Source organism: Anastrepha obliqua, chromosome 1, assembly GCF_027943255.1.
Source record: "Anastrepha obliqua isolate idAnaObli1 chromosome 1, idAnaObli1_1.0, whole genome shotgun sequence".
Taxonomy (NCBI): Eukaryota; Metazoa; Arthropoda; class Insecta; order Diptera; family Tephritidae; genus Anastrepha; species Anastrepha obliqua.
In genome coordinates this window covers 90,155,026-90,227,114 of record NC_072892.1, presented here as the reverse complement: position 1 = coordinate 90,227,114, position 72,089 = coordinate 90,155,026, and the positions used below count along the sequence as shown (strand labels likewise).

Here is a 72,089-nt window from a genome sequence, read left to right as displayed (position 1 = left end):
CCCTTGATTTGCTTCCTACCCTCCTGATAAATATTATTAAGCTCGGTTAAAACCACGTCCACTTTTTTATATATTAAGACTCAAATTCATGGAATTTCCTTTCTGAGTTGCTTCAATTGATATTAATCACGTTGATTAATGGTGCATTAAAAACTGTCTTAACTTATATTAATAAGTGCATTCCTATCGCTTACTTCAAGTGTCGTTCTCGTTTTTCGAGAACCTCCTATTATATTGGTAGCTTTCATTTAAGAATCCTAGAGAAAGTTTCTGAACTGGGTTTAGTTTTTGAGCCAAATATATTTTTCAAACCCTCATGAACTACACTTGATTCTAGGGCGCATAAGGGGTCTTCCAAAGGTGACGCCTGGATGTCAGTAGTGAATTATTCCTCAACGGCATCGTTTTTTATGGCATCCTTGATATATGTCAAGGGGACAAATGTACAATTTTACATGGTGAATTGTATGAAAATGGTCATTTTTTTCATATCGTCATTTTTTTGTTGGAAATATTCAAAGGAATGAGTCGACAATTCAAAGGTTGGTGAAAACATTTCAAGAAACTGCTTCTTTCCTGGATACATAACAGACTGGCATACCAAAAACTGGACGTTTTGTTGAGAATATTGCTGTTGTAGTGCAAAGTGTTGTTGAACAACCTTCAACATCGATATCTCGATGTTCTCAACAATAAGGCATTCATGAATCGACTGTTGAAAATTAACCATCAGGGAACGGGCAGAGGTCTTTAACTTTGCTTATGGATCCATTAAGGTCATTGTAATTAATGATTTAGGTTTGCACCGTGTTGCTGCAAAGTTGGTCCCAAAGGGACTGAATTTCATATAAAAAATAAGCCGCGTTGATATCGCCAAAGACATGCTATCCAAAGGTGAACGTTACCAAAGACGATACGTGGATTTATGAGTACGACACGTAATCTAGACATCAGGTTTATGAGAAAAAAGTTCGGAATTTAGCACCATGATAACGCATCGACGCACAGTGCCATCATTATCATTTGACCTAGTTCGAAACGAATACCCTCTAACAGCCATTGATTTTATTTGATATGGTTCTCTGCTATTTTTTTTCTGTTTGCCCTAATCAAAAAACCACTTCCCCGTAGTGCCGAAAAGTAAAGTAAAACTCGAGGATGGGTATCCCGAAAATAGAGTTCTAAAAATGTTTCGAGTGCTGGATCAATCGCGGTGCATTGCAGTTGATGCAGAGTATTTTGAAGGTGATAATTTGACTTTTAAGGAATAAACTCGTATTTTGAATTTTCTGAATATATTCCGAGAACTTCTTTATTAAGGTGGTATACTTGTTGGGAGCCATATTTTGAATAAAAATAGTGAAATCTTAGAGAATCTTAATGTTTAGATGTTTTATTTCAAAATAATATCTAGGTCAGCATTTTGAAAGACTCTTTAGTTTCTTATATTCACCATTCTTATATTCACCATTCACCATTCACCATTTTACCTCAGATCCGTAACCCTTAAATTACTTTATAATTCTCTTATACGTTCGAAACTAGAATACGCTGTTTGCATGTAGACCAAAGTATAATTCTAATATCAAAAGACTTGAGAGTAAAAAGTACCTTGGTACTTTTCACTAGGAAACGCAATACGGAAGGTTTGTTACTACCCACCTTGAAAAGAGTAACACTACAACTGTCTTCTGAGGTCAAATACTTAGGAGTATTCCTAGATAGTAAGTTGACCTGGAAGATGCACGTCAAGTAGGAGGTCTCTCGAACACTAAAAGTCTTCTGGCAGTGTAGGAGAACCTTTGGCAAGACATGGGTCTAAGACCGGCGATAGTACACTGGTTGAAGGCTACTATGGTTAACTCCAGAGTAAAACTTCTAACCAGAAGTGTGTGTTCAGGTATCACAAGTGCTATGAGTACGACATCTGGTGATGCCCTTGATGCCAACTTGCAACCTCTAGTTTTTCAAATCCGGAAGGAAGCAATGAAGGCGGCGTATAAAGTCAAGTCAAACGGAGTCTGAGGAAACGAAGAAAACACTGGCCACTGGCAGGTTTGCCATCAGTTGTCGGAGCGGTGCACACTGTTCTCGATGCCAGCGGAAAATCGGGTGCCTTATGTTGGTTTCGGTAGTAAGTATGACGTTTTTATCCCAGATAAAGATCAATGGTTAAGTCCAGAAAGCCTATTCGCGGAATTTTAGCACACTTTCTACACCGAAGGATACAAATCAGCAATGGTAGCGGATTTGGATGGTATTTAGACGAAGACACTAATTACGCCTACGCTACAGGACAGATGGCTACGGTATTCTTAACGAAAGTCTAAGCCATCTTAAATGTAGCATACTGGCTAATTGAGAAAAAGTGGCGCGTAGTAGTATTGGAATTTTTAGTGACAGTTAGTCGATGAATGTAAGACAAAACTGAACAGTATCGTAAAACACAAAAAACTTTGTCTGATATGGGTCCCTGGACACTGTGGTATTACAGGGAATGAGTTTGCTATTAAACTAGCTAATGAAAGCTCTGCAAGCACACCACTGGGCCCTCAACCCTTTCTAGGAGTCAATTCTGCATCGGTTCAATAATGGTTTGACGACTTCATGAGGTCAACCCATAGAAGACGTTGGTCTGAATTGGACTTCTGCAGAGTAGCTAAGAGCTTTGTGAAAGAACCAAACAGGAAATTAGTGACCTTTCTCCTAAAACTTAGCAGAAAGGACCTGAGAGTACTGGCAGGTGTAATCACAAGGCACAACGCCTGTGGTCAGCATATGGCTACCATGGGAATGAAGACACTAGAGAGCACTTTCTATGTAGCTAGCTGTCCGGCGTTCTCTAAAATCAGACTTAGGCTGTTGTGGTGCTATGCTCTGAGCATGGACAAAGTTCATACTCTTTCCCTTCCGGATCTCGTTAAGCTTCATCAATGAATTCAAAAGATGCGCGGAAGAGTGGCCTCCGACCAATTTGCCCGCCTTATCATCCATATAATATCTATCCTGTCTCTCTATTCCTTCCACTGTAATTTATCTGGGTGTAATACAATGGTCTTTCTGACTGAGTGCTTTGACTTGTCCAGCCCACCACAAATCTAATCTAATTCTAAGCGCTATGAACGCATACATCTTTCCCAAAAATTCTTATGCGATAGACTTTTCTTTAATAAAGTATAATTTTATGTTATTATTAAATGGAATGTTTCTCTTCTTCTTAATTGCCGCGATAACCGCTTACGCGATTTTGACCGATTTTAACAAAGCGCGCCAGTCGTTTCTTTCTCGTGCTAACCGGAGCCAGTTGGACAGACCAAGTGAAGCCAAGTCCTTCTCCACCTGATCTAACCAGCGCAAAGGAGGACTTCCTATTCCTATGCTACCACCAGCTGATACCGCATCAAATATTATACTTTCAGAGCCGGAGCGTTTGTGGAATGTTTATATCTATCTAATTCTAATTGATCTAATAGTCTGTTCGAATCGTGTTTGTGTGTGTTTCTAGTTTATAAATAAATAAATTAATCAATTTCCAAATTAAATTTATCTAAAATGTGCGCGGGTATACCCGTATAAAATCCGGACAGAATTTGGTTTTCCTTACTTGCTTTTATTTTTGATTCTGTGTTGTGGAGTTCCAACTTCGAAGGCACACACGTGCATATGTATACATGTGATCGAATTCTTATGTACATATCATAACTTGCATGCTAGTCAAAAGCACGCAAAAACATTTGTGTGTGAATGTGTGTACATATTATACTTCATGATAAAATATATCGAGTTGACATTAACTACGCGCATCTCATTACGCCGTCAAGTAGCAATGACGGCAGTCAGCCAGATAAATAACGTCGGTTTATTGGTTCCAGTAGCAGCATTAACAGCCGCCATGGATAAACGTTAGCTGGAACAGATGCAGTGGCTGCTGGAGGAAATGTGTCTGAAGGATATTTGCTGCATGTGGAAAGCAAATGCTATATTTAATAATAATGTACATACCTACATATGAATGTGCGAACAGTATTGTGCAAAACTAAAGCAACCTTTTTTTGATCATAATAATACGAGAATATTACAAGATTTTGTGGTTTAGGATATTTTGGATGATGTAGTACCGACCAGAAAAACGAAAACAATCAGCTGCGCATACATTAATTCATATATATAATACATACGAGTACTTCCACAAAAATAATATGTATTCTCGAAAGTACATAGCAGACCCGGAGAAAGTTCTTCCTTTTCCTAAAATGTATTTTAACGTTGGACTATGACTAGGCAGAGTTGTCAGATTATTTCTTAACTTCTAAGAATTAATAAAAGGCAAATACAACTAAGCAAGTTTTGCACACGATATAAGCCAAATTCATACCAATTTTTGTAAAATTTAAAAAGCCTTTATCAACATTTTTTGTTTTTTTTTTCTTGTTCTCTCCTTTCTGGAGCATAGGGCCTAGACAAGACTAAGTCTTGCGTTGGTTTCGTTATTCTGTTTTGATTTCTGACAGGGTAGGTGATTAGCCTGGCGCTACCAGTCCTAAGTAGTGGGAATGCCCACCTGTCATTGCTTAGGAACAACGCCTTCTTACTGTTTAGAGCGCTATCTGTGTTACACATTTTTCTGGCAGAAGGATCGCACAACAGATAGTTCAGGACTTCGCTAAATTTCGTGTGTCTGCACTATTACCGCGATCGCCCGCTTCCTCCTGCTCATGCAATGTGTAACTGTGTGTTTTTCTTTGTTTTTTATTTATTGTGGCAGCCACAATGCAAATAATGCGCAGACTATAGTGCGATAGTAAGGATGGAAATGATACGTTTTTGGGGTTGAGGAACGGAGTTTCTTTTTTTTAGAAACAGGAAAAGTAGGTAAATTTGGCAAAGTGCGAGGACCGTGCTTTACGTGGGATTCGAACCGGCAACCCCTGGGATGGCAGGCTAGTACACTTACGCTAGACTACCGAGGCTTTATCAATCTAAAAACATTTTTTATTATACATTATGTTTTTACTGTAAAGTTTATCCGGAAAAAATTTCATTTTTAGAAATGTTGCATACTCAGTATTTACTCATCAATTTAATCAGAGGACTTAGCTAAAAAATGGATTTAATTATTATATTTATACTTCACTTATGATATTAGCTAATAAAATTAATTTTGTTTACTTTCGAAATTTGCTTTTCCTGTTGTTTTATACAAACGTAAAGAAGTAGTTGAAATTTTCTCCTATGAAATAAAATGTACCAAGTGGATACTATTAAAAAATTTATATTTATTCTGGCGAATGAAACCCATTTTTTATAGTTAAACATATTCCTTTTCATTTGATACCCATATTATTATCATATTTGATACCCATACATATCAACTGGTGTAAATATTAAAAGCTGAATGAAATGGTACTATAAAAAATCTATGGTTTCACATTAAACATTAAAATAATAAATACGTTTCATATTATTAGATCTACAATAGTTAACTATGTGTTGCACTTTAATTGATGAATAAATAAATAAATAAAACTAACAAGCAATATATTATATATAACACATATATTTTGTTTTATAATTCATGAATTGTTCGACATTGTTTACCACTAGGCCAAGTGGTTTAATCGTAAAGAGATAAGGCCTCAGCGTTGATGTGTTGCTCAATCCTTTAGCAGAGCAAAGATTTATCGTTTATTTGACTGTGTGCAAATGCAAATCCCTGGGTCGTCATTCTGTACATACTAAAGGGCTTTAACGATATCCCGTATTACTTTATTTTGAAAACGTTGGATGATTTCAGGATTATACATATTTCACAGTACTTCCCCACAGCTGAGCTCCATGGATTCACACTGTCTTAAAGATTTGATTGTAGATTAAATGTTTATTTAGGATACGCAGCTTTGATGTTCTGCTGATAAGCCAGTACAATTTTTTGTATTTTAACTCAAGTTCAGCAACTTTGGTTTTGACATGCTTCTTCCACTTAAGCCTAGCATCTACCAAACTGCATTCTAAGGGTTGACAAATTAGTAAATAGTGGCCCTTAATTTATACAATATTAGTGGTTGGTATCTAACTAAATATTAGAAGAATACCGATGATAAGATTTTTAGGAGGGGACACATTTCTGCCATTTAGATTTTTTATGCTCTCAGTAGGCTTTGAAACGTTGAACTTCGGCCTAAAGCTTGGAAAGTTACCTCTATTACACCTATATTTAAAGCTGGGAATAAAAATGACATCGCAAACTACAGACCTATTTCCAAACTTTCAACGATTTCAAAGCTCTTTGAGTATATTGTAAAACGAAAATTATACTCCGCTGTAAAAGGTCAAGTAATCAGCATGGTTTTATGGCTGGTAGTTCAACTGTCACTAATCTTTCTGTTTCCTCAGACTTTTGTACGTCGGCTTTCAATAATAGCCTTCAAGTTGATGCAATTTATACGGATTTTTCCAAGGCCTTCGATAAAGTCTGCCATTCATCCTTAATCTCTAAAATAATAAGTTTTGGGTTTCACTCTATTTTCCTTAAATGGATAAAGTCCTACCTTTTTAATCGTGAATGTGTAGTTGTTATCGATATGTATAATCTTATCATTTTATTGCCTCTTCTGGTGTCCCTCATGGCAGCATTTTTGGTCCTTTGAATGAATAACATTTCTGAATGTTTTCATTTCTTTAAGTTTCTTTTATAATCAGACGACTTAAAAATTTTTAAAACTGTACGAAACCAGTCTAATTCATATGATCTTCAATCAGACCTCAACAACGTCGTGGCATGGTGCGATAGGAATCTACTTGAATTAAATATTGAGAAATGCTATCATGTGTCATTTTCTAGGTCAATAATTTCCAGCTCATATTTTATAAGGAACTCGCGTCTAAATACTCTTAATGAAATTACTGATTTAAGAGTAGTCTTCGACTCCACCTTTCAGCTTCCTAGTGATTTAAATTTTGTCATCGCCAAATCGTATTCTACACTTGCCTTCATTCGGCGGTTTGCTTCCGATTCTACGGATCCTTATACTTTGAGGTCACTATTTCCTGCACTCGTACGATCCAAGTAGGAGTATGCCGTCTTTATTTGGAAGCCTTATCATCAGTACCACATGAATAGACTTGAACGTATCCAACAGAAATTTCCCTGTTTTGCACTCAGATCTTTGAACTTCACTGATCCGATTCCTTCTTATAATGCAAGGTGTGCAGAAGAAGTATACTGTCACTCTGCTTTGTTTTCGATATTATAAATGGGACAGTTGACTCGCCTATACTTTTAGTACTCGAAAAAATCTTCGGAGTAATGGTTTATTCTTCCTAGAGCGGGGTAGAACTGGTTATGCCTCGAAGGCACCTATGATTAGAACATTAAATTACTTCAATCATATTTCAAGTTCTTTGGCTATTGATTTATCGGTATCTAAATTTAAGTTTTAATTTTCAATTTATAATTTCGATACATGCATGTATATATAATTCTTAAAAATACTCTTAGTTCTATGTAGTCTGCAAGAAACTTTGTATTGTATAAATAAATAAATATATAAATCAGTAATTGAAAGATACCAGTGACGCTAGGTTGTGGGAAGTTTCCCTACTTGAGGAATAGTTTGCAACGAAAATTATGAAAAGGGAAAAAGCCAAATTTTTACATTCAAACGGATTTTCTTGCAACACAATTATAAAATCATGAATTATCAGAATTCATCGTTCCTCTTACGTTATTAATCAATGTGCTCACTGGTGTCGAGTACTTTGATGGCAATTAAAAAATAAGAGAATTAGTATAAAAACAAATACATTCAAGGAATATCTTAGAGTCCGATTTGGTTTGAATTCTGTGAGCCCATATGAACAATATTTATTTTACCTTATGATATTAATCCTTTACTGCATGAATTTTTAAACCGTTGAAAAAAAATATTTCACGGTAGAAATAGCTTTATTTAATTGTCAATAAGACATATTAAAAGAAAAATATTGAAAAAGTTGTATATAATACTAGCTGTACCCGACGCGCGTTGCTACACCAACAACTAAAATAAAATTAAGAACATGTCATATTCGTTTCCTCTGTGTAAAAATACATGGTCATACTAATTTTTATGAAAATCGGTTGAACGGGGCAGAAGTGGCTACTCTGCAGCGCCACTTGGTGGCGAGTGGGATCAATGAGCATATTCTACAAACCTTCTTCGTGGAAAAATACATATACAGGGTGGGCCATATAGCGTTTGCTTTTTGAACCACTTATTTTTTTGAGAATGGTAACACAAATGACATGCCAAATGCGTTCATAATTTACTTAAAGGTTTGACACTTACGAAATGGGACGCTATACGCTTGAACGAAATTGGGAAATATTGAAAACCTATTTCCAAAGTGGTGAGTCTTCGTCTTCTTCCGCGGTTACAGTAAATGGCGAGCGTTACCGTGACATGCTCAACGAGTTGTTTCCAAAAATTCAAGAGGATGACATGGACGACATTTGGTTTCAACAGGACGATATCAATTGGCCGCCTCGATATCAATTGTGAGTTAAGCCCGTTGGACTATTTTTTGTGGGGAGCCGTTGAGGACAAATGCTATGCGAACCATCCAGAGACGATTGATGCTTTAAAACACGAAATCGAAGGTACATTCATGAAATTGGAGCCCAAACAATCGAAAATGTGCTTAAAAATTGGGTTGATCGAATGGCCTACTGTTAAGCCAGTCGTGACAGTCATTTGAACGATATTATTTTTCATTAATAAATGACAATGTTCAATCTTCAAAATAAAAAAAAAAAATTGGAAAAATATTGATTAGTTTTTTTTTATTGTCGATTCAAAAAGCAAATTTTACATGGCCCACCCTATATACACAAATTTTTATAATAATCGGTCCAGTAGTTTTTGAATTCATCGATGACATACAGGCAAACATTCATTTTTATATATAAAGATTTGGGTTTCTTTTATGGAAAACTATATATTTGTAAAAACTAGTGGTAAAATATAGAAAACAGTTGAAAAGCGGAACTATTCTTATTCAACGAAAAAGATAAGTATATCGACCACAAGAAAACATTTTTTCTTGTCATAAAGTACTTACGTTTTATTATGTTGTCGTTTTTTGAAAATGAATCACACCCACTTCAATTCTGCTTATTCACCCACTTGCACAAAAGTGAGGTTATTTCGTAATGTCGTAAAATCATACACAATTTTTTTGCTTTTTATTACTGCTAAAAAAAATTTTATGGATTAAAATAGTTTGAATTACTTTATAATACATAATTTTGAAATAAAATTTAATCAAAACTAGAATAATTTAGATGGACTCATATCCGTTAAAGGGTTTATGTTGATTATGAATAAAATGAAATATTATCAAATTATGTTTAGAAGAAAGAGTAGTATTCAAAGAAAGGTGTTTATAAAGTTTGTATTTTTCATACCATTTCACATTTGCCCATTGATGACATTTTCGAAGACTTACAACTTTTAGATTCAAATGTTGCTTTTGATTGCTCTAAAAGCAATAGAGTAAAGCTTTTACCTTAGTGTAAGTGAGCTAGCCAATTTTTTAATTTTTATTTTTTAATTAATTTTAATTTTTTATTTGAGATTGAGATTTAGATGCTGAATCGTTGAAATTTTTTCAATGCATACAGTATATAAAATAAAAACACTTATATATGTATATGTCTAAAATTCCGTTTTGAAGATAGTTTCATTTTGTATATATTGATCCAAGTGTATTCTAAAAAGTTTTTAATAAGCGGGTTAAGTATTTTTTGAAGCATAAGCAGAATGAAAAATAGTACTGTATAACTGACAAATCTACGTACTAAAAACGAATGTCATTGCTACCTGGCATACTTTAAAAAAAATCCTGCTTTCTACAATAAAAAAACATATGCACGCACGGACTAAATTATTCACATAACAACTAATTTTTCATTCAATAAGCTGTATCTTGAGAATAAATGAATATAGTTAAAAATGTTATTCTAAAAAAATCCACATATTTATTGCATAAGTAGGTTTAAAACTAATGCTGTTGCATATGCATAATGAGGGCAAATCAGTTGCAGAAATCAATGCAATTGCGGTCAAACAATGAATTGAAGTCGTTTTACTATTTATAGCATAAGCAAAAGCATTTTAAAGGGGAAACAAATCTTAAGAGCCAACCTCATGCAGGACGACCTCGCAAAATCAACCTCAGTGATGAACGCCATATAATAAGAAAAAAAAAAAGAATCCAAAATTACATCAACGCAAGTGGATCTTGAAGAGATTAAGAAAGAAGTCCATCGGAAAACAGTTCGCAGGGACTTCACACGTGTCGGGTACATAGCTTTCGAATGGCTCGAAGGAAACCACTCATCAGGAAGTCAATAAAAATAAGAGGAAACCATGAACATGAAATCATCCAAAGCCATTGTCTCTGACGGACTAAACATGCTGATGTTGAAAAAGCTGGGCCCAATGGGAGTAGAATATCTCATCAAGGTCTTCAACTTGTCTATGGCCACTCTCATCATTCCTGATAAGGGAGAGTAGTCCCACTACTGAAGCCTGGGAAACCCGAAAACCAATAACTCTCCTTTCCCCAGTAGTGAAGACTCTTGAGACCCTTCTACTCCCGTAAGCCGCGGCCTCAACCAAAACCGCCCTGCGAGAGAACTGTTCTAGTAACGTTGGATCTAAAAAAAGCTTTCGACACAGTCAGCCACGCCACGCTACTAGATGACATTTTACAGTCCACTCCCGCCAGGGCTGAATAGGTGGACCAGGAACTACCTGAGTGGTCGTCATTCGTTGGTGATATTTCGAGGCCAAACATCTAAACAGAGGAAAATTAAGCAAGGTGTACCGCAGATTGGTGTCCTTTCACCCTTGCTTTTCAACTTCTATATCTTGAAACTCCCCAAGCCTCCAGAGGGAGTCTCCCTGGTCTCATACGCCGACGACTGCACGATAATGGCGTCGGGCAATGATATTGATGGCCTATACTCCAAGGTAAACGACTATCTCGCCAGCCTTTCTCGCTTCTTCACTGCGAGGAATTTACAACTCACCCCCACTAAATCCACGGCGACCCTTTTCACCACCTGGACAAATGAGGTCAAGCTACAACTCAAGGTGAAAGTCGATGATACACAAAGTCCGACGGTTAACAACCCCAAAATATTGGGAATCACCTTTGACAGCTTGCTCTCCTTCTCAGCGCATACAACCGCTATTGCAACTAAAGTACAGAATCGCAACAAGATTCTCAAGTCGCTCGCCGGCAGCACTTGGGGCAAAGACAAGGAAATGTTGCTGTCGACTTTTAAAGCAATAGGCCGACTGGTTCTGAACTATGCTGCGACTGTCTGGTCACATGGAACCAGTGATTCGCAGTGGACGAAGCTTCAGACCGGCCAAAACACTGCATTAAGGACCGCGGCAGGATGTCTTCTGATGTCACCTATACAACACCAGCATGATGAGGCCCTAATGCTGCCTATTAAGGAGCATAACAAATTGCTCAGTAAGCAGTTTCTGCTAGTGCGTTACCGTAGGCCTCACCCATGCAAACACCTGCTCGAGCCTGAGCCACCTCCCAGGCACATCAGGAGGCATTTCCTCAACTACGCGGACGAGATCTCAGACAAAACCAACAGATAGCTACTGGATCGGACAGTGTACAAACAGGCCATAAACGACATTCATTGGGAAACTCTCACCACCTTCTTAAGCTCCCGACCCCCGAATGCCGTTATCGGCACCACCACCACCAATCTCAGATGAAGAGCTTCAACTTCCCCGAGAGTCCCGCGTAACCTTGGCACAATTACGTGCTGGATATTGTAGCAGGTTAAACTCCTACTTATACAGAATCGACCCCGACATACTAAACATATCTCCAGCATGTGAAGGCACCCCTCACGACACTGACCACCTTTTCACATGCCCCATTAAACCCACTCATCTAACACCCCTCTCCCTCTGGACCCAACCCGTCGAAACAGCTAGTTTCCTGGACCTACCGTTAGATGAGACCGGTGATTACGCTCCACTGACAGGACAAAGGTACTGCTACAACAACAACAACAACAACAAGCGGATAGAGTTCGCCAAGGATATAAAAATAAGTCACTTTATTTCTAGAACAGCGTTATTTTTATCGTCGAGAGTAAATTCAACATTTTTCAATCAGATGGAAGGATTCGAGTCTGGAGAAAACCCAATACCGAATTCGAAAAAAGCAATACAGTAAGTACAGTGAATCTTGGTAGTAGGGGTGCAATGGTATGGTGACTTATGCCCACAGCAAACGTGGGTAATCTTATATTTACTGATGGTATTATGGATTAATCAATTTACCTTAATAATTTAAAAGAAAACTTGCATAAAAGTGCGTAGAAAGTGTGAAAACATCTGGCATCACTGCATTTAATACTAAACCAGTCAGGGCATTCCTTCATCAGAAAAGCTTCTTATCATATCTATTCCTTTTAGTTTAGGTTGAAGTTGCTTAACTAGATATCAATTACTCTTTTGTATACATGTTTGAGAATAAATTTTTTAAATTTTAATATTTTTTTAAATATTTTCACTTAAGTAAACTTGTTTTAGTAAAATTTTGCACGAAACTGTTTAGGTATATGTACATTTGTAAATCGTGGCATGTATGAGACCTGCCGAATTGAAGTTCCTTATAAGCATGACTCCGCACATACATATGCATGCGTACATACTTATATATTACATACATATGCAAGTACACAATCAAGTTGATATGTATTAAATAATCATATTCAGATAAAATTTATGCATGGATGCAAGTATATTTATATGAGTAAGTTGATGTACAGCACTGCAGTAATTTCATGCAAAACATAAAATATGTCAACATTTAACGCGCAGGAGCCATTATTTGAAATTTATCTTAATTTTCATCATGAATGTAGCTAAGAGAGTACACCCTCCCTTATATATTTTCGTACATACATATACTTATATATTTGTATGTACATATGTATATTTGGCAGCCACAAAGATGAAATGTCACAGATAGTCAAAATTCATTGATATGAAGCATTCGGAGTACTATTAGCAGGGTAAGATTTAAATACTCGTATGTACGAGCTATACACGCATACATGTACATATGTATGTAAATGACTTCAACAGTCTGATAAAACAATATATACAGTGTCTCAATAAAGAACTCAGACATACTTAGCATTCAGCTTCAAATTCAAAATTTTTGTAAGAAACATACCTAAGTTAAATATTTTTTTATTTTTATATTTTTCTATTGGGTATTCAAAAAGGATTTTAAAAATATTGATAATAATTTACAAATCCATTACCTCAAAAAAAAGTCGGACATCTAGCATTATCGCGATTGTTTGGCACTTTAAAATGAGGAGTCCCACAATTGATTTGCTCTCGGTATAACAATGCAAAGAGAAACCCAAACGCAATAAATTAAAATAAAATTTCAGTCGTGTTTTGTTGAATAAAAGTCCAAATTATAAACATGGGTAGACAGCGGGGATAAAGCTCAATTGAAGGCATAAATTTAATTATTATTCATCATATTAGTCAAAAGAGTAAAACCGTACGGGAAAACGCAGGAATAGTGGATAGATTCCGTTCGACTCTATACGACTCTAATGAAGAGTTACTGAAAAAAATACTTACGTCCGACAGTTAAACATGGGGTGGGTCGGTAATGGTATGAGGTTGTATGTCCGCTGCTAGTACTGGAAATGTGTACTTTATTAACGGCACCCACATGGACCCCACACAATGCCTAACTATTAATAAAGAAAATTGGGTTCAAAGTGCTTGGGAATTAAGGACAATTTCCAGTACTATCAAAACAACGATCCCAAGCACACTTTATGTCCATCTATGACTTATGTACAACTGCCTTAAAGTACTTTTAAAGTACTTGAAACACATCCACAATCTCCAGACATCAATGTAAATTAACTTCTGTGGACTCATTTGAAAAACCAACTGAAAAAACATGTTATTAGAAACAAGAAAGACCTAGAAGATGCCATTAAAGAAGAGTGTGGAAAATAGATCCTTTAACATGCAAGAAGCTGAATGCTATAAGAAAAAAATGTGAGCCGTCATGGGACGCCTGGCAGATGTGAAACATCGTGTGTGTAAAAGTAATATGCATAAAAATAATATTATTACAGGAATTAAATATAGCCTAATGAAAAAATGAAGTATTACGAATTTCTTACAGAAAATGGTAACTTTATTTAATAAACATTTATTTACATGTGATATCAAAATTCAATATTAATATCAAGCCACAATTTAAATATTTTCATCTGTGACTTCAGTAATAGTTATATTCGATGTTTCCTCTGCCGGTATTACTGTGACGATTGGTCGATGATAATTAAAGTACGTTACAAAAGTATTGGATGTAATATTATCAAGATATCTCACAAATACCCCATCTATTGTTGTTCCATATTTGGTAGTAGATTCTCTTGGATTGTTGTTGATTTGCAATTGAAATTCTTTTTGAAGTGTGCTTTGAGTGCTGAAATTTTTTGAATTTCCAGGTGGCGCAAAATTAATCATCCAGTTTTGTATTTGAAAATTATTAAATAAAATTAAAAAAAAAACATTAAATTAAAAAAAATGACTTTGAGTGATGAAATTTTTTGAATTTTCAGGTGGCGCAAAATTAATCATCCCGTTTTGTATTTGAAAATTATTAAATAAAATTAAAAAAAAATTAAATAAAAAAATGACTTTGAGTGATGAAATTTAGTATAGCGTGGCGACGCCTGCCGTGGCGAAGGGTTGCCACGCCAACGATTCGGTTTACAAGTGAGCCTTTAGATGTTTCACATCAAAATAAAGGCTTGCCGACTAAATATTAATTATATTGTTTTTCTTAAATATTATTTGCCTAACTCTTCTTTATATAAATGTCCGAGTTATGTTGTGTCAAGTATTTTGCTAAGTTTTTATGTTTGTTTTTCTATGTACGAATGAGTTGAAGTTTGTTTATGTTTTTTGTAGTTTTGAAAAAAACGCTTGAAGAATGAAAATAAATGTGACACGTGAACGCATTAGACTTGCATTTTAATATATATATTTTGATTTAAAACCATATCACTTGGGTGTCCGAGTTCTTTAATGAGCCACTGTAGTTAAATTTATACCAAGCGCGCTGCTTTTGCTTTCTACTGAAAACTGTCATTGACCTTGCGTCACACCGTCAAACAAAATATGTTTGTAACTCCGTCCACATCTGCTATAATATTAGTTGAATCTCGAAAATATACAACCAAAATTCGCTCTCGTTACTTAATATTTTACAAAAAATATATTTCCCTTTAAATAGTATGTGTGTATGTATGCTTATGTCCTTATTACTGCTCATTTTAGCATACTTTACAGATACTTTATAAAATACATTCTTATTTCTTTTGAATTTTTCCCCCCCCAACAAATTTCTACTGCTTTGCAACTTTTATCTCTTTTTCAGCAGCTTTTCTGCTTTATTAAGCGCAAAGAACAAAAGTTTCATTTTAACGCATTGCAATTAACACAGCGAAAAATGCCGAGCATGAAAGAAACTTACAAAAAAAAGTATTAAAAAAATTAAAATAAATGAGCAAAAAAGCAATCGCTCGTAGGTGGCATGGCGATCAGAGGTGTTGATTTTGTGGCAAATGATGGCGGACAGACCACATTTGGGTAATGAGATACTTAAGTGCGCCGCACAATCAGAGTAAGGGGGTAGTTGGGAAATAAAAGCGCTTTCAATTTCCTGTTTCCCGCACAGCCAGTAAAGTACACGAAAGTTTATAAGTTTATTATCATTTTGGACTTCAAAGAAAGCGACGAGGAGAAGGAGAAAAAGGGCAAGGGCTTAGATTCATTCACTCTCTTTTTTTCTTGCAATATTTAAGGGCATCAGAAAATTTGTGCAATCAGCAAGATTTGCGAGTGTTAAAAAATTACAGTTTTTTGTTAAAGTCTGTATTTAAACTATAATTTGGCTAATTTTTAGTAAATTCACGATTTTATGCAGACATTTATGTATGTGAATATACCATATGGGTATGTATGCATACGAGGGGGCATGAGATGCTAATTGTTTACTTCTTTACCTAATTATTTTACTTCTTTCATTGACTTTTTAAGCAGATTGAAATTGAATTGAATTGTTGAATTTTGTTATCAAAATCAGTGCTCCGTTTGCCATACTTCGGAAGTCATCTGCAGTAATGAGGCTGATATCTGGTTATGTGGCTTCATAAACAAGCAAATTGCCGAATTTGAAGCGGCGAAAATCTACGGCGTACTCATGAGGTTGCTCTATATTTCAAGAAAGTAACTTTTTAGTGTGGTGCCGTCGTAGCCGAATGGATACGTGCGTGACTACCATTCGGAATTCACAGACAGAACGTTGGTTCGAGTCTCGGTGAAACACCAAAATTAAGAAAAACATTTTTCTAATAGCGGTTGCCCCTTGGCAGGCAATGGCAAACCTGAGTGTATTTCTGCCATGAAAAAGCTCCTCATAAAAGTATCTGTCCTTCGGAGTCGGCTTGAAACTGTAGGTCCCTCCATTTGTGGAACAACATCAAGAAGAACACCACAAATAGGAGGAGGAGCTCGGCCAAACACCCAAAAAGGGTGTACGCGCCAAAAACCAAAAAAAAACTTTTTGGTGTGGATTTTTGCCAAACGATATCATCGAAAATTATTACTTGAAAGATGTGTGAGGAGATGCGCCACTACATAAATACACGCCACTGTTTGTACTTATAGATGGCATCTGTTTGTATACTGCAGCTAAGTTCACAAGTGACAAATATGGACTTGGCAAATTATAATTCTTTCAATAGGGTGATTAATTTGGAGCCACCTTGTATTTAAGATAAAACGTATATTTCCAATGTGCGTTAGTTAAATCGACATTTTGAATTATTAATCCATTAAGATTATTTGTAAATCACCAAAACTACAACTGCTCCGTTCCAAATGGATTCTGTAAAAATCACGAATAACAGAGTTACTTAGACTACAGGCACATACGAAAATTCAACAAAATGCGTAGAACTTGCAGCAAGAGAGCTAACTAAAATTGTACATGCTTTGGAAATAAAAGTACCGAATGACGTTATTGGATCCATTGAAGATTTCGTAGTGGAAATCAAAATGTGACAAATTTTAGTTTCTACATTTCAGATTTAAATGCTTCGGTAGCACTTATCCATTTCAGTGCTGATATTTAATTTAAAGGCATTCAATTAAAAGCATTTTATCGATGTACCTACGCACACAGACTCAAATAAACGCTCTTAATGTTTGCAATAAATCACTAAAATGAGCAAAAAAGTAGATAATTTCAGATTTGGTTTTTGGCAAAATATCTCTGAATTTCATATAAAATGAGAACCGTAAACTTTGAGGTGGCATCAAATTGAAGAAATTACTGATACAAATATTTGATAAAATACGTGTTTTCTTATTTTTCATAACCTATCAGAAAAATACTATGACCTCTCAGGGATTATAAATTATTTTAATTTTTTTGCATCGTGTAATTAGAGACCGACTAAACTTCGAACAGAGCACCCAATGCAGGGATGGCGGTGTTACGTAGCACACAAGTCGCAAACACTCGGAAGATTTGGTGGAATTTAACAACATAGTACACTTTTCTTGGCAATGCACTTAAAGATCGTTGTTGTGCTGACAAACCAGCAACCATTCACGTGTCAATGCACTTACTTGCCTACACTATTGCTAAAATGAGAGTCGAAACTGTCGTCATGTAAAATGATGCTTTAAAAATAAACTACTACACGATCAATCAAGCAACATATTCCAACAAGTATCGCTAAGTTTTTTTAGTATATATACGAAATAAGGAAAATTTTGAAAATATTACTTTTATGATATTTAAATAGTTTTCTTTAATAAATCAAGCAATTTTTTTTGTTTAATCATAGTCTAGGTTTTCGGTTAAGGTAGACTTTTCTGTGGAAGTTCCCATATACAAATTCAAAGCGCACAGGCAAAGGTGTTTTAAAATATTTAAGCACAAAATATAAATATATAAATATGTAGCATAGATATTCTTTATAACATTTTTTTATTATTATTATTTATATCGTATTGCATACTACTAGTACATCAGCCAAATTTGCATTCATATAAAGAGTACTTCTAAAGACGCGCCTACATGTTGTTTTAAAATAAAAAAATTAAAAATGTTGATTCTTTCATATTTCAATATTTTTATTCAAAATACGTCTCTTGACGATTATATATGGAAAATAAATTCAATATCCACCATGAACATGTCTACAGGTAAAATCAGCCAAACAGTCAATTCATGAATGGCTAATTGTTGAGAAAGCCAAGATAACGTTGTTGAAGGTTGTTCAGCAACACTCTGCGCTACAGCAGCGAAATTGTACTCAGAACATCCAATGTTCAGTCTGCCAGTCCTTTTTCTATCCTCGACAGAACCAGTTTGTTCACCAACTTTTCAATTGTTGACTCAATTATGATTATTTCCAACAAAAAAATTAAGAATTTTGCAATATGTTGTTCAGAAAGTTCACCCATTTTCATAATAAATTTCAATAATAAAAAAAGATACCGTCAAGAAATTATTCACTATTGACATCTTTGCGCCACTTTCGAAAGTTCCTTTATGATTGACAATGATCTTATCTCATTGACATTTTCTGCTGAATATCATTCTTCCATTCATAACACCCTCAATATATTTGAGTTGATATTTTTCAATTCTTTTTGAAATTTAGTTTTACATTTACAATCAACCCATCAGCTTTCTAGAAAATAATGATGGGTGAATTAAATTTACAAAGGGGCACCGCATAGTCGACTTGGTTGTGCGTGACTACCCGCTATGGGCATAAAACGTGTAGGAAAATGTGGAGAACATTTTTTCTATAGAAGTTCAAAATAAACAAGACTGAGGTCATAAAAATGTTTTTTATGGCGTCATCTTTTTAATGACGTAGTGCGTTGGAAGTTACATCCCTAGCTGAGTTCCAATGAAAGCTTGGTGACATTCGATTCAGTGAAAGAGAAGTTATTGCGTCTAAAGTGTCAGTATGTGTGTGTCATCGGTACAAAAATTAGTTTCGGACAAAGAGCTAATATCAAATTTTGTTTTAAAATCGGTAAAACGTTTACCGAAACATATGAATTGATTAAAAGAGTTTATGGCAATGATTGTCTATCTCGTGCCAGAGTTCATGAGTCGCTTACACGTTTCAGAGATGGGTGTGAGGACATAAATGACAATAAATATACGGGCTTACGAAAGGTCTGTGTACGTTTCATGCCGCACAAGTTGACTGAGGACCAAAAATTGCTCAGAATTCAACATTCGAAAAACCTCATTAAAGAGACGAGAAAAGACAAGAACTTCCTTTACAACATTGTAACTGGTGATGAAACGTGGTGCTTTTAACATGAACCTGAAACTAAGCGTCAAAGAGCCGAATGGAAATTCCCAGACGAGACACCACGCAAAAAATCGCGTTTGAAAAAGTCAAAAATCAAGTCGATGCTCATTTGTTTTTACGATTCCAAGGGAATTGTCCACAAGGAGTTCGTGCCAACGGGCTAAACCGTCAATGTAATTTTCTATCTTTAGGTTTTGAAACGTACCGCGAAGGAGGAAGTTGGCGCTTGTTGTATGATAATGCACCATCTCATCGATTCACTCTGGAGACTGATTTTTTGACTAGAAATCGCATTTTGATCATCAATCACTCACCGTATTCGCCTAATATGGCTCCCAGTGACTTCTACCTATTCGAAAAATTGCATTTAGCCATGAAAGGAAAACGTTTTGCGTCCGTAGAGGCCATCCAAAAGGCTTGCATCGACATGCTGAAGGATATTCCGGTCAATGATCTGAAGCTCTGAATGAAAAACTTTTAGATCGTGCAAAACAGTGTATCGAGTGAATAAATAAAATCGAAGTTATCAGAACAAAGCTCCTGTCGTTTATATTTTAGCTCAGTCTTGTTTATTTTGGACTTCACAAAGATGAACCGTGAAAATCATTTTCATGAAAAGCATCCAATTTTCAAGGGTGGCGAAAACCTATAAAACACACTTTGCAAATTGAAGGAAAAGCTTTGTTTAACCCTTTTGCTACATCTTTTTATTGCGCCATCCAAAAACTCCAAATTTTTGTCTGAGTATTTATTTTAGGACCAATAACAATACAAATTAATTTTTTTTTTATGTTTTTTGTTAACAAATGTTTTATAAAGAAAAACAGTTTATTTTTGGTTTTTGCATAAAGGTTCGTACATTTATTAAAATTTGGTTTGACATCAAAATTTCAATTTATTTATAAAGCAAGATTTCTAAACTAAAGTTCCAACAATAACAAAATATTTAAAATTAAAAAATCCATTCAATACTATAAATATACACGTACATACATATTAAAAAGTGAACAAGGATATAAACTAAAAACATAAAATATTAGCATAAAAAGTATTATAGAAAACTATAGCTATAAAAATTACTTAAAATAATGCAAAGGAAAGAAGTATCTTACCAAGAATTTAGTCGCTGCAGTGATAAAACTTAACGCAATCGCGATCTCCGTTGGGTAGACACAAGTAAACCGAACACTTTGAACATTTGTATCTGGAAAATCCTGAACATCATTTTAATTTGCATCTGTTTTTTTTCTTAGTGTACTCCACCCAATGTTGATTTCCATCATATCGGACAGAAACTGATGGTGCTCTTTCATATCTCTTTCGAGAAGTTGATGGGCTGTCGATGTTTTCATTCAAAGAAACTTTTGGCCGTCCACGTTTGCGAGAAAATGCGTCCTTATTTGCTTGCGCTAGCAGACCATCAGCAATGTCGTTGCGGAACTCAAGCAGATCCATGTGTTTCTGATTTTGGCCTTTACTATTACCCTCATGATCCTTCCTGTATTCCAGCCATGAGTTGTATATGGCCAGGTCAATAAAGTGGTCAAATATTTTAAAAGTCCATTTTCTTGACCGTATCGATATTCTATACAATGAAAGAAGGAAGTCTATTTTATTTTTCAACTAAAAATCTGTGCAAATTTTTAAGCGGCTCTTCGCCATAGATTGATGAAATCAATTGGACAACACCTCCATCAAGCCATCTTATGACATAAAGATTGTCCTCCCTTTCGATGCGGTAATCAAAACTACCTCTACCTTCCTTTTTTAGTTCCTTTTCAGATTGCAAAGGCACTTTACTACACCTATTTCCTCTAATTGTACCCGTAGCCCAAATACCTTTTTTCTGTAAGTACAGTATCAAATTAAGTGTAGAAAAATAGTTGTCAAAAAGTAGCTTCAAGTTTTTGTTTTCGGGAATAGTTCTTGTGAGATGAACTGCAATATCGGAGCAAAACCCTAGTTTTGGTCCAGAAATAACGGTATTTTTTCCTTGATATATTTCAAAGTCATACAACATACCATTTGAACTACATAGATAAAATAATTTAATTCCCCATTTTATTGGCTTTTTAGGCATGTATTGTCTAAGGACAGTCTTTCCTTTGAAAGGTACCATCATTTCATCCACACAAAGATTCTCTTCTTTGGGGATAGTATACAACTTTTTAGTAAAAATATTTATTAATGGACGAATCCTGAAAAGTTTGTCATTGCCTGGATCACTTGTTTTGAACTTCAAGTTGTTTCGCAAGGAATATCTGTGGGCGCTGTCCAGTACATAGACAATCTGGGATAACCAATTGTCCCAATCATAACCTCCAAAGCAAGAAACTTAAAAAAATCCTCTTTCGTTAAGTTAAATGATCGACCGTCTTTTAAAAGAGAGGCTTGGTTTGTCGCCTGCACTACTTCTTCAAAAAATTCTACAGTAAAATACTCCAAAAAGTACTATACTGGAAGTTTTACAACGTTACTTGAATAACACTCAGAAAACTCAGCTTGAGGAGGAGCCCACGAAGTATTTTTCCATCGAAATTCATTAACTTGTTTTGGTTGATAGTTCGAAGTACCAGCTTCTGAGCTAGAGCCATTTTCATCCAAAACTAGTTCGTCAATACATTCCCCGTTGATATTTGTAATGCTTATATCATACGGACCTTGACGACTAAGCTCCTCCATAATAAAAGTTTCATTATTGTCAAATGCCTCAAATAAATCCTCTAATATTTTTTCCGATTCTGAATTCTCAAAGTCTGAGAGATCTGAGTCCTCGAAATTCTCCAAAATCTTTTCTATAACACTGCCGCTAATTTTTCTTGCCATAATAATATTTCGCAAACAACAACACGTCTCTCTGCTACCAGTTTCAATCGCAAATAAACTTCTTCTGCAATCTAATGCAAGTTAACACCTTACGAGAAATTTGTTGCCATATGGTAACAAGATTAGTTTTAAAAATTAGCACAGCTTTTAAAGCTGCGAGCGAAAAAATATTTATATGCCAAATGACAGATTGAACATTTTTCTATATACTTTATTCAAAAATTGTTGAAAACATTTGCCCAAAACGCCTCAAAAATCTAAAAATGCAAAATACGAATTTCAGAGTGAAGTGCTACATGCCAGAAGGCTTTCTTTAAAAATGTTGTATTACCGATATATAATGGGCGGTTATTATTTATTTTATTTCTGTTTAACCATTAAACTTCAATTTTTGAAAATATGTAACAAAAAAGTTGATATTTTTTACAAGAGAGTGTTGACGGCCTTTGAAAGTTTACTGTTGCCATATGGCAACAATATCGCGAAAGGGTTAAACACCTAATAAAGCATGTGGAAGGTATTTTTTTCTTAATTCCAATGGTACCACTGAAATAGTGGGAGACCAATGAAAGTGCGTACCAATGCGGAATTTAATGATTTCTGCGCTAGTCCCGTCAAAGTAAAATACTTATAGGTATTAGGGTGGTCCAAAAATGCATGGGAAAAAATTTATATTAAAATTTTTATGCTGCCGCCCCCCATAATGGTAAAGAGTGAAAAATAAAAAGACCCGTATTTTTTTTTTTTTTAATCAGACCATATTTAATGGTGCCGCCGGGGCTTTGAAATATCCCATGTATTTTGCATGGGAAAAAATACTTTTTCGTAGATTTCATGTAAAAACCTGGAAAATGAATATATTTTAACCGGATACCTCAGTTTCTCTTCATAATTGGTCAGGGAATAACAACCAATTATGAAATAATTAATTTTTTTGTATTAACTATTTTTTATAGAACCCCAAAAAGCCCCCATAAAACGAAAATCTAAGAAAAAATCGAAAAACAATATTTTATATTACTTTTATGAAAATAGTTAATACAAAAAAAATTAATTATTTCATAATTGGTTGTTATTCCCTGACCAATTATGAAGAGAAACTGAGTTATCCGGTTAAAATATATTCATTTTCCAGGTTTTTACATGAAATCTACGAAAAAGTATTTTTTCCCCATGCAAAATACATGGGATATTTCAAAGCCCCGGCGGCACCATTAAATATGGTCTGATTAAAAAAAAAAAAAATACGGGTCTTTTTATTTTTCATTCTTTACTATTTTGGGGGGCGGCAGCATACAAATTTTTTTTTGGACCACCCTAATAGGTATATAATATATATGTTTGCGTACCTAAAAACGTTTACATGCATTTTGTTACATACCATCCAGTATTATCCAATTTTAAATTCCAAACCTGTTTAGTTGTCACCTTGACCCTCTTCGATACGCAAGCCCTTCCCACACTTATCGCTTCGTTACGATTACCATTGCTTATGCCGCAGCAACCATACTTACCTTACACATATTTATTTTGGATTCAAACCCCTTATAAATACGATTTGTACGTGCCAATGCTGTTCTTGTAACAAACAGTTATACAGTCAATGACATCGTAAGGTCTTTATGAGTACGTACAACTAATTTGTATATTTTTAGAGCATATGTCTTTAATTTGCAATTTAAAAATATCAAATCAGTTGTTTTCAATTTGTTTTCCTTGCTCACTCCGCTTGGAAGCATAGGGCCTGGACATGACTCTTCCATCGTACACGGTTTTGGGCTGTTGTTTTTGCGCCGTCCCAGGAAATGACGATATTTGCTAGCTCGCGCAATATTGACCTTCTTCAAGTATTTTACTAAGCCGACCTCGACCTCTGCTCCCATGCGGGTTTGGTTTCAGTCCAGTGTCATATTCATAGATGATGCCATGTTTCACTCCATACAACAATACTGACTTCACACATGAGCTGAATATTCGCAATTTAGAGCTCCAGGAGATTCGCGAACACGCCCTTGCAGTCTGCATTCGCCCGATCGATTGACATCTTCATCTGCTCTGACGTCTGTCGTGATAGTGCAGATAGATTTTTATATGTTTTATTTCAAATAACCATCTAGGCGCGTCTTTTGAAAGGCCTTTTATATTTAAAGTTTTAAGATTCTAGCCCATCGGTAATTTGAACAACTACAAATAAACTAATTTTCAGAAAAATGTACGACAAGGTTCAAAATACTTGTATCAGTTGACTTGAAATCGCTCATAGTGAAACCGCGGAAAATTTTCGAAAACATGCGCCAGTATATACAGGTGTCATCCAAACTAAGACGCTTACATACTTATTTTGTTAATTTATGATTCAGCAGTCATCACACTCGTGTGCACCCATTGGAAATAGGAAACCGATGTAAGATGAAAATTGAAACTTGATTTTATGCTATCAGGTTGAATTAATTTGAATTTTTTCGCCTTCGCGTATCTAATGAACATTTAAAAATAAAACATGGAGTTGCTTATCTTCCAACTTCCGTTTGTTAACAGTTGTAAATGTTCCCCTTTCATTTTCATCTTCCACTGGTCAAACTAGTTCGCCTATAAAAATAGGTAACGTAATTAATCAAATGCAGATTTATTTCTGTCTACGTGTACCGTAATCGTGCAGCGAGGTAGTATATCAAATTAAATTGTGAACTGAGTGATTTCCATGCCGGTTGATTTCAGATTGCAGCCAACTGCCACAACAATATCTTTGGATTGCTCACTTTAATTTATGGTGCTAATATGGAAATATATACACAGACAGGGCTTCATACATATGCATGTTGGCTCAGATTTGCGTATGTGCCTGCGAATTTTGTGTATGGTATGTTGGAATGTATATGGAGCCGCGTATATAACAGTACCAATAAAGATAATCAAATCAATTTAGGTTGAATGCATAAATTAGCGCAAAGTTATGGTTATGTTGAGGTGCAAATAAATAGCATATATACAAGGTGAAGTCCAAAATAAACAATACTGAGCTAAAATAGAAACGACAAGAGTTTTTTTCTGATAACTTCGAGTTTATTTATTCAAAATAGTTCCCCCTGGCCTCGAACCATTGTTTTGAGAGATCTAAAAGCTTTCGAAAGAGTGTTTCAGGTCATTGGCCAGAATGTCCTTCAGGAGGTCGGTACGAGCCTTTTGGATGGCCTCTATTCATGCAAAACATTTTCCTTTCATGGCCAAATGCAATTATTCGAATAGGTAGAAGTCACTGGGAGCCATATCAGGCGAATACGGTGAGTAATTGATGGTTAAAATGCAATTTCTAGTCAAAAAATCAGTCAAATGAGTGGATCTATGAGATGGTGAATTATCATACAATAAGCCCCAGCTTTCTCTTTCGCGGCATTCAGGGCGAATTAGATGAATGCGATACAAAAAACGCTTGAAAACGCCGTGATAGAAAATTGTATTGATAGTTTGGCCCGTTGGCACGAACTCCTTATGGACAATACCCTTGGAATCGTAAAAGCAAATGAGCATCGACTTGATTTTTGACTTCTCCAAAAGCGATTTTTTGGGTGGAAGCTCGTCCGGGGGCTTCCATTCGGCACTTTGACGCGTAGTTTCAGATTCATTTTGGAAATGCTTCATCACCAGTTACAATGTTGTAAGAGAAGTTCTCGTCTTTTCTCGCCTCTTTAATGAGGTCTTTCAAATGTTAAATTTTGATCAATTTTTGGTTCTCAGTTCACTTGCGCGGAATGAAACGTACACTGACATTTCGTAAGCGCAAATGATGGGAAAAAATGCGATAAATCGATGCTTTCGAGATATTCAACTGCGATGCCATGAATTTCAATGATAAGTTCGGTTAATTTTTGATAAATTTACGAACAATTTCGATAGAGTTTTCGGTGATTACTGATTTTGGGCGGTCCGTATGTTCATTGTCATGTATGTCCTCACAGCCATCTCTGAAAGATGTAAACAACTCATGAACTCTGGCACGAGTCTTCCACTCAGCCGAATGTCACCAAGCTTTCACAGGAAGTCAGCTGCGGATGTAACTTCCAACGCACTAACTTATTAAAAAGATAGCGCCATCAAAAACATTTTTATGACACCAATTTTGTTTATTTTGGACTTCACCTTGTATATGCGTATGCGACGCCCGGTCTTTACCCAATTTTATGTTAAGAAAGTTGAAGGGTTGGGTTCATTTTTCTAAACTTATAAAAGTCGGGATTTAGGTTTCGTTCCAAGTAAACAATTTTCTGTCGGTCGTAGATGGAGAAAAGTAATCCAAAGAAATAACTTTTGTAAGTAGTATACGCGTCGGATGCGTCACCTCTATTTTCTTCTATGTTTAAACCTATTATCAACTTTCAGTCAAAAGCATATCGAATCTGTTTGCCAGATGTATTGCTCTAATTTGTGCCCACTTAAGAGTCACTTGCAGGTTTAAAAGAATAAAGTATTAATATAGCTAAAAATAAGTGTAGAGAATGGTACTCCACTGATACCCCAGAATGGTACCCCACTTAGTCATAATAATCTCAGTACTGAGACCGCGCTCATAGATGTTTGTATCCTTACTGTATGTATAAGATATTATTATTATTATTTATTGAAATTATAGATTAATCTAATATAATAACTCTAGCTGCCAGGGCCAGCGGCTTATGTAGAAGATAACCGGCTTATGTTTCACGTCTCTTGCAATGAGTATGCCTGAGTATATCAAGTCGAAGTAAGCCCAATCATTAGTGGTTGTAAGAGATAGGTGAAGAGGCCAAATTACTACAAAATCATTGGCCATTCATTCAAACTACAAGCAGTTCTCAGCGCCAGACCAACTGCGGGTACATGAACTTAAAACTCGTGATAATTTGAGCTAGTTTTATTTTGTCTACAAAAAGTTACAGCATTCTGTCAGCGGGCTACCAAAGCTACAGTCATACATGTAATTCATGTAATTATTTGATTCAGTTATCGAAAGTTAGTCCATGACTTTTGGTGAGATAATATCATGTAATATGCAATCTCAGAAAGCTTATCTGGATATATTCCCTAATTTAACTAATACTAACAAATAATATTTTTTTTTTGCTGCAAAGACTTGAATTTTATCGGCGCGCCATTTGGTCTTGATCATGATCACTATGGTCTTTTCCGGAAAATGGTTGAACCCTTTAAACCTTCTGAGCCCAAAAACTATTAGAAATAACTTTTTTTACAAATATCCTGCAGTCTCCTGGTATTGTAATCTTTCTTTAGTTCTATTGATTGTTCCATTAGTTTTGCATAAGTTCCAAAAGTAATCATACAATCCCGTATTATAATACCTCTCCAACTCTAAGACCTATTTTTCACAAAGAATCTTGTGCATCCTAATGTCCTCAAAAAATTCTACTCTACTCTGAACGACGAAAAGCAACAAAAATTAGATCCCTGCTCACACATCGTTGCTTGTGCGCGACTTTTTGGCTGAAAACAACACACTAATGATGCCACAGTCGCCGTATTCCCCAGATCTGGCCCCCTGTGACTTTTTCTTGTTCCCGAAACTGAAGAGTCCCATGAAAGGATGACGCTACGCTATGATTGACGAGATAAAGACGAGGGCTGAACAAGATAAAAAAATACCAGTCTAACGGCTAGACGCGATAGAAGTGAAATCTTCCGTGAAACAAACTGAGAGAGAATGAGACGAAAGCAGCATTAGGAGCGGGATAATTATAGGTTCGTTATAATATTGCTATAAAGTTCATATTTTATTTTCTTCATTTTATTATTATTCATCCTCAATGTTTTCAATTTCAACAAATGATACGAGTGGCTTATGATAGCTAAAATATGATACAAATGCTTTGGTTTCGATGTTGTCAACATACCTTTGAAATACCGCGTCAGTTGTTGTTTTTAATCGTGTTGTCGATTCAGTGCGATTGTTACACATTTTTAAATTGTATGTTGTATTGAGAAAATCAATTAAAGGAACCGCTGTGCTCAATGCAAAATTTACGTTAAAATCGCCACTTAAAATCATTGGAACTTTAACGTAATCTTTTCTAAGTATCCGCGATACTTCTGGTGTATACTTTATTAAATTTTCGTGAATGAATTCCGTGATGCTATTTATTGATTGATTCGGTGAAATATAAATTGCCACAATTAAAACTGTTTTTCCATTGCTCAATCTGGTTTCGCATGCACATATTTCTCCCACTTTAGAGAGCTGAACAGACAGTGATTCTAGTTGCTGTACATTCAGATCTATCTGTGGAGTTACAATACGAGCACCGTCATTTTGATTGTGGTATATTGCAACACCGCAATTGCGGTAAATATTTAAAAATGAAAATATTTACGAATATAAAAATACGGACGCAATACAGCACACGCGGTTGCTGTTATGAGCGTCGTAATGCGTATATTACACAGACGTACTAACATACATACAAACATTCGTAGGACGCTTGGTCTAAGCAAGTATTAGGTAGTGTAGTATAGGTATACATAATGCCTTCTCGCTCACCGTGGCTCCGTAATACGCAGGCGCGCACACATACGTACTAGCATACATGCAAACATACATACGTATGACGCTTGAACTAAACACCAAAGCAAGTAATAGGCAGTGTAGTATACATACTACAATACTCACTATACTAGCGTGGCTCAGCAGTACGCAGCCACACACATATACGTATATCAACATATAACGCTTCGTAGTGTCGCTTTTTCGTTTCATCGAGTCTCAAATCACTCCCAACTATGCTAAAGAAGTTTTCACTTCAAAAATGATTTGTTGAAGTGCTTGGGAAGATTGGAAAAAACGTTGGCACAAGTGCATAATATCTCATGGGAATTACTTTGATATAATATAAATAAATAGTTTTTGAAAAAACACAAAATTCGCGATACTTTTTGAACACATCTCGTATATGTATTGCTTCGAATGGAGCCATTTTGAAGGTGACAAAATAAATTTTGATCATTAAACAATTATTTTGCGGTTTATTGAACAATTCCCGGTACTTTTTTTATTGAAATTTAGTGCATTTAAGCGTTATACCTTCCTTCATGGTGGAAAATACACCCAAAATGATATAAACGCAAATCAAGATGCGTTCGCTAAGCCAATAGGTTTTTACTATAACTTTTACTGTTTCAAAAAGTTAGTACTAAACCAGCAATTGGAGTAGTTGACTGTGAAACCAATAAGCATTCCCATACCACCATTTCTTTTCTTAATTTCTTCTGCAATTAATGCCGTTATGGTCAATAAGAATAAGGCGCATTTGATTCGATCAAGCAATCATTTCAGAACACGGATTGAAGAGGTTATTGGAGCTAATAGTGATTTTATAGATAAATACATAATAAATTCATGTTGTGTAAAAAATTCGTGAAGCTTGATTAAATTTTATTCAAAATAAAAGCTAAGTAGCTCTACTCTCAAGTTATCCTCAAGCACCGTACGATCGCTATAATGAACGAAATACTACCCGACTAATTCATAACGGATTAAATCGAAAAAGAGTCAGAGAGAAACTTACAAGAGAGCTGATAATATTAAACAAATTAAGCCAATTTGCGAAATGAATTTCATTTCAAATGGGTTTAAGCACCAAAAAGTAACAGAAGCAATAACACATACCGAGTATGTCAACTTAGGCGTTGAACGCTCGAAACAATTTGAGTAGTGGTCAAGCCAGCGTCGCCGGTGTATCGCCCGTCAGCTGTTGCCATTGGCAAAGCGACTGCTTTACCAAAATGCGTAAACATACATAGGTATGTTTGTATGTACCTGCGGGTAAATTCAAAAATATTTATAATAGAGTGCGGTTGGCTGTAGTGTGTTTCTTTTTTTGTTGACTTTGATGTTGGCGTACATTCAGACTGCCGCAGAGGCGCGCGGCGATTACACCAGTAAGTAATCAGTACACCATATATGGCTCACACAGTCATTGGCATTACGATTTGTTTACGTTTTCGATAAAAATTTTTTATTTCTTCATGCACATTTACCTTTTAAGTTTTCCTTTTCGGTAAGGGAGCAAGGGGTTTTAAGGTTTGGCACATGATTGTAGGCTTAAGCAAAAACTACATTCACTCAAGAGAGTCAAAGCTAAAGCAATCCCATAAAGCTATTTTTACTCGTAAACTAATTTTAGGCCAAGCAAATACAAATGTACACTTATATTATGTATCTAAGTATAAATCCATGTGGTTATGTAGAAGTGTGTACGTGTAGTGCATGTAATATACGAGGTGTGATTGTTAAATAACTATACTAAATGATGCGGTAAACGTCAGCGCCAGCTGTTTAGCGGGAAGCCTTGTAAAGGGTTTTCCAATAACGAGTGTTACAGGTGAATGGATTGCGCTATCGAAAGATAATTAACGATGTTTTATGGCCGGAATTGGATGGTATTGATCTGGACAACGTTTATTTCACGGCGCTACGTGCCACACAAGCAACGAAACCATTGATCTTTTACGGGAAAAGTTTCTGGGCCGGGTAATCTCTCGAAGAGGTGATCACAATTGTCCACCGAAATCTTGTGATTTAACACCTTGTGAAATTTTTCTTTGGAGCCACGTGAAAGATAAGGTCTACGCCAACAGCTCAGGGTCGATTCAAGACCTCGAAGATGGCATTCGTGAGGCTATCGAGGACATAGGGCAGCCACTTTGCAATTCGGTTATGGAAAATTTCATGAAAAGGATATTGTCCTGTAATCGTGGTCGTGGTGGTCATTTGCCTGATTCCTCTTTATAATGAAATAAACATCCGATCATTTATATTAAAAAATAGCATTTTTCTTTGAACATCAAAATAACACCTCTTATTAGATAACCCTATATTTCCAATACAGTACCTATCGCTCGTTTACAGAATATTCAATCGCATTAAGGTGGGTTTCAGAGGTTGAAAAAAGAAGATTTTGACTATTTTTTTTTAGTATAGAAAATCATATATTTTATTTAAACAATTCACTATATCTAAGATACATATATAAACAGTATCTTGTAAAATTTTTGTTTAAAAATTTCAAAAACTCAGCCGTTGGTACCTCATTTTCCTTGACGTCTCAAAAAAAAAATGCTCTTGCCGTGGACAGCATAACTCATTATTGGTTCATCTAAAATCAAAAAACCAAAAGAATTTCGAGGGTACATGGATAAATCTCGTTGCTGTACGAAGGAAAAAAAAATCCAAATTTGAATTTTTTACATGCTTTGAACCAAAAAACACATTTTTTAGTGAAATTTTCGACATACATTGGCTCAAAAAAAATAGTTGTAATAAATAAAAAACAAAATCCTTCGTTCAATAACTAGATAATGTTATTTCAAAGATTTGTACAAAATTTGAAGTAAATCGTTTCATAACTTTTCGAGATATCGTGTCCACCGACTTAAAAAATGGAGTTTTGAGAAAGCCTGCGAAGCGCTCAACTGACGTGGCCTAATTGGCGGAACTTCTGAAGGGTCTATCTCTTAGAATTTTACTCGGATCGACTTAAAATTTTAGGAGAGTATTTAAAACATACTGTACTATTTAATGAGACAAAAAAACAAAAATCGATTCTTTGAAATTTTCAAACCCACCTAACCCCTTAAAGTTTCTAATTTTTAAGTGTAAGTGCAAATCAAAATTAAAAGCAATGGATTTTTTTTATTTATTCATAGTATTTTCCTCTTTCTGGTTTTCTGAAGGTCCGACTATTAGTAAATATTACTAATATCACGTTCTTGTTGAAGTCTACATTTTATCTACATATTTTTCAGATCCAAATCTGCTTTGAAAGAAAAAATGTGGGACCTTTGAAATTATGAATGAGAGGAGGGGGTTTTTATATTGTAGTTTATAATGCATGAAATCAAAATACAATGTTTTACTGCGTCAGCTCTGTTAGTTAATAGTCACACCTCGTATGTAAAATGGATATTTGGAACTTTAATAAAGTCGCGCTCGCTGATTTATTTGGCCGAATGTTTTGCATTTTATGCGATAGTGATTTTAGCTTAATCGCTCACTAGTAACAGTCGCAGTTGTAAATCGTTGGTGATCCAGTACGGTGTAACGTCGCGACGTTCATGTTTTCTCATATTTTGCCTTATATTTTTACGCAATTTTATTTGTTGCTTTCCCATTTGTTTGTTGGATTCGACGTTAATTTGCAACTGTAGTCATCTCACATTTATTTATGTTGATAGCACGCTTGCGCTAAATCGCCGCATTTCGTCGCTGAACATCAACGTCATTGGCTAGCATTACTGAAATCGCATATCGTTTATTAAAAAAAAATGTAAATAAATAAATGGCATAACGTACGAGTATGTAAGCTGAAGTCCTCTTTGCATGCCGATTTTATGAAAACCACTACTGCAGAGTATAAGTCTACATTGATGCGTATAAAGTGCAAATTGAATGCCAAAAATAATATTTTCAGTATTTCCAAACGAATATATTCAATATAGAAAATTCAAGTTGTGTGATATAACGCCAATAATGTTAACTGAAAGTGAGAATTTTTATAAATTTTGGCGGTTATGCTGTTTGTTAGTCGCCTACAGTGTCATGTGTCAAGGCTTAAGTGCACAAATCAAGTCCAGATACAAGCCTATGGGAGTGGATTTGTTCAACCATGAATTCATGAGTGCTCCAGGTAAATTTTTTAATTTCAATTATACGAATGTTAACCTCAGACTCCAAAAATAACTTTTATTATGTTTATGAAGTGCGACAATTAGTATAAATGCCGAAAATTAGACGGTAAAATACAAGCAAATTATTTTAAGAGCCAAATTTGTTTATCGTACTTCAAAATAATCTCACTTTAACCCGGAATGAAACTTCCAAAGCTGTCCTCATGATTGGTAATCTTCCGAAGTTAACCCGTTCAACACCGCGTACACAAATTTCTTAACCCTCTAACGCATGAAATTTTCACGTTTCTGAACTCGAATCTGCTGGTATTTTTGAAGTGAAAACTTATTTAGAATCGTTGGGAGTGATTTGAGAAAAAGTGAAACGAAAAAAGCGACACTCTTGGCTACGAAGCGTTATATTATATGTTGATATAAACGTAGCGACGAACTAAATAACTTTTAGGCCAGCGCCGACAGCATGGCGCGGTAGCCGAGCGAATAGCAATGTGAGCTTTCGATCCAAAATCCTTGGTTCGAATCACAAGAAAAAAATTTTTTTTATACAGTTATTTTATTTTATTTTATGATATGTTTATGAGGAGCTTTTTTTCATGGCAGAAATACACTCGGTGTTTTGCCATTGCCTGCTGAGGGGTGAGCGCTATTAGAAAAATAGTTTTCCTTAATTTTGGTGTTTTCACCGAGATTCGAACTGACGTTCTCTCCGTGAATTCTGAAAAGTAGTCACGCACCAACCCATTCGGCTACGGCGTTTGTTTAATTTTACTGATGCAAAAATGAGGGAAAATATTTGAATAAAGTTTGCTTACTGTTTACACATTTTCCAAAGGTGACGGAGAACCAAAAAAAAGTCGATTTTCAAACAAATACGAGTGCATATGTGTAATTGTGTTAGAGTTTCGGTCACGCCCCAGCAAAACCTGCGTGCATATGTGTTTGTAACATTCAAAAAAATGTAATTGTGTTAGAGTTTCGGTCACGCAGGTTTTGCTGGGGACGCTCATAATAGCAACCGCGTGTGTATTTTTATATTCGTAAATATTTTCATTTTTAAATTATGCCGAAAAATAATGCAGATAAGTGTCGTGAATATCGACAGAAAAAAAAAATCAATAAATAGCATCACGGAATTCATTCACGAAAATTTAATAAAGTATACACCAGAAGTATCGCGGATACTTAGAAAAGATTACAATAAAGTTCCAATGATTTTAAGTGGCGATTTTAACGTAAATTTTGCATTGGACACAGCGGTTCCTTTAATTGATTTTCTCAATACAACATTAAATTTAAAAATGTGTAACAATCGCACTGAATCGACAACACGATCAAAAACAACAATTGACGCGGTATTTCAAAGATATGTTGACAACATCGAAACCAAAGCATTTGTATCATATTTTAGCTATCATAAGCCACTCGTATCATTTGTTGAAATTGAAAACATTGAGGATGAATAATAATAAAATGAAGAAAATAAAATATGAACTTTATAGCAATATTATAATGAACCTATAATTATCCCGCCCCTAATGCTGCTTTCGTCTCATTCTCTTTCAGTTTGTTTTACGGAAGGTTTCACTTCTATCGCGTCTAACCGTTAGACTGGTATTTTTTTTAATATTCTATTCATTTGCCTGATGCAAGGTAATAAATTTAAAGTCTGCCTAAAGGCGGATCCTTGCACTTATGCTTCAACAACACTAGACTATTATTTATTTATTATTATTGCAATAAATTACTATTTAGAATTTATTTTAAAAGTTTATTTCTTCTTTGAAAAAGTTTATTTCTTACTCATGAAAATACATAAATTAACTCAAGATTTTACACAAAAAGTGTGGGTTTCTTATTTACAACCAAAATACTTACACATTTTTGCCTTTAATTTTTCGATTTTCAATTCGCGGGAATGGCTCATTTTTACAGCTTTTATAACTGAATCGAAACATAGTATAATAAAATAATAAGAAGATTAAATATTAAATCATTGTAGCATTGAAATATGAAATTATTCCAATAAAGGTTCTAAAATACACATACTTACCTGCATGGGTCTGCTTTAATACCGGTCTCACTTATTAACGGTCGATTATTACTTTAAGTAACGCAATTGGAAATGGCTTGACATGTTTTTTCAAGTAACTTTTTTAATAAGAAATTGGGTTGATTTTTGAGCGACTTCAAACTTACTGGCTGGAATTTAGAACAATGTATATTTTGGAATTTCTGGCAAACTATAATGTTTTTTTTAATGAAACTTGGTGGAGATGTTAGTGAGGTGTTAAGTAACACTCTTTATAACTTTAAATTATTCGGGAAATAATAATTTTTTAATTATTTACATTCAAAATGCCCTCGGGAACTTCACTATAATTTGCCACATTACACTATATATTTTTTAACATTTCACTAAAATTCACCAAATATACACTCACACGCGTGTTTTTACCGATTTTTATGCTAATATTCTAATTATCTATACTAATATTATAAAGAGGAAAACTTTGTTTGTTTGTTTGGTTGTAATGAATAGGCTCAAAAACTACTGGACCGATTTTAAAAATTCTTTCACCATTCGAAAGCTACATCATCCACGAGTAATATGGATTATATTTTATTTTGGAAATAGGGCTCGAGATATAGGTCAAAACGTGGACCAGGGTAACCTTCGGATGTGTATGTACAATATGGGTATCAAATGAAAGCTCTTGGTGAATGCTTTATTACAGAGTATTTTTCATGCCGCTCCGTGACTGGGGTCTCGAGATATAGGTCAAAACGTGGACCCGAGTAACCTTTGGTTGTGTATGTATAATATGGGTATCAAATGAAAGCTGTTGATAAGTGCTTTAATACGGGGTAATTTTCATACCTATTGATGACTAGGGTCTCGAAATATATGCCAAAACGTGGACCCGCCGTGTCTTTGCACCGAATTAAACCAAACTTACGCACATTGTTAAGTAAGTATTGAAAATGGGTTTCGTAAAGTTTGGTTGTAATTCGGAGCACTGGCAACGGTACAGCGTTCTTTTGAACCAGCTATAATGTCGCTTACTTTTTTAACGCTTGGGGCGGAACTGAACTGTCAAATTGACAGTGTGAGTTACAATATGTCAATATTTCTTTCTGATTTGGATGCCATAAGGAAAAAACGTAAGTGCAACATGTAAAAATTGTTTGTGAATTTTTTTGGAGTGGATTTTGGAACAGTGAATAATTTCTTACGAAATTTGAGAATTTAATGTGAAATCCGAATGAAATTATGTGTTCGTGAAAAAAAAATTTTTTTCGTTTTTTTTTTTGAAAAATATAAATGGATAATGGTTAAAAAAGCTCCAATGCTTAATAAAACATATAAATTGAAACGAAAAATTCATGGATGATCAGGAAAAAAGACGATTGTTTATTCATATGCGTTGATTTGACATTTAAAAACAATCTTCTTTTTTCCTGATTTTCAATTTATATTTTATATTTACTCAAAAACAAATAGAAAAACAAAAAATATTGTTTATGCCAAAGCGCTTGAATAAAGAATAAAGAAATAAATAATATGAAATTCATATATTTTCTGTTCTAAACCATATCTATTCTATTTTAGTGTGCCCAGCGAAGGGGGCCGGGTTTGCTAGTATCTATTAAAATTAAATGCAAATTCATTTGCCTATGCAATCGCATTCCAATTTTAAGCGCGAATAAGAAGAAGATTGGAATGCCAACAGTATGGTGTTGCCGGATGCCTGCAAATGAAAACAAAATATAAGTTCTTGAGTTTAGTGTTAATCATGGCAGTGGGGGTTATTGTGCCTCCTTACTACATACACGCATATGACGTTTTAATTTTGGGTTCAATGGTTTTAACACGCAAAGGAGTTTTACGCAAAAATACTGTGCATTGCGTAGCCGGAGTTGGACTGATGAGGGTTATTTTTTTGAAGCGCGGCCAAAGGCCGCCCACGCGGAAGGAGTTCTACGCAAAAATTCTACAAATTTACAAAAACCCTCCTAGTCGACGCTCCTGTAAAATGCAAAGGAACCTGCGTATGTATACCGTTTGTTTAACTGTTATTTTCCAATGTTATTTTTTCCATTGTTTTTGATACGTATATTGTTATTGGTAAGTACATCGTAGTATATTGTTACTGATACATATATTCAAGCGTGCAAGTTTTAAATCAAGTGAAAAGTTAAAATACGGTCTTTAAAAGATATTATTGAAAATTTTAAGAATGAATCCACCTGAAAGCGGTAAGTTTATAATTTTATTTATAAATATATTTCATAGTAATAAATTTATTTACAGATTGTGAACTTCCCACAACGAGCAAAGCGTTTCCAACGCCAGGCAATACTTCTTTGCCACGTAGTCTGACGGCGTTGGAAATAAAATCTATGTGGAACTTTTCGAAAGTAATTCAAAACCTGAACACAACGGAAAAGTGTGTGGCATTTGCAGAGGAAAACGGCCTTGTGTTGCGTTCCAGGCTCTGTCGCACCCACACGACCCAAATGAAACTACAAGCTAGAGGAAACGATTCTTTGGGTACCTTTAGGTGCAGTAAGGGACAGTGTAAGAGGATGTCAGGAGTGTCCAGAGCTACTGGAACGTGGTTCGAGCAATGCAAAATATCGCTGCCACACATCTTTCACCTTATGTATGCATATGCGCACCGGTGGTCGCACGAAAATGTACGCTTCGAAAACTATTTGGAGGGATCCTGTCTTTCAACAGCCACCATTTGCGACTGGTATAACTACTACCGTGAGGCGGTAAGTTTATACCAGATTGACAGGCAGGAGTCGGTGGGTAGGATTAGGGGTCCTGGAAAAGTCGTACAAATTGACGAAAGTAAATTTGACAAGCGGAAGTATAATAAAGGTAATAAGTTATATTTGTAATAAAGTATGCACTTTTTAACCAGTATGTTTAAATTTAGGAAGAAGAGTGGAAGGCCACTGGGTTCTTGGCATAATTGAGGACGGTAGTGAGGATCTCCGCCTAGAAGTGTGTCCAGACAACATACGTTCCGCGGATGTGCTCATTTCTTCAATTAGAAAGCACGTCAAAGAAGGCTCTATTATACATACGGACTTTTGGAGAGCCTATGACTGCTTGGGTAATTATGGGTATGAGCACAAAAAAGTAAACCACAGCGACCCCGACAACCCCTTTGTGGCGGAGGATGGTACTCACACGCAAAGGATTGAGTCCCAATGGCGCGTTGTCAAAAGATATTTTAATAAAGAAAATTATAACCATCCAGTTTGCTTTACAGATGTTATAGTGGAATATTTGTGGAGAAAATCTGTAAATAAAAACACGAAGACCCGTTTATTAAACTTATCGAAGCAATAAAATACAGTTATAAGCCGTAATTTTGGCTTTTAATTACTTTATTAATATCATTGTTTTTAAGTTTAAATGAGTTGTATGTTTTTATTTTCAAAAATATCATCCCTGCGTGCGAACTTCGCTTTCATTTCAGGTGTATGGCAACACCAACTTTTCGCTAAATTAGAGAACTTTAACATTAAATTACTTAAAAACTATAAGCCTCCGGCAGGTTCTGTTTTCAGTTTTAAGATGGGGATACACCCCTCTATCACCCTCTTTTTACCGTTTTTTCCAAAGCGATATATTATACATTATACTAAAGTTTTCCCCTAAAATTGATTGGCATACTCAGGGTCTCTGCATAAAATTAAAATTTTGATGATCTTTTTTTGAAAGGTTCTCAATTTTTCTGAATTTTGTACAAAGTTTGGAACGATTTTGTTATGCAATTAACTATATTTTTATTAAAAATTACCAAAAAAGGATTTGATGAGAAATATTGTGAATATTGCAAAACGATGAAGTGATTTAATTTTGTGAGTACAAGAATATTTAAATTTACTGTCTTTCGTTCATGTCTTCTTTTTCAAAAATGTTAAGCGTTTTAAAGATGTTTACAAAGCTTACAAACACTTTTTTCAAGTTCAAATTTTTGGTTTTATATAGTAAGAAATATAATATAAATAATATATAAACATAAGAAAATGATTTTTCCCCAAAACATCGACAAAAGTTTTAAGAATGGATGAAAAAGATTCTAAAATAGACATAAAAGTTCGAATTGAGAATAAAAATATTCTTTTTCACATTGACCATATTTAAGCAAAGTAAAAAAAAGGGGCAAATAAACTCCAATTTTTTGTATATCATTAGATACATTGTGGATTTTCGAACTCAGCAACTTATTTTACTTAAGAATTGGATGATCTGACTCTTGAATAAAAATCTTTAATTCATTTTAACCGGTGTAATTGACAGCATTACTGAGGCATTTCTATGGAATTCGACTGCTTCTACGGAATGATTTAAATGAAGTACACAAAAGCTTTAAATAACAAGCAATTTTGACAATACCAAGGTTGGCTTTGAAAGTAACCGATTTTTGGGGTAAAAGTGATACCGTTGGAAAGCTGCAGTCCCCCGTTTACTTTCACAGCCACAAACACTTTATGTTATTCAAAACTCTTAGCGTCAAATAAGAAAATACGATTATAAAATAACTTTAATTTGTATTCCGCTAACTAGCAAAAATTGATTACAACAGTACCACATTTACCCCCAAAATCGGTCACCTACATTTCAAAATTTCCCTAAATTTTATTTGGGATGGACGGACGGATTCTTGAATTACCGTTACATGGGAAGTGGACGTGGTTGTTCACAGATTCCGCCCATTTTCAATGCCAACCTATTCCCCTTGGACAAAGAATAAGGCAGTTAGTAGTTTTGTACAAACCTGTTTGCCGATCCAATGTGACTTAAGCACATCTCGCAATCATACACACTGTACACTAATATAACACTTTGCACCATAATTGCACATTTTCACTTATTTTCACTAATAACTGCTAACTATTATTCACTAAGAGTTAATTGCATACAGCTTTTTAACAAATAGTCAATTGATTCTGCAGAGTAAAGCCTAAAGCTAACTGTCAAAGCGTTTAAATGAGCGCGAAACTGTGAATTGGTCGTTTTCCTGTGCCATTCACACCGTACCAACGAACTATCGCGTATTAGCAAGGTACTTCCGTTCGTGCTAGCAATTGAGAGTAGCCAAGAATTTATTCGCGAACATTTTTTCCGTTTTTCGCTGGTTTAGGAGTGAAACACGTCGACTTGTGTCAAATACTGAGAATTTGATCGAAATAAATTAAAAATATTCTTTATGTATATTATTTTTACTGAAATGATTTTTTCATAAATGATTACAAATAAATGGTTATAAGGTCTTTATTTATAAATGTTTGTACATACATATATAAATATGTTTTTAACGTGAATCGGATAGAGCATTATTTTGTTTATGTGGGTAATTTATCTAAATATAATATAATTTATCTAAATATAATATATTCAAATAAATTGTATATGCATTTCCCTTTAGGTTTTTAATCGCTTACTCGCTTATTTTTTGCTATTTTCTACGCAGTTTTGACTTTATCTCTTTCCGAGCGCATTTATTTTCGAATATTATTAATAAAAACCCCTTAAATCTATTTTTATAATTTCTACAGAAACATTGAGCTCGAATATAGAGGACTGGGACGATAGTGAAACTGAGATTGATGATCCTGAAACAGTGCCACGCCTCTATCAAGGCGACATTGCGATTGATCCTTATACTTACATATCACTTAGGCTTGGCGTTAATCCCATGAAACATCCGAAACGTGTGTGGCCTAACGCCACTATTCCCTTCGAAATCAGCCACTTATACACAAACAATGAACGTATGGCCATACAACGCGCCCTAAACACATTCAATTCATTAACTTGTATTAATTTTATACCCTTCGACGGCGAGGAGGAAGATTACGTATTAATTACACCGCCAGTAGATGATGCACCGCCCGGTTGCTGGTCGTTTGTAGGAAAGCGCGGTGGAGAACAAGTAGTATCATTGCAGCAACCTGATGAGAATAGCGCACACTGTTTCAGCAGCGAGGGACGCATTATGCATGAACTTATGCATGCGATTGGCATCTATCACGAACAGTCACGAGCGGATAGAGATAATTTTGTTAAAATTCATTGGGAAAATATTGTTCCAAAATATCGGAAAAATTTTAAACTGATTTCTAAAAAGAAAGGCAAACAAACGTTCGATTACGATTACAATTCTGTAATGCATTACGGCGAATTCTATTTTAGCAAAAAGAAAGGGGAGAAACCGACTATGACACCATTGCAACCGGGTGTACGTATAGGACAACGGAAAACCATCAGCAAAACGGACTGTCTAAAAATTAACGATTTATATGGTTGTTTAAATGGTAGACATGCCCGAATGTACAAAAGTTTCTGCAATCTATTGGGACTTTAAATATACGCGTATGGTTATTTAATTACTTTTTAATATTTATGTACACAGTAAAAATAAAATATTGTTATTCACTAATTTTAAGAATTTAAATCATATTGATTTACCAGATGCTAATATAAATAGATGAATAATTGGAATAAAACGATAAACGAAAACAATTTTCAAATTATTTAGTTTAAAAAGTGATTTATCACTGGTTAATAATTATTTCCCAGTTAACTGCTGATAAAGATTTTCAGAAGATGATCTGCCGGTTACCTGCCAACCAACACAAAGCTGAAAGTTTTAGCAATGAAAATATTAAGAAATAAAATTTTGTTTACATCATTCAAATAATTTAGATCGAATTTATTGAAAAAGTAGCTAGCATAACACTGCAAAGGCAACCCTAATATTTCATTTCTTTGAATTTGCTTATTTTCCTTTTGAATATGTACTTAGAGTTAGTCGTTGCGTCGTTTATAAAAAAATACCAGTCTAACGGTTAGACGCGATAGAAGTGAAACCTTCCTTAAAACAAACTGAGAGAGAATGTTTTCATTGTTTTCAATTTCAACAAATGATACGAGTGGCTTACGATGATCGTTTTCACTATTTTGCACAGTGGATGCATTGTTATGCACAATAGAAACACTAGGTTGCGCATTTCGTAATGTTTTTCGGCGTGCACGAAATTCACGTACACGTTCTGTTAAAGTCTTTGCGGTTTTTTTAGTTTTATTTTCTTTTTGTTTTTTTTTTTTTCTGTCGATATTCACGACACTTTTCTGCATTATTTTTCGGCATAATTGCGGTAAATATTTAAAAATGAAAATATGTATTTGCGAATATACAAATACGGACGCAATACTGCACACGCGGTTGCTATTATGAGCGTCGTAACGCGTATATTACACAGACGTGCTAACATACACACAAACATTCGTAGGACGCTCGCTCTAAGCAAGTATTAGGTAGTTAGGTATGCATAATGCCTTCTCGCTCACCGTGGCTCCGTAATACGCAGGCGCGCATACATACGTGTGACGCTTGAACTAAACACCAAAGCAAGTAATAGGCAGAGTAGTATACATACTACAATACTCACTATACCAGCGTGGCTCAGCAGTACGCAGCCACACACATATGCGTATATCAACATATTATATAACGCTTCGTAGCCAAGAGTGGGGAGGCTACGAAGCACCGCACAAAGAGGAGACGGAGTATAGGGAACGCTGTATAACTGTGTTCTATCTCATTCTCTCGCAGGCTATATACTATAAGATCTATATGTATGTCTCTTTTTAGTGTCGCTTTTTCGTTTCATCGAGTCTCAAATCACTCCCAACGATTCTAAAGAAGTTTTCACTTCAAAAAGCTTTGCAGTAACACGTTGATTTTTTTCAGCTCTGTTACCCTTCTATATATGCCTGTAAAATAAGTTTGACTACTTCAACCAGCATGATTAATAAAGTATTGACATGAATGATTAATAAGTACTCCCAAGAAACTGCATCCGTAGCATAACATGATGTGTAAATGGTCTTTCAACAAAACGCTTTCAACAAAATTGGCCGCCTGCCAAGAATGGAATAGACAACGTATTCTCTACAAGTATGATGGGTTACAATATTTGGCCGCCCGAAAGAAAATTGCGAACTAGCGTGCGGTGGGTATGATCATAAAAAAGTCTGAACTACTGTTGGACATGTCTTCATTTGTAAAACTTATAATACGTTCACATATAAGTAGATGATCTACTTTTTCGTGCTTAATCCCAGTCCGTAATTAAAAAGCGAGATTTCCCATACAAAATTTCTCTCCCAAAATCTGAGATTATAAAATAATACTAAATAAAACCATACTGTTTAACATACAACCCTGTGTTTTCTGTGTAATAGATCAATGTTTTTACGTGTGTAAAGAAAAACGTCAAAGTAAAAACTAAATAAAATGTACATATGCCGGCAAAGAAAACAGGTTTGTAGATATAATTCTAATAAAATTGTGTTAGGTATTATTAATTTGCATTCATATAACATAAAAAAGCGTATTTCCATAAACGCTTTGCCCACCTATTACTTATAAAATGTAATATAGAATTTCCCCTGCGCATTGCTGCCACAATTTTTTGAGACCTCAGTAAACGTCGTTTACGGATTTCCTCCAACTGTTTATTATTAGCAGCCAATTGCGAAATTAAATTAGCTAATCCTTCTCCTGCTAAATTAGCTATTGTTAATTATAATTAAACAAACCAAAAGCACCACATTATTCCATATTGTTTATGCTGCTACAACAACCAAAATATGCCACCAAAATAATTTCTACGAAGAAAAACTTTCATAACAGTATTGACAGCTGATTGTCAATTTTGCAGGTAATCTGCCATATGTGAATGGGTAGATTAATTTTGTGGGTTTGTTGGTAATTAATGCATATGTGAACGTGCTTTTAATCTGTTTGAATGAGATTGATAGGAAACACTTAATCAAGAATTTTTCTAAAAACCTAAAAATTAAGGGAGAAATTTGATGACTTAAATTTTGATGATTTCTATGATTTTACGATATAGTTTTTGGTCTGATTAAAAAGTCCGTTAGAAACATAATAAATTTTGCTTTAGTAATTATTTTAATATTTTTACAATTTTCCTTATAATATATTTTGTTGTGAAATAATAATTTTAAAAATCGAATACAAATTGATGCATCGAGTCAAAAAAACACATCCATGTATTTTTATCACGAACATCCCTAGTGAGTGGCCTCGTTAACGATTCTAGCTCCACATCTACACCTTCTACTAAAGATACCTAACATTTCGGTTTTGACTTTGTGCTGTTTTCTCATGTGGGTTAATTACTGTCTTAACATTTCCTTTTCAACTCTGGTCCCTGTATTCGCGATAAATGAAAATTGAGTTGTCAAACTTCGAAATGACAGTTGATGTCAGACAGTGGTAGAAAGAAATTCGGCCTCCACTTAACATTTCTGTTTTTGGCGAAACTTGTTTAACATAATCTATAGAAGGTATAAATGTGGGGTTTTTTATGCACCTATGCGTCTGCGCTTGAAATGTGTATGAAGCAATTTTATATGCGCTCACAAATTGGTTGCGGATAAAATCAACTTTTTCGTCGACTATAGGCAGTTGCCAATGAACGGCTTTTTCAGCACAAATACATATGAGCGTGAGAAAATCATGGTTATTATTATATAATACTAGCGAGGCCACATGCATATCTTACGAAAAAAAAAAACCTAATTACGGCTTAAACAAAATGAACAACAGTTTGAGGGCAATTGTGTATATGCGCATGCGCGCCACCTAATTGTCAGCAATGTAATCCGCCATTCACAATAGCTGCATTGTAGAAATTTGCTTTTTCGTGAGCTCATGATTGTTAAGCTAAATACACACCAGACAACCGTTGCAGCAACTCGGTCATGTTGAAGCAACCGTTGCCTCGTGTGTAGCTGTGTTGCCAAATGATTTTCGTGTTGCTGCAACCGTTGCCTGAAATATCAAATAAATTTGATTTTTGGGATAGGTTGCTGCAACCGTTGCTTCGTGTGTATCATTGTTTACTGCTTTTACTCGTTCAGTTCGTTGAACACAAGCAAAGAAGAAGGTTCGCGCGGAGTAAAATAAAGTGAAAAAGAAAAAAATGGCAATTGAAAATTATGTTAATTTTATTAACGAATATAAAAATTTGAGAGAGCTGTGGGATATAAGTAGTGAAAAATATAAAAATAAAAATTTTAGAAAAAAAGCATACGAACAATTAAAAATGAATACAATAAAATTGATAAAAATTTCAAGTCCGCAAAAGAGTTTCCTGTTGCAAGATACCGCAAAGTTATTGCCAGTCTAATTTCTGCTGATATTGCCTCTCTCATTATGGTATCTTGTTTCGTTATTTTGGCCTTTACGAAGTCCAACAATTTTCTAAACAGGGCTTCGTCCATCCTCATGTACTTTTTATAGTCCGCTGGCTCATATTCCTTCAGTTCTTTCAGCAGCCTCTCGTTCGAAAATTCGATTTTTTTAAAAGCCAATTTTTGGACCAAATTTTCTTTCTCTTCTTTTGTTGCATCTCTTCTTCCTCATTTTCGTACAAAAGTTCGTCAATTATAATAAGAGAAGTAATTTTACGTATTTCGTCGATCATTTAAAAAATTTAATTTTACGTATCTTCCGCTCGTACCTTTCCCGCACCACAGTTATACACAATACTGAGATTGAAGCAACGGTCGCAACGTGTTTCTTAAACAAAGGCAACACGTTGCTGCAACCGTTGTAGAATGTAGTACAGAAAGAGATTTCTCTCGCAAACCGCTACTGTATTTTTAGCGAATTTGAGAGTTGAATGATGTCAGTAAAGGGAATAAACAATCCTTGGCGTGCACATGTGTGTATGTGTGAACAATTTTTTATATACGGCTGTCCACTCACTGTCATTAATTCGTTATCTTATTTTTGTTTGTTTATTTTATATACAGACGTCACGGTCAATTCAGCGTCATTGGGGAATATAAAACCTACAGCCCTTTAGGTTTTCCAGAAACACGTGCATGTAAAATTACGTTTACCTCACAGATTTTAAAAATTTTGCAAGAAATTTTGTGTTTTCAAAAAATAAGAAAGCTGTAAGATTACAGAAACCTCCTGCTAGCACGAAAATCTATGGGTCTTATTCTCTATCTCTATTTTTAAAAAATCTTACTTTTAATTAGCAAGTAAGATATATGATATATAATCGAATTTAATAACTCAATTTTCACTTTGTAGCGTGCGCATATAGCAGCCTGATTTAGTAGATTAAAGACACTCAAATAACTAATAATAAAATTCATGGAGTAATTGAAACAGATTCGATTAATATTTAATAAAAGCAACCTATACCTAGTTCTTCTTCGTTTCAAAAGTAGTTTTCATTAACAATAGCGTATTCTTGTTGCCTGGTGCAACCGTGTGTTAGTGCAACTCTGCATAGCGCACAAGTAAAATTTTCCATTGTAATCTTCTTATGCGTCATTCCACTTTTGGACGAGGTTAGGTAAGAACGCATTTTATAATCGGTTCATTTGCACGAGTTTTGCTGCTTTGTAACCAATAAATGTGATAGTGAAAAATTTATTAAAAGTGCTAACTGTTACTATACAAGTAAAAATGCTTAAAATATTGGTTCAAAGTTTAGCGAAAATCTCGTGTGAAAACCGAGCGCCGTCACATGTGGCTGCAGTGGCGTGTGTAAAAAATTTATTGATTTTTCCATCGGCCGTTATTAACCCAGCCACGAGTACTATATCACGACGCCATTTTCTTTTTTCTTCAACCAACAGAGGACCGGTGAATTTTGCTTTTTCCAAGTATCAACTATTTACAGGCAGAGAAACTATCGCTCAAGCAGAGTTTAAGAAATCTAGTAATCTCGGTGGAATAACAAGTAGCTCTGATAGCTTCTATAGGTATTTTCACAAAACAAGCGAAAATTTGTTGGAAGCAGAAGCGACGCCTGTGGAAAAGCAAAAATTTACGGCAACAAAAAGAGATCAGGACTCATTTACAAAAACATCAATATATATAGATCCAGACGAAATGTAAGTAAAATTTGATTTTAACATCTCATTACTTTCTAAAATTTTGGGATGGGAACAGTATGAATCATGTAGTCAAATCGTGTCAGATGATGTATTGTGTGTGTTGTTGTTGGATTGACCTCCATTTTGATTTTCACCTACTCGTTTCTGTATCTATACTGTGTGTATACACATTTGTATAGCTACATATTTAAGTATAGAGAAAAAATTTAGATGAAGTGAATGGGTAATTACTATTTAGTGGAAGTTTTGCGTGCTCACTTTTAGAATAAGTAATATTGGTTTAAGTCGCCATTGAGAGTGAATAGTGTTTTAGCGGGCTGGAAAAATTAACATGAATATATCACGCAGGTTAGTTAAAAAATTAATGCATGAATCTATATATAACCCAATAGAAATAAAATTGAAAATATTCAACTAATGTGTGGTACACATTATCGATCAAGTTAAACGAAAACATGTAAAATAGTGAGAAGTCGCACTTTAAAAAATTTTCGTTGAAAGGGTAGCTCATATCTGAACTCTCCAACCAGTGGTTTAAACAAATATTTTATTAATCAATTAGTTAAAGTTAAAGAGCTGACCAAATCTTGAATGTCGTTTTTGTGTGAAGATAATCATGGCGAACAAACGTGTTGCCAGATAGTAGTAAAATTAACAATTATCTGTTCATGTGTTACAGTGCGATATTTATGTTATTAAATGTATAGATATACATAGATCAATAAACGCCTGACTTCCTTTTTTTTTATAAAATAATATGTTAATATATAATATATTATCTATGTTTTCTACGGCTGGGGGTTCTCACTTCTAGAATGTGGAAATGCCTATATCCATATCAATACAGTGCCTCAGCTCATATTTCGTGCGCTAATTTTTTCTTACACCTTATTTCATTAAAGTAGAGTTGTCAAATTAATAAAAAAATTATGAAGATTTGAACGACTTTAGGGTTTTTTTCGAGTGTTATTCACTCGAATCTTGTAACGCCCTTCTAATGCTGAAAACAGTGAACACCGTAAACGCAATCCCGACTCAGCTGTTCCGATCAAACTAATGAGAACTCCATGTAAATGAAAAGTTCCTTCCTTCCGTATCGTAGTACCGTAGATTTTATTTCACGATTTAAAAAAAAAAACCGTAATACCGACTCAGCTGATTGCTCTCTCACCACACTGTTGCCAAGCAGTACATTTCGAAATCATTTACAAAATACGCTTAGAAAAATTATAAATTTTGTTAAAATAGCTTAAAAATACTGTTGAATAATGTTAATTATAGATAAGTGAACTATTTGCATTGTTGGTTTTTGGCTTTGGTTTATTAAACAATGAAACATTGTAACTGAAAACGCGGATGTGTGAAAAAGTGTGTAAGCAAAAATATCAATGGCAACATTGTGTAGATACAACCAAACACATTCACACACAAACCGATATATTGTGTAAATATGTAATTAAAAGAACGCAGTTGTTCTCGGGGGTGAGTTTTTGTGCACGGTAAGGGACTGCGTGCGGTGTTCACTGTTTTCAGTATAAGTCCTGCCGGTTGCTATGTGATGCTGATGATATACAATCCCAAACTATAGGACTTCGACCCTGTTTTACAGTTCCTCGCAGGTTCTTCGACTGCAGCTGCGAAATAAATTGACGCCAGATAAATGTCGCCATCGGAACTAATATGATTGAATTTGTTTTGATCAGCGGAAATAACGTCATTCCGTCCTTTTTGACATGACTTATCAAAGTGCAATCTGGACTTCATATTTCTAGTGCAGTTCTTTCGCTGACAATCTTGGTTCTATGTACCTACTAAATTGTTCAGGTGTTAAAGTTAATATTTTGCCGTACACCAAATAAGCTGCAAGGTCATTTTCCGTAGAATATTATTTTTGTTGTAAATATTTTTTTTTTTTTTTAATTAAAGTTACTTCGAATTTATTTATTGGCGTTAGCAATTTAAATACACAGTCGGCGTCAAAATGAAGTGTACACCAAAAAATTAAATTATAGAAAAAAATTCGAACATTCGTTATATCGAGAAAAACACCCAACAACGTCAGCAGAAAAAATTTAGGAAATCAACGTAATTTTTGAGCCACTTGAAAATCACCCTTCAAAATTCAAAATTGCACTTACAAAATTCAATGGATTACAAAACTGCATACACGAAAATTTTCGAAAAAAATATTAAAAAATAAATAGATTGCCAAAACTTGTCAATATGTGGTGTACATTTTATTATTTTGACACTAATTGTATGTATCATAGAATTTACATTTAAGTTTTTTGAAAATGTAATTTAAATAAAAAAATTCACATATTTACATATAACAAATATTATTAAGATGGATTAAGAGTTTTAAGTAAGTGCATATGGTGGGCATTGCTCCTTAAAAATTCTGAAAATCGGTCTTATTTACGACTGCGCAATTCCTTTCAACTTTCGTAACTTTATACATTTCTTAGAGCTACACAGCAGTAGCGACATTTTTTTTTATTCGTTCTATTCGTGCTTTTCATCATTTTCCGTTTTTATTTCATTCACCTTGAATTTTTTTTCCTCTTTTTTTTTACCAAACTGGTTTTTCTTTATTTGCGTGCTCGTTTTCAGCAAAATGGCACGGGTTAATATTTATTGTTTTCTGTGTAAACTAAACCAAGCAACTTTCTTGCGTGTGTTGGTTTTTAGAGAACAGTTGTACTTTAGTTGTTTGGCGATTGGCACCAAAGTAAATTTTTTTTAAGATTTTGGTTGTTCTATTATTAATAATATACAATCAAATTACAATTTGTATTGATTATGAATGTTGTATTTAAGATTGTTATTTGATTGTGCTTTTAGTGCCAATTTACCAAAAACGGGGCGTCTTGCACGATATGTAATATTCGGCACGAAATTACTAGTCACGATACAAGGCGGTCCAATTATTTCCTATAAAAAGAAGTGGCCTTTCTGAGTTTATTTTAGTAAATTGTTGTGTATTGAGTTGAATTAAATAATATTAGCGATTACAGTTATTATCTAGCTTGACAATCGGAAAAAGAAAGTTCACTGTTTTTTGGTTTTTCTTTTATTGATGGCAACGGAATCCTTGAATTGTTTTTATTCATTCAAAATTTAAATAGATTAAAACTGAAAATTATTTGTTGCGTCGAATTAGTATTTACATTAACGATAATTTGATGAAAATGCGTCAAAGAAATATAAAATTTTCTCATAAGAGGTTAATGATTCCAAATATTGGTATACATGCATTTTTTTCTTTATTTATTGATTTTTTTTTATTTATTGATTTTTTTTTATTTATTGATTTTTTTTTATTTATTGATTTTTTTTTATTTATTGATTTTTTTTTATTTATTGATTTTTTTTTATTTATTGATTTTTTTTTTATTTATTGAATTTTTTTTTTTAATTATTAAAATTTTTTGTTTTATTTATTGAAATTCTTTTTTATTCTTTGAATTTTTTTTTATTTATCGAAATTTTTTTATTGCAACTTTTTTTTTGTTTATTGAAATTTTGCTTTTATTTATTGAATTTTGTTTTTTATTTATTGAATTTATTTTTTTGTAATTTTTAGGGCACCTCACGATAGGAATTTTGGTACTCGTGGTGGACGTGGCGGTGATGACCGTCAGGCCAGACATGGCGGCAGTGCTGGTGGCATGCGTCATGGCGGCGGCGGTGGTGGTGTTGGTGGTGGTGACTTCCATGGCGTACGCAATGGACGTATTGACAAGAACCGTGGTGGCGGCCGTGGCGGTAATTTTGGTGGCGGCAGTGGCTTCGGCGGCGGAGCTGGTGGGTACGGTGGTGGCAATAGCCGCGGTGGCACACAGGACATCACACTTGGCTCTGTCGATTTCTCAAATCTGGCACCCTTCAAGAAGAATTTCTACCAAGAACACCCAATTGTAGCCAATCGTTCGCCCTATGAAGTACAGCGCTTCCGTGATGAGCATGAGATTACCATTCGTGGAAATGCACCAAACCCAATTCAGGACTTCAGTGAAGCGTATTTTCCGGATTATGTTATGAAGGAGATACGTCGACAAGGATACAAGGCACCTACAGCTATCCAAGCTCAAGGTTGGCCAATCGCTATGAGCGGTTCTAATTTTGTTGGTATTGCTCAGACTGGATCAGGAAAAACACTCGGTTATATCTTACCAGCAATTGTGCACATTAACAACCAAAAACCATTGGAGCGTGGTGATGGACCAATTGCATTAGTATTGGCACCTACACGCGAATTGGCTCAACAGATTCAACAAGTTGCGACAGAATTCGGGTCATCTTCTTATGTTCGAAATACTTGTGTATTCGGTGGTGCTCCAAAAGGAGGCCAAATGCGCGACTTGCAGCGTGGATGCGAGATCGTCATTGCCACACCCGGTCGTCTAATTGATTTTCTCTCAATGAATGCTACAAACTTGAAGCGTTGTACATATCTAGTATTAGATGAAGCTGACCGTATGTTAGACATGGGTTTCGAGCCACAGATCCGCAAAATATTGTCACAGATTCGCCCTGATCGCCAAACTCTCATGTGGTCCGCCACTTGGCCGAAAGAGGTTAAGCAATTGGCAGAAGATTTCCTCGGCAACTACATACAAATCAATATTGGCTCTTTGGAGTTGTCGGCGAACCATAACATCCGTCAAGTGATCGATGTTTGCGAAGAACATGACAAGGAAGACAAGTAAGTGATTTAATTTAAAAAATCAAAGAAATTGGACAATTAATTTCAATAATTTGAGTTATTTGATTTTTTCGTTACCTAGAATTTTTGATTAAATTTATATTATACGTAAATATATTTTGAATAACTTTAAATTTTTTCCATAGGCTGAAATCATTGCTTTCCGAAATTTACGATACCAGCGAAAACCCCGGCAAGATCATCATATTTGTGGAGACTAAACGCCGTGTTGACAATCTGGTGCGTTTCATTCGCAGTTTTGGTGTACGTTGTGGCGCCATTCACGGTGACAAGTCACAGTCAGAACGTGACTACGTTTTGCGCGAATTCCGTTCGGGCAAGTCAAACATTTTGGTAGCAACCGACGTGGCTGCACGCGGTTTGGGTAAGTTTCACTCTCTACACTCGTTGTTGAGAACATTACACCATTATCATTCACATATATTATTGTACTGGTTTGATTATATTTTCAAATGAACTGAGGTATGGTGAATGCAAAGTGTGTTAGCTGACTTCATAACATAAGGATTGATAATATTCACCAGATCTGCAATCATTTTGCAATCACATACTCCCAGCATTTGACGATTGTAAGCAACTACGCCATGGCACCTTTAAGCCCGTAGGCACATCAAAATACTCTATATGTTAGACCTTAAAACTGCTCGAATCAATTGCCAAAAATTCACTTTAGCTTTAGCGACAAATAAGTCATCATATCTGTTAAAAGACATATTAATCAACTTGGAATTTTTCCTTCTTTTCCCCCCAAAACTATTCTCCTGATTCTTTTCGTTTACAGAGGCCGATTATTGTAGTATGGTGGGGATAGTATGAACAACTTCTGAAACTACGCAATTCGATACAATTGCGTTTATAAGTGAACTCTGAAATTTTATCATAAAAAGAAGCCGGTGAAAAGTTCTTTGAAAGGATCTTTTCCAAAAAAAACCGAGTGTGGTGGCAGTACTTTGTCTAAACATTCCAAGGTAAAACGGATGTGGAACCATCTGCTGCCATACGTTTGCTCATAACGTCACTGCACATTGGAGGAGAAGATATATTAATCAACAGCCGATAGATAATCTTGCCTGATACGTGCAACCTTTACGAAAAAGCGTTCCAGCGTACTCTAGCTGATACTCAATTGATAAGCAACAAGAAAACAAAAAGCGGCAACATTCATTTACAATACGCGAGATATATGTCGCGTCGTGTAAAATATTTGTTCTTCCAAATACAAAAGTAAATTCTACTTCTTCCCAAATTCGCAATGTGCACATAGAGTTCTGCGGTACACAATATCCCTATCATCATGCAGCAAATGTGGCCTCTGCTATCTTTTATTCAAGTGATAGTATTTGTAAAACTAAACAATATCGATTCCAAAGAGAGAAAACTATAAAAAAAGAAATAGGATTTCTAACCGTACAGACAGCGTTACTCAAATGACTTACTGTGGAGCACATAAAGGAGAGATTAAGTTAGTTATTTTATGTGTATCTCTCTGGCATGTACTCCATAAGGGAACAGCGTTTAAATCACACGCAGGCACTTAGAGAAACTCCATAAAACTAAATGCATGTCCGTCCTAGAATCGCAACAGCGCATGTGTTCTTTGGCTGGATCGTAACGTCATCGTAAAAAAGATAATTGATTTGCAAGGAACAGGGTCACTACGGTTATTGCAATATTTTAATAGTTGTCGTAGTGTTGGAATTGATAACAATATTATAAGTGAAATTAATTTTTATTTGTTTGCAAACGCTGTGATCCTGTTCATCGCGTATCCGCGGATTTGAAGCTAGGTTGGTTGGTGTAACGTGGCACGGTGTAAAAATGTTTTGCCTTACTCATTCGATAGACGTAAACGGTTGCATCGAACGTGTTGGTGGCGACCTTCTTTTGGACACTAAACAAATGTTGAGAAGCTGTTGCTGTTGTTCTAACTCTACCATGGACATCACAGAACACCAGTTCACCATTTGCTGCACGTCCAGAAATAAGCGTCGTCGTCTGCGGATACTGGTGCAACACATTCACATTCCATAAAATGCGAAAAGTTCGTGCAAGGCAAAACGTTCTCTTAGAAAAAGTGCCACATATGCATCGCAAAGCCGCCTACAAAGGACACAGTTGCAACATCGATTATTTAATTAATACTATAATTTGGAGGATATGCATATCAAAAGCTTGAAATGTAAAAATAAACACAGTTATTTGGAGAAAAGCGGCGGGCATTTACTGGCCGTTGAACTGAAAAGATGAAAACATGCTTTATCAACTTGCCTGCGGTAGTGGTTTACCTGAACATTGGTAGATGGATGCACGACGTCGGCGGGCGGCGCACAAACTCGAACCATAAAATTAGTTGGATGTGCGCTGAACTCCGATCGAGACGCATTAATTCAAAAGTCGTGCGGAATCGAGCTGCATCGTTCGTCCATCTTCTGTCAAGTCAATGCTGATTGAGTGAGGGAGAGACAGATTAGAGGGAAAAATACCCTACATATATTTAAAGTTTTTCGACATGCTCTTTTCCTCGTTTCGCTGAACGTGACGAGAGAAGAGCGTGGATATAAATCGACTATTTGAAGGTAAAGTACATATTTAACTAAGTCCACTTTAACTCTTTTTGTTTAAATTTACTTTAATGCTCAAAAGTAGTATGAAAAAAAAAAAACCAAAGAAAAATGAAAAAAAAAAAAATCAAAGCCAGCATACCAAAAGTGTTCTGAACAGACTTTAAATTTTTACAAGTGAATTAAAAATGTACTAAAAAAACAGTGCTCTACGTTGCAAAAGTCGAAAGTCCATTTAATTATATTACCAACGATACCTTATTAGCCACTTACCCTAATTAATGCTGTAAATATATTATTATACTAATTTTTTATTTTCCCCTTTCCCTCTTAAAAATATTTTAACTTCAAATGCTACAGACGTTGATGGCATCAAATATGTGATTAATTTCGATTACCCACAATCGTCGGAGGACTACATTCACAGAATAGGACGCACTGGACGTTCCAATACAAAGGGCACTTCATATGCATTCTTTACCAAAAACAATGCCAAACAGTCGAGAGCGCTGGTTGATGTTTTACGAGAGGCTAATCAGGTAAATATCTATTTATATATTTTTTCTATTCTGTCCCCTAGAAATCTATTAGAACTTTTATATTCTTAGGTAATGCTTAAAATATTTGATTTGCTAAAAAAAATTAATTTCATTTGCTCTTTCACAGGAAATCAATCCTGCACTAGAGGGTATGGCGCGCAGTAACCGAGGTTTCGATGGTGGCCGTTCCCGCTACGGTGGTGGCGGCGGCAACTCTCGCTTCAATGGCACCTTCAGAAAGGGTGCGATAGGCGGCGGTGGCAATGGTGGACGTGGTTACGGTGGTGGTTATGGCGGTAACAGCGGCGGCGGTTATGGCGGTGGTCGCAGTAACGGCTACAGCAATACCAACAGCGGCGAAAATGGTTATGGCAATCGTAATGCTGCCAACAGTAGTAGTGGAGGAGGCAGACAGCATACGCGTTTTGATTAAATTAAATTATACTAATTCATAGGCTATTATTACTACATATTATTTTTTCATTTAAATATAAATAATATTACGATTTTACTTAAAAGATAACTAAAATTAAACAAAACAAACTCACTTCAATAATATTTTGGAGTGAATTTGATTTTTAAGCTTCTGGTTTTTAACAGAAACTTCTCTATAAAGCATAGCTAATAATTAAAATGAAGAACCAAACCAATTTAAGTTCAAATATTTAAAGAATTTGCATTTCTTTTCAAACAAAAAAATATTTAGAGTACTTTGCAAATAAAAGCACATCATCCCAATATCAAAAGCGAATTGTAACAAAGTGTCTAAAATGATGCCAATATTTTCGAGATTAAATTAAAACAAATTAATCAGTTTGCTGTATGTATTTTTGCGAAGGCAAATTTCAATTATTTCTCGCGGGTTATGTGCTTTACACATGTAATTTGTGATATTGAACACATTTGGGAAAAATGATTTATTTATTAACTTTACTTTAAACAAAACGCGTATTTGCATTCATTCGTAGCCGTAATAATATCGTCATATGTCTAGTGTTAAGTTAGCGCACCCCCAGTAAGCAACTGGCACAAAGTTACAGTATATCCCTTTAATACCATAATATCAGCACATTTTGGATAATGTGTACGTCTAGACTTCAAATAACATTTACAATAAACTAAAAATAATTAATGTACAAAATTCCATTATGAAGGAGTTAAGTGAGTTTTAAATGAAATCAAATATAACAATACATATGTATACAATGCATTGAAGAAAAATATCTGATAAATAAAAAAAAAACTATTTGGTGTGGAAACCAATTAATTTGTTATTATTGAAAAATGCGTATGATATTAAAAATAGGAGCCAAAGGCCGATTTCTCTTTTAATATAATATTTTTGGTGTAGTACCATCGGTTTGTTGGAACTTCAATAATTGCACAGCATTGCGTTCTAAAAAAAAATGTTGATCATCTGTTGCTCGTCACGAATAAAGTAAGCGCAATGCCAAAAAGAAAGGTTAAATTCGGTCTGGACCGGAAAATTTTGTTTGTTTGTTTGTAGTTTTTCGTGTCAAAAGTCGGGCTGGGCTTTTGGAATTAAAAAATACTAAACCGATAATCTGCTTAGTGTTGCCATAAATTCCGTTATTTTTACTTTTGACCATATGTATTGTGTACTCATAAATTATACTCAGTTTCGTAGCAAATTTAGCTTGTTAACAGTGGAGTGGGTGGGGAGCTAAGAACCGCATTGAAGTGATGGCATTACTTAAGTGTGGTAAAAGTGCAGAGATCTTCCAACTGCTGGAAAAACATAATAATTCAAAAATGTTTGTTTACGCACGATCAATCGTTTTCCCCAAACACCTGAAGTGACAAAAATAAAAAGAAGTGGTCGACCTTATGTGGTTCGAACCAGTGCAGCCATAAAAGCCGTTCGCAGAAATCCCCTTAGAAAGCAGAAAATCATGTCTAAAAAGTTGAATGTATCGACCAGATTCAGACTAGATCTAGACTAATTAAAGATGCCCTCCAAATGAAAGTCTTCCGATACTCAATCGGTCACCTTTTGAAAACGCGCTTGAAGAAATTAGACTTCGAAACTTCTACAGTGACTCACAGCTTATTTGATGCAGTCAAAACAAGTTATTATTATTGTTTTATTCAATAACAAAGAATGCTTCTTCATAAGAAAGATATGGCAAATTAAAATAATTTAGTTACAGTTTTAGGGTCACAGCTTAAATGATGCACTAAATTAAATATATTCAGAAAACATAAACACCTTAATATTTCGATTTCATGATTACGGTTTATACTTAGTGGGGTATCCCTTTTGATTCAGAATAGCTTTTAATCGGGAATTCATACATAGATTCTAAAAGTTTTGCTGTATAATCGGAACTAATTTTAACCCATTCTTCCTGTAGTGCCCGTTTCAGATCAGAAGCATTAGAAGTATTGTGGTTTCTTATTTTATTTTCCATCACTCACCACAAATTCTCAATAAAGTTGAGATCTGGACTCTGTGCAAGTGTCTGTTCTATATGTGGGCAGTTCCAGATAAGCCAAGTTTTTAAAATACCAGACGTATGCTTGGGATCGTTGTCTTGGTAGAACCTAAACGAATCCCTAATGCCCATTTTATCCGCACTTTGTGCTAAATTATCTTAGCAGATCCAGATACATCTCTTTATTCATGTTTCCCTCGATTATGTTAAATTTCTGACGCCTGAATAAAACATGGAACCGCATACCATCACACTGCCCCGCCGTGTTTAACTGTAGAGCGCAAACTACATGGTTGAAGCGCGGTGTTTGGTTTTCTCCAAACGCAGGACTTCCCATCAGACCTAAAAGGGTTAAAATTGCTTTTATCCGCAAAAACAACGGACTTCCAGAACGAAATGTCTTGGATCAAATGTTGTCTGCAAAACTCTATTCTTTGTTTTCTATTACGAGCATTAATCAACGGCTTTTTTCGGGCAGTCCTTCCATGAAAATTTTCTTCGCGCAGAACTCTACGAACAGTTTCAGGGTTACAGATCTTGCCTAAGTATTTTTCGACTTTCTTTGTTAATTTTGGAGCCCTTAAATCGGGGTTTAAATATTTTATTTGGCGCAGATCTGCCCTTATCCTGTTTTCGTGGCGAAACCTTTCTAACTATAATGTGCTGAACAGATGAGGAACTAGTAGCAACAATTTCTGCAATTTTTCGTTGGCTTTTGCCCTCTTTATAATGACGAATAACGTATTCCCTTTTTTCAAGTGAGATCCGTTTTCCCATTTGAAAAAATTTAAAATTTTTCAACATTTCTTTACAAATCTTTTTTGAGAATGACTAAGCTAAGCTAAACAGAAAAAAATACAGTTCACCGTTATTGCATTCCCAGAGAAAATATAAAATACACTGCATCATTTAAGCTGTGAGCATATTTTGCCGAGAAAACTGTTTGTTTCTATATTTAGCAAGCAGTTTCTGCTTGAACCTGAGCCGTCTCCAAAGCACGTCGGGAGACACCTTTCAATTTCGCCGGCGAGATCCAGGACAAAATAAATCGACAACTTCTGGACCGGACAGTATTAAGACAGACAATAAACGACATCCATCGGGAGACCCTTACCACCTTCTTATCGAATAATATCGAAGTCCAACCACCACCAATAGTAGATGAAGAGCTCCAACTTCTCCAAGAGTCCACGCATAACCTTGGCACAACTACGTTCTGGATACTATAGCAGGTTAAACTCCTACTTATCCAGAATCGACCCCGATATACTGAACATATCTCCGGCATGTGAAAGCACACCGCACGACACTAACCACTTTTTCACATGCCCCACCAAACCCACTCATCTAACACTCCTCTCCCTCTGGACCGAAACTGTCGAGACAGCAAGCCTCCTGGGCCTACTTTTTGATGAGTTAGATGAAAACGAATTGCTGCTACAACAGTAACAAAATTATACTCGTTAGATGCAAGCAGCTTCTTCAGTGGCACGCGGTCAACGACCATGAAAATATTATTTTCACAGATGAGAAAATTTTCACTGTTACAGAAGTAACAAGCAAAACGACAAAACCTATGCTAAAACTTCTAATGACGCAAAACATGTTGTTGTTGTTGTAGCAGTATCTTCGCCCAGTCAGTGTAGTGTAATTACCGGTCGTCTTCGTCTAGCTCATCTAACGGTAGGTCCAGGAAACTAGCTGTTTCGAAGGGTTGGGTCCAAAGGGAGAGAGGTGTTAGATGAGTGGGTTTGATGGGGCATGTGAAAAGGTGGTTAGTGTCGTGCGGGGTGGCTTCACGTTCCGGACATATGTTTAGTATGTCGGGGTCGATTCTGGATAAGTAGAAGTTTTTGCTACAGTATCCAGAACGTAATTGTGCCAAGGTTATGCGGGACTCTCGGGGAAGCTGGAGCTCTTCGTCTGCAATAGGTGGTGGTTGGACTCCGATTACGGCATTCGGGGGTCGGGAGCTTAAGAAGGTGGTAAGGTTCTCCCGATGAATGTCGTTTATGTGGTCTGTCTGTTTTGTCCTGGGTCTAGTCCACGTAGTTGAGGAAGTGTCTCCTGATGTGCCTGGGAGGTGGCTCAGGCTCAAGCAGGTGTCTGCATGGGTGAGGCCCACGGTGACACCCTAGCAGAAACTGCTTGCCGAGCATTTTGTTATGTTCCTTTACAGGAAGCATGCGAGCCTCGTCATGCAGGTGTTGAATTGGGGAGATCAGGAGACATCCTGCCGCGGTCCTAATGGCAGTATTTTGGCAGATCTGGAGCTTCGTCCACTGCGTATCACTGGTTCCAGGCGACCAGACAGGCGCAGCATAGTTAAGAACCGGTCGGCCTATTGCTTTGAAAGTCGACAGCAACATTTATTTGTCTTTGCCCCAAGTGCTGCCGGCGAGCGACTTGAGGACCTTGTTGCGATTCTGTACTCTCGTTGCAATAGCGGTTGTGTGCGCGGAGAAGGAGAGCAAGCTGTCAAAGCTGACTCCCAATATTCTGGAGTTATTTACCGTCGGTATTGGGGTATCATCGACGTGCACCTGAAGTTGCAGCTTGACCTCCTTTGTCCAGGTGGTAAAAAGGTCGCCGTGGATTTAGTGGGAGAAAGTTTTAAGTTCCTCGCAGTGAAGAAGCGAGAAAGGCGGGCGAGGTAGTCGTTTACTTTGGTGCATAGGCCATCAATGTCATTGCCCGACGCCATTATCGTGCAGTCGTCGGCGTATGAGACCAGTGAGACTCCCTCTGGTGGCTGGGGGAGTTTCGAAATGTAGAAATTAAAAAGCAAGGGTGAAAGGACACCACCCTGCGGTACTCCTTGCTTATTTTTCTCTGTTTTGAAGTTTGGTCTCGATATAGCACCGACGAGTGACGACCACTCAGGTAGTAAAATGTCATCTAGTAGCGTGGCGTGGCTGACTGTATAGAAAGCCTTTTGTAGGTCAAACGCTACTAGGACAGTCCTCTCGCAGGGGCGATTTTAGTTTAGTCCACGGTTTACCTGGGTGTTTATGACGGTGAGTGCCGTGGTGGTGCTGTGCACTCTTCGGAAACCATGCTGGTGTGAGGCTGGAGTCAGGTGTTCTGTGAGGAGTGGGAGTAGAAGGGGTTCAAGCGTCTTCACTACTGGGGAAAGGAGAGTTATCGGACGATAAGACTCCCTTGGTTGGCGGGTTTCCCAGGCTTCAGTAATGGGACCACTCTCCCTAATTTCCACTTATCAGGAATGACGAGAGTGGCCATAGACAGGTTGAAGACCTTGGTGAGGAATTCTACTCCCAATGGACCCAGCTTTTTCAATATCAGCATGTTTAGTCCGGGCCAATGGCTTTAGATGGTTTCATATGTTTGATGGCCCTCTGAACCTCGTCGCTGGTGAAAGCAAGCGGTGCACTGTTGTATGGCAGTTTGTGCAACCGACTGGTGGCACAACGTTTGGATCTGTCGACATTCCCATGGCAGCTGGTTCTACGTTACCGTAATGACTTGGGTTTTTCCCGACCAAGGGCTGCCGCCCCAGTAAACTAGCCCTGTCTAGTGTACCGTATCCTGCCAAAAAATGTTGTTCCAAGGGTTCAGCATGGCCACCATCCAGCCTCCGTAATGGTTTGGTGGCGAGTGTCTTGTTAGTTAGATTTAGAGGTTCAGATTCTTTATGAGGCTTGCACTTCGATATCATGGTCTTTTGTGCCCCTCCTTCATCACAGGACTTCATCCAAGCCCAGTTCCCTTTTTAAACTCAGGATAGAGCTGGGTTGGATTGAACGTTGGTGCCTTTCTTCTGGCTGCAATTGGCCAAGATGTCTAAACCGTCTCCATTCTCCTGAGGAAAATGCTAAAATAATAGTATATTAGCTTCAATAATTTAAAAACCACATTTTTGAATAAAGAAAAAATAAATCTCGTTTAATTTTCGTTGTGAGCGCCGCTGGGCATACGCTGACAATTCGTACAAAGCTCTGGATATGAAACGGATAATAACAACGATGAGTTTTCATTGGAATAAGAAACTGAAAAGTAAGCAGTAAAGAGGGGTAATCATTGCCGCAATTTATAACGCCACACACAAAGGATGGAGATGATAGTCCTGCTTTCAAAGGGCTTCGAATGAATAAAATTGAGGTTTGCATTTCGTTTGTGCCCTCTACCCATCACAGAAACCCAGTTCCCTTATTAAAATTATGATAGACCTGGGTTGGGTTGAGCGTATAAGCCTTTCTTCTGGCCGAGATGCTTCAACCTTCTCCCCCGGAGATTGGTCACTGAAACGACAGGAGTCAGTGTGCTTTATACCAATTCTTTGCAGATGACTGTACAATAACCTGTGGGAATACCCGTGAACATTTTCAGTTCATCCTTGGGCAGGGCGATGAGTTGATTATAATCCCCAGTAAGGATATCGCCTAGCTTAGCCCCATAATTTGGTGTTAGCTAACATCTCTTAGCTTTAGTTATTCTCTTTGATGGTGTGTTGTCCCATAGCTGAGAGGCCGCATCATCCGCTAATTCTAACCCTGTGTCCTGGAACTCATATGGGTGCGATTGTGCCTTCCTAACAAGTTCAATTTCTCAATGCACTCAAGGACCAGTTCGTACTCAGCTTCACAGAATGACAATCCCTTGAGCGCTGCCTAATGAAAGGCGCTCAGAATGGCAATTCGCTCATTCCGGAGGTTTCTATCTAAGTTAATTGCACATAGACAGATGGCAAACGCTTTCGCTTGGAAGATGCTGGGGGAAAACTATCCGCTTTCTTTTGAAAGGGATTCTGTTTAATTGAAACATACAAGATTTACAAGGACGGCTGATCCAAGAAATTTAAGGGAACTAAGGGCATATTTAAGAAAGTTTATTTGAAAACGCTCGATCCTATAAATGGAAAATTTGTGATCTCTCTAAATGAATGCAGCATATTCAAGCTTGGGATGAAGGAAAGCGGGCACTGGAGGTTCAAAGTATAAAGATCTGAGAAGTTGGAATTATTTGGACGCAGAAAGCCTAGAGTTGCGTACAATTTAGATAGGATAAGGTTGGTTGATGTGATTATTAAGGGGTTAGGGGTAGTCAGAATTTTCAAAAAATTGGATTTTTTTGCATTTTCTTAAAGCATAATATCTTAAAAATATTGCGTGAAAATTTGAAGTGAATCCGACAAATACTTTTCGAGTTATTCAACAATTAACAAAGGGCGCTCGGGTGCTCCGGAGCGGATAGCAAAACTTTAAATGCGTTTTTCTCAAAATTATGTTTTTGAACTGGTGACTTAAAAACCGCTTGGTAGATTTTAATAAAACTTATATTGCTTTTGAAAAACATAAAAAGATCGTGCCTGATCGAAGGATTTTTTTTGAAAAATTTTGATTTATTTAAACTATTAATTGTCGGTTTTTTTCTCGAAAATCGAAAATATTTCCTTAGGCCGCCATATTGTTAATTTTGAGAAAAAAAGTTTCGATTAGACACGAGATTATCTATTAATAAAACTAATTTTTCTTGTCCGATTGGTTTCAGCTGAGTTTCCAAGGTCTTGTGATGATCACCGCAAGGGGCTTCTGGAGAAATGGGCTCCACACAAACAGCGATAACTTTTACAATTATAAATTTTTTTTTTTGGAAATTTTGTTAAAGTCTAGACGAAACATGGCGTATTAATGATATGTTTTTATTTTTGTAAAATAAAGCAACTGACTAGCAAAACAAGAAATATTGAAAATCATAATTTTTTCGGGCCTCTGACTACCCCTAACGAAATGCGAATCAAATATAAAACCTAGGTTTTAATTCCATCAATTTTCTAAAGTACAGTAGCGGAGATGGCTTAAGACGTACGTAATACGTTGGTGCTTTTGGAGAATGTTAGATAGTAACACTTATTAATATTACGATGCAGGTTAACATCATCCTGAAGCCGTGCTTCAAAATGTGAAATAGCTTGTAAAGGGTTTTGAAAATGTCAGTACATTCACAGTCAACTTGCCGTCCATTAGAAAATGCATCAATGCAGTATTAGCTAAAAATGCCTAATTAAGTGAGCGTGCACCGCTTAGCTAAAAACCTGCTGATTTGTTGAATTGACGCTTTTAAGTAAAACACATTTTTCCTTTAACAATTTCAAAGTCGAGATATGTCATCTATAAATATAACCTCTGCGACAAAATGGTATAGCACATCAACATTTTGACCAAGTCTGACTATTTTTCTTTGTCGTTTTTTGAATGTTCACTGGGTTTTTATGTTTTTTATGAAAGTATAAATCATTGTCTAACATATAAGTGTAACCATATAAGTGCAAATTTAAATGTTTTTACAAAAATTATAAGGATTCTACAAACTTCATCCCATTCCATGGTTTTTAATTAAACTTTCTGGAAAGATTTTTGGAATCCATGCCTCGATTACAGTCAATTCAATTAGAGATATGCTCATCGAAAACGATCAAAAGATTAAATTGGACACATTGGTATCATGGGCAACGAGCAGCAGATCGTGTCGCAAAATCGACTAAATCCACACCTGTAACAACAAAGAACACAGTCGAAAAAGTAGATGTCTGGCGATTTATATTAAACCACATCCGAAAAGTGTTCTCAGAAATTGTGAGTTCATCCCTCTGGCAACGGATCAGTGTACACCCTCGTTTAGTCCAACCGGATCTTTTTCCAATTATATTCCGTCAAGGGAAGAGTGGACGGAGGGCTACACTTGGGGGCAGGGCCTGGTGAACTTGTTCACGGATGGATGGAAGTTGGAAGGAAAGGTTGGCGGAGGAGTCTTTTGCGAGGAGCTCTCCATCAGACTCAATTTCAGGTTACCGGACCACTGCAGTGTGTACCAGGCAGAGGTAGCCGCAATGAGGAAGGCAGCTGATTGACTGCTTAAATGCGTACTAATGGTCAAGAAAGTAAATATTTACTCCAGCGGCAATAAGGGTCCTCGGGTCTATGACGGTGCACTCGGAATTGGTCAAGGAATGCTTGACCTCGCTTTCGACTGCGTCCGAATACTTTCACATCAGCCTCATCTGGGTTCCTGGTCACAGCAACATTACGGGAAACTGCGAGGCGAATGAGCTGGCCAGACAAGGGACATGTGAGGTGATTCCCTTCTAAGGGGAGAGAATTGGGATCCCCCTGACTACCTGCGGTCTGCTCCTAGAAAGAATGGGCATCGCACCAACTCAGCGAGCGCTGGGCAAGTACACAAACGTGTAAGGTCGAAAAATCTTTCTGGCCACGTGTAGACCGGAAGGGCTCGGGCAAACTTCTGAGGCTGACAAAATATCAGCTCTCTAATCTCGTAGGTTCTCTCACAGGACACAATGCGCGAGGAATGCATGCTGTGAGACTTGGAATCACCTCGAGCCTTTTTTGCGCTGGATGTATGGAGGATGAGGTGGAATCATCTCAGCATCTTCTCCTTAGCTGCCCTGCTCTGGCGGGGCTAAGATCTAGGCATCTTGGCTCCTACTTCTTTGCCACGCCTGCTGATATAGCTGGCGCTGACATCAAAAATCTGATGAATTTCATCAGCAGCATAAAGCGGTCGACGCAAACATAGTCATCGTTCGTAATCCGCACGCTCCTAACCATCCCAGCACCACCTCTCCCCGCCATCGCCCTGCATCCCATCGGTCTCTCTCTCTCACCTCACTCCCTTCATAATGGTATCACAAAGGACGAATCTTTCTTCGTTCAAGTGTGCCCATTCCCTGGCAACCATACCAACCTAACCTAACATTCGAAAAGTAAGAGAATTGGTTTAATTTCAACCACTATTACCCAGCCATAAATAAGCCTCCTCCAAACTTGCATAAGACTCCGCATGGGTCGCACTCTTTGCACCCACCAACACTTTCTAACAGGCAATCCACCACCAACTTGCCCGCTCTGTCCACATGTTTTGACTCTGAAGCACATTTTTTCTGAATGCACTGCTCTTGAAGAAACCAGAAACCGTCTTTTCACACACAATTGGATTGAACTCCTCAAGATTCCCAATGAAGTGAACATAATTTCAATCAACAACTTTACCCAAGCTGTGAAAGCAACAATCTAAAATTAGTATTAAAAAAAAAGAAAAAAAAGAAAAAGAAGTATATGCATTATATTCATATACATAAGTAGAGCTGATAGCCCTGGCACCTAATGCTCATTAGTAAATTTTTAGCAGGTTGATTTATTTAATTTTGTTAATAAATTATAATAACAAAAATAATAAACACTTGATGTTGGCAATTTACTTATTAACCGAGTTTTTTACACTGCGATAAAATGTGAAAATTTTTTTGTTCATTAAAGGTTGTTGTTGATGTAGCAGCATAAACATTCCCCATAGTATTTGGGGAATGCTGTTGGAGTGACAGTTCTTGGCCGGCTATAAATCGGGGCCGTTCCGGTAACTGTTGTGGCGACGCTGGTGGTTCGAATTAAAGTTCCATTCATATAAAAGTTAGCTAAAAATTTGTGTTATTGATCGCCTTTTTTATAATTGTAAAGCGAACAAAATGTAGATATCGATACAGAAACTTCACACCACCTCTTATGTTCTAGAAGTAAGATGGCAAAAAATGGCGAGAATGCGAAAATATTTTCAGACATCATTAAGTATAGTGGCAACACTTAACTACCCCGAAAACTGCCAATCTAATTTTGTCGTTGAATGCCACAAAGTGAAGGAGCAGCAGCAGCAGCAGCAGTAACGGTGGCAGCGGCAATGCCAATGTAGACGCATTATGTCCTGATAGCGAAACAGATGATAAAAGCTGACTTTCAGATGGGGTTGATTATGATGACGCAGCCGATGGCTTGTCATGGCGCTCTGGTTGCTTTACGGTTATACTACTGTACAAGTATGTTTTAAAGTGTGTTTGTGAGTAATCACATCTTTGTTCATGAATGTAAGAGGACTTTTTGCAGCGAATGAAGCCAATTTACTTGGACTTCCACTTTCATTTCTGGCCGATAATAGTGGTCATTCCCTTCAGTTGATAGCTTGATGGTTGATGGTCGATTTGATGGCTAAAAGACGAAAATGGGGGGAAATGAAAGCGAAGGGGGAGTGTATAGCTGTGTATGTGTGTACATGCATAAGCTTCCTTTTCTGTGCCGTATACTTGTTTGTGCACATAATGTTTGTATGTATTGTGTTCTGAAAGTAAATGAGGAAACTTCAAGCTTTCAAAGCAACATTATTGACAAAGTCGTTTTTGCTGTTGATCGCTTGGTTATCATGCGATAGCTTTGGTTTCTACCATTATGAGGAGGTATACTCTTTTCTATGTCCGCACATCCGTACATACATATGTACAAGCGTATAATGAGTATGTGCCCTATCGATATGTTAAAAGTTGTACCTACATACATACATACATATGGGTTTTATCTACACCATCGATATACGTATGTACTTATTGTAGGAGCACTTTGTGTGTATGTGTGTACCTATGTTCATATGATTATAGAATTGTATGCATCAAATATTGGCATTATCCTTTGTCCGTTGTCCTTTGTGTTTCTTCAAATTCGGTATTGCCTGCGGACATTGGCACATTGTGTTTTCGAAGTGGCCGGATATTATCACTCCTCACGCACGCCCTTCATGTGCTGGTTACAATAAAAAAGTGGTAGCCGACTGCCTGACGTATTAAATCGTTGAAAAAATCTTCGAATACAAATAAGTATGCATTGGCTAATAGCAGACAACCGGCAGGATATAGCATGAATATGGAATTTAAGTTGAAAGTTCAATTATGGCGAATTATTCAAGAATCTGCACGTAGATACGAAACATAAGGAAGACAAAAGAGAAGAGTAAAAGAATGATTGATTACACTGTGTGATAAATCGAAGATCAAGGAGTGCGGTGCGGGACATTACTTTGCTGAAAGCCGACTTCGGTTGCATATATCAAAACCCTCAAAGAGCTAGACATAACACATGGGCTGAAAAGTCCTGGGCCTAACACAGAGATGGCACTAGTTTCACTGCATTCACCTTAAAAAGACAACTGTTAAAATTTCATGATATTCTATTCATTAGTTCGTTAGTTAAAACAATGGATCAAAAAGGATTTCGTGTTTTAATTTTCAATTGCATCAAGAGATGGGGAAAATACCACCAGAGGGAGTCTCCCTGGTCTCATACGCTGACGACTGCTCGATAATGGCGTCGGAAAATGACATTGAATGCTTGTGCGCCAAAGTGCACGTCTACCTCACCGACCTTTCTCACTTTTTCACTGCGAGGAGTCTTCAATTTTTCCCCACGAACTCCGCGGTGACCCTCTTTGCCACCTGGACAAAGGAGGTCAAACTTCAACTCAAGGTAAAAGTTAACGACACACCAATTCTGACTGCTAACAATCTCAAAATTTTGGGTGTAACCTTCCACAGTTCGCTCTCTTTCTCTCCTTCTCTGCGCACACAACCGCAATCCAAATCGCTGGCCGGCAGCAGTTGGGGCAAAGACAAAGAAATGTTGCTATCGACATGTAAGGCAATAGGCCGGCCAGTTTTAAACTATGCTGTGCCTGTCTGGTCGCCTGGAACTAGTGACATTCAGTGGGTAAAGCTCCGGACTTGCCAAAACACTGCTATTCGGACAGCGACGGGTAGCCTCCTGATGTTTCCTCTTCAATACCTTCACAACGAGGCACAGATGCCCCCAGTAGAGGAGCACAATAAACTACTCAGAAACCAGTTCCTGTTACGGTGCTACTGCAGGTTTCATATGCCTCTTAAAACCCACTCATCTAACACCTCTTTCTCTCTGTCGAAACAGCAAGTTTCCTGGGCCTACCATTAGGTGAGCTAGACGAAGACGACCGCTGATTTACGCTACACTGACAAGGCTTGTATTACTGCTACAACAAAAACAACATTAACATCGGGAAAATACGGTTCAGGCGAAGTGTTATGGCGACTGCGCTCCATCAGAAACAACAATAAATCGATGGTTGGCTAACTTCAAACGTGGTCGTAGAGACATCGATGATGCATAACGCCGTGGACGCCCAAATGAGGCGGGAACACCAGAAAACATCAAAAAAATTCACAAAATCCTTTGAAATTACTGAAAAGTGAAGTTGCACGAGATATCAGACACCGTAAAGATATCAAAAGAACGTGTTGGCTTTATATTGTATGAGCATTTGACTATGATAAAGCTCTGTGCTAAGTGGGTGCAGCGTTTCCTCAATTTCAAGACAACGCGCCGTGTCACAAGTCATTCAAAACAATGGCAAAACTACATGAATTAAACTTCGAATTGCTCCGATATCCACCGTATTCGTCAGATTTGGCTTCTAGCGACTATTGGATGTTCGCAGATCTAAAAAAATGCTCGCCGGTAAGAAATTTCGCTCCAATGAAGAGGTTATCGCTGAAACTGAGAGACCTATTTTGAGGCAAAAGATAAATCGTCTACAAAATTGGTATTGAAATGTTAGATTGAATTGTTTTTTTTGTTAGGCCCGGGAGTTTTCAGCCCATGTGTTATATATAGAAGTATCTACTCATTTTTGGTGGTCATATAAAGATTTCATATCTGTAACCAAAGCATTTTAAAAGTTTAGAAATAACTTTTAAAGTATCAATACGAGCTAAATAAAGGGTATTTCAAAAGTGACGCCTAGATGTCAGTAGTGAATAATTCCTAGATGCCTTTCTTATGTCTTTGATATTTGTCAAGTAGACAGTTGTGAAATTTTACACGAGAGAACAACGTGTTAAAATGATTCACATTTATTATCAAGTAATCGTTCGAATGAGCCGGCAATTCAGGGGTTGCTGAAAACATTCCAAAATCCTAGTTCTGTCGACAATAGAAAAAGGATTGGCAGACCAAAAACTGGAGGAAAACTGTTGAGAATATTGCTCGTGTAGTGCAAAAATTAGGCATTCATAAATCGACTGTTTGGCAGATTTCACCTGTAGCCATGTTCATGGTGGACATTTTAAAGATGCCAATTTTTACATGTTCTCGTTAAGGGCCGTATTTTCAATAAAAATAGTGAAACGTGAAAGAAATCAAAATTATTACAGGTTTTATTTTTTACAACATAAATAAAATTTCATATTTACCATTCATTTGACAAGTGCTGCAAATGTTCTGTTCAAAAGGTGTTAGCGGGTTAAAAGGTTCTAGCATTTCCTGCTTTTAATTAAATTTACAGACTTAACTCTGTAGTTTTAACAGAGAATGTTAATGACAAACTTATGTTAACAACCCACAGCTCTAGTCCACAGGTTTTAAGCATACTTGCAGGCGCAAGTCGTTGCCCCACAAACATGTGTGTGGTATTGCATGCGCACTATGCTCTATAACACCCTCGTATGTTCAAATCACGATTGTTTATAAACGATATATGTATAGTATATAAACATACGAGTTTTAAACTCAGAGTAGTGGCCATGAAGCTCTAAGTAACGCCATAAATTTGCTGACCGAACCAACATATGGACAACACTCTAATCAAATTTGATGTCAGGTCTCTTTCCAATACAAAACAAACAAATAAGAGGAGGAGAAATTATATGCTTAATTTTGAAAATTCAGCGAATGGCTTGGTCATATAGTGACTTGTGAGATTAAAACCAAATCAACTAATAAAAACAAAGTGGCGTGTGTTAAATTGTGAAAGTACAAATGAAATTAAGCCTTCAAATGCTGTTTTTGCGCTTTTATGCGGAAGACGTCGTGGCAAGAAAGGGTGCGTGTGCATATAATTTCTTGTGTCTAGTTTTCTCTTTATCCATGGGTTCAGGCGACACAGCGAATTCGGAAGGCGCAACCATGCATTCTATCATCCTTGAACCATAACCGTAGAGACCAATTGAATTTTGTTTTTTTCGCCGTAACCATAATCAGTTGCATTGTGGTATTTACAGGGTCCGGCACACGAAGTGTAACCAATTAAATAAAAAGGCCGTAATTTTAGTTTGCAAAACTACTTTTATTCAATTCAAAGTAAAAAATGTGTGCAAATAATAAAAAACTTAAGAATCAATTTACTTTTGCTAGATATGACCACCTTTTGCCTTGACTCTGGCCTTGAGACCATTCCAGAAACGAATCGCAGGCTGCCCGAATGTGACTTGAAGGTATTTTGGCCCACTCGCGGACAATGGCTTTTTTCAGCGCCTCGAGACTAGTGAATCTTTTAGTTCGGACCTTGCTCTCTAAAATGGCCCAAAGAGAATAATCCGTCGGAGCGCATCTGATTTGAGTGCCATTATGTGGACGTTATGAAGTTCGGAACGTTGTTTTTTAGCCATTCTTGGTTCACTCGAACTTTGTGAGACGGTGCCGAGTCCTGTTGAAACGTCCATGGTCTGCCACCGAAATTTTTGTCTGCCCACGGCATATTGACTCCGTTGGTGCACCCTGGGTAGCGCTAAATAATCTGCGGCCTCAAAGGTCTTCCTTCTTTGAAAACCTGAATGGTGACGACTTTCGCTTTCGTATTTGGACTTATTCTCTTTGACATTCTTTTTGACTTTCATTTTAAATGCGGACTAGTTTATCGGTAACAGGGGAAAGGGCCCTACTTTTATTGCTGCAGCCAGAGAAGAGGTGCTTGACCTCACTCTGGCTTCTTCCACACTGATAAACCGAATCTCCGATTGGAGGGTGCTACATGCTCACTCTTTCTCGGATCATAGGTATGTTACGTTCTCTCTCACTGAAACTCGTCCAATAAGATTCTCCTACAGAAACCTGAGGAGAGAAAATCTAGATCTACCGAAAGAAGCGATCGACGAACTGGTGGAGACTATCACCTCAACTTGCAACGGTGCCATGGAAAGCTCTTGTCCAATAAAAACTCTCTCCATGAAGGAAAAACCGCCTTGGTGTACAACGAAACTTTCTGAGCTTAAGACCTCATGTCGACGCCTTTTTAACTGGGCTAAAAGAATGGGAACGGGATGGGAAATGTATAAAGTAAGGCTAAGAATATATAAGTCCGAAATTAAGAAGGCTAAGAGGGACTATCCGACGCCCATTTTCCGACGAGCCTAGCAGCTAGCAGCACCGGCCTGGAAAGTATTTCAACCTGCATTCGGGACCGGAGCTGGTTGCTGGATAAGCGCCGTCTGACTTGGGTCATTGACTCCTTTAGGCCTTTCAAGTCGCCTAGTCTTGACGGTATCATTCCTGCCCCACTGCAGAAATTTGAGAAGGTATCATGCCGTTGGTTGAGCCCTATCTATGCGAGTAGCATAGCCAGAGGCTATACACCAAGATCATGGAGGGACGTGAGGGTTGTTTTTATACCCAAGGCAGGCAAGAGTTCGCATGCTCCCCTAAGGGCTTCAGGTCAAGTCTCTCATCTTTCATCATAAGAAGCGAAATTCCTCGGGGACGGTTGTCGCATACATGCTTATGTAAGGGCAGATCGGTGGAATCTGCCCTGTATACAATTGTTAAAGAGATTGAGAAGCCTCAGAAAGAGTGTGTGGTGGGCGCCGTCTTCCACATTGAGAGGGCTTTAATAACGTCCTCCCAGAGGCGTTTACCTCTGGGTAAATTGGTGATCGGAACCGACCTTAAATATTTATCTGCAGAGTGTTTAGCGACAGAATATACGCGGCAGAGTGGAAGGGTATCTCCATCCGCCAGCAGGTGAGGAGAGGCACTCCGCAAGGCGGGGTTCTTTCGCCATCATCTGGGTTGTTGTTGTGAATGACTTGTTGGAGAAGCTGGCGAAAGGGGACGAATCCGTTTATCTTCGTTTAAGTGTGCCCATTCCTTGGGTAACCATTCCAACCTAACCTAACCAATGCACCATGCCCACCCAGCCGTACCAAACACATATCATGATCTTCTTTGGATGAAGAT

The 72,089-nt window shown here is 36.4% G+C and overlaps 2 protein-coding genes across 3 annotated transcripts; both read left to right on the top strand.

Moving 5' to 3' along the window:
- Positions 1-32,400: 32,400 nt before the first annotated feature.
- On the top strand, positions 32,401-41,466 carry LOC129249950 (hatching enzyme 1.2). Its single transcript, XM_054889615.1, has 2 exons — positions 32,401-32,985; positions 40,568-41,466. Exons 1-2 carry the CDS (start codon positions 32,748-32,750, stop codon positions 41,374-41,376), a joined length of 1,047 nt encoding a protein of 348 aa, XP_054745590.1. The 5' UTR covers positions 32,401-32,747; the 3' UTR covers positions 41,377-41,466.
- Positions 41,467-46,451: 4,985 nt separating this feature from the next.
- LOC129250566 (ATP-dependent RNA helicase p62) lies at positions 46,452-56,059 on the top strand. 2 transcript variants are annotated; one of them, XR_008582808.1, is made up of 5 exons: positions 46,452-46,964; positions 50,554-51,675; positions 51,822-52,060; positions 52,478-54,272; positions 54,618-54,731. XR_008582808.1 is itself a non-coding variant. In XM_054890186.1 (5 exons), exons 1-5 carry the CDS (start codon positions 46,534-46,536, stop codon positions 55,227-55,229), a joined length of 2,277 nt encoding a protein of 758 aa, XP_054746161.1. In that variant the 5' UTR covers positions 46,455-46,533; the 3' UTR covers positions 55,230-56,059. The 2 variants fall into 2 exon arrangements, 1 of the variants encoding a protein (XP_054746161.1); XM_054890186.1 differs by lacking the exon at positions 52,478-54,272 and adding an exon at positions 54,924-56,059 and having other exon boundaries at positions 46,455-46,964; positions 54,618-54,796.
- Positions 56,060-72,089: the final 16,030 nt, after the last annotated feature.

Bases quoted from the DNA above. Each gene is read 5' to 3' on its own strand.
- LOC129249950 (XM_054889615.1), top strand. From the start codon at position 32,748: ATGCCAAAAATAATATTTTCAGTATTTCCAAACGAATATATTCAATAT. The intron at 32,986-40,567 runs GTAAATTTTTTA...TAATTTCTACAG, and splicing joins TGAATTCATGAGTGCTCCAG to AAACATTGAGCTCGAATATA.
- LOC129250566 (XM_054890186.1), top strand. From the start codon at position 46,534: ATGCTTAAAATATTGGTTCAAAGTTTAGCGAAAATCTCGTGTGAAAAC. The intron at 51,676-51,821 runs GTAAGTGATTTA...TTTTTTCCATAG, and splicing joins GAACATGACAAGGAAGACAA to GCTGAAATCATTGCTTTCCG. The intron at 52,061-54,617 runs GTAAGTTTCACT...CAAATGCTACAG, and splicing joins CGTGGCTGCACGCGGTTTGG to ACGTTGATGGCATCAAATAT.